At 41.1% G+C, this 72,089-nt stretch overlaps 2 protein-coding genes across 5 annotated transcripts; one reads left to right on the top strand and one right to left on the bottom strand.

Moving 5' to 3' along the window:
- Window positions 1-17,283: 17,283 nt before the first annotated feature.
- Window positions 17,284-45,217, bottom strand: ss18 (SS18 subunit of BAF chromatin remodeling complex). 3 transcript variants are annotated; one of them, XM_061979511.1, is made up of 11 exons: window positions 45,043-45,217; window positions 44,616-44,692; window positions 44,453-44,537; window positions 40,120-40,276; window positions 29,072-29,302; window positions 28,818-28,988; window positions 28,469-28,546; window positions 27,751-27,873; window positions 23,297-23,427; window positions 22,857-22,920; window positions 17,284-19,465 (listed from the first exon to the last, which is right to left on the bottom strand). In XM_061979511.1, the coding sequence occupies exons 1-10, from the start codon at window positions 45,109-45,111 to the stop codon at window positions 22,903-22,905; spliced, it is 1,140 nt and encodes a 379-aa protein (XP_061835495.1). In that variant the 5' UTR covers window positions 45,112-45,217; the 3' UTR covers window positions 17,284-19,465; window positions 22,857-22,902. The 3 variants fall into 3 exon arrangements, with proteins under 3 accessions (XP_061835495.1, XP_061835494.1, XP_061835496.1); XM_061979510.1 differs by lacking the exon at window positions 22,857-22,920; XM_061979512.1 differs by lacking the exons at window positions 22,857-22,920; window positions 28,469-28,546.
- An 861-nt stretch (window positions 45,218-46,078) lies between these two features.
- On the top strand, window positions 46,079-55,121 carry psma8 (proteasome 20S subunit alpha 8). 2 transcript variants are annotated; one of them, XM_061979514.2, is made up of 8 exons: window positions 46,079-46,284; window positions 46,823-46,949; window positions 47,043-47,167; window positions 48,679-48,801; window positions 48,896-49,015; window positions 49,806-49,868; window positions 49,952-50,058; window positions 55,021-55,121. In XM_061979514.2, exons 1-7 carry the CDS (start codon window positions 46,183-46,185, stop codon window positions 50,045-50,047), a joined length of 756 nt encoding a protein of 251 aa, XP_061835498.1. In that variant the 5' UTR covers window positions 46,079-46,182; the 3' UTR covers window positions 50,048-50,058; window positions 55,021-55,121. The 2 variants fall into 2 exon arrangements, with proteins under 2 accessions (XP_061835498.1, XP_061835497.1); XM_061979513.2 differs by lacking the exon at window positions 55,021-55,121 and having other exon boundaries at window positions 49,952-50,399.
- Window positions 55,122-72,089: the final 16,968 nt, after the last annotated feature.

Below are 72,089 nucleotides of genomic sequence, written 5' to 3'. Positions count from 1 at the left end.
AAATCAATCCTCGAGCACTGAGGAGCGCGCGAGGAACATGCTGATTGGCAGCAGGTGAGGGAACAAACACAGCGCTCAGCGGGACAAGCAGGAAATGGAAACAAAATAAGAGCTCTGATAGGAAATACAAAACAAAGAAGCACAAACAGAAATGAAGTGACAGATTGTCACATACAAGGCGCACTTAAAATCCTTTTTTCCCCTCAAAACTCGACAGTGCGCCTAATGTAATGAATAAGTTTGGTTGAGCTTACCCACCTTGAAGCAACTTCATTTGGTACATGGTCTAATGATAAGTGTGACCAGTAGATGGCAGTCAAACACAAGAGATAAGTTTAGGCTGCACCGTTTGATGTGCTTCAACATACGAGTATTATTATGGTGTGTGTATAAGGTAAGACATATAATCTGGCGTTTTGTTTTGCAATATTATGCAAAAGCAACTTTTCTTACCTTCTAGGACCTGCTGATCTGTATTTGGGATCTGCATAAATCCTGAAAAATTGCGCGCGTCGTCCTTTGTAGTCCGTGCCTACACCATAGTCGATAAGCTTCTTCTTTTTCTCTATCTTCTTGTTATGGGACATTCATCCTCCGCTGTTGCCATTTCTAATATAAAGTAGTGTAAAGTTCTTACTTATATCTGTCAGTAAACTCGCCATGAAGGCGCTAAAACATACCGGTATAGTGAGTTTACATTCTTCACCCAAGGAACTTTAGTTATTAAAGTTCCGGTCAGACGGTTTTTCATGGGACTCATTTCCGGTGTTGTTGTTTCCGGATGAGAAGATTCTGCTCTGTTGTCGATTGAAGTAAAGTCTGAATGTCATTAAAACAGTTAGCTCCATCTTTTGACACTTCTTCCACACCCGTCCTTGCACGCTACACCGCTACAACGAAGATGTACCGGTGGCGGAGAAGACGCTGCCGAAAGTGAGCCACGTAAATAAGACCGCCACAAAAGGACTCATCCTGAAGCGACTGTCAGAAAGCGGCTTGAAGATGATTTGTAAAACATAATCTATGCAACATTTTGACCAAAGAACCACCATCACATGTTATGTAGACCACTAGGAAGTGTTTTACATTTAGAAAAAATAATAATAATACGACTCCTTTAATGCGCCCTATAATCCGGTGCGCCTTATATATATTAAATACGGTACTTAAAAGAAAACTGTTTTGTTGAATAAAATTCTACCCAAACTTTTAATAAAGTCAAATACAAATTAGGCAACAAGAGAACTATCACACACTTCTCTTTAAGAAAATAAATCCGTACAGCAGATATCTGTAGTGTCAAAACCGTTTCTTATCATCTATGCAGACGATATTCAACTGTTATGCCCCTTCAATGATTCAGAGTTTCACTTTTTATCTGAGTTCTTGGAATGTGTATCCTGTATCAAAAACTGGTTGTCCTCAAATTTCCTCCAGATAAATTCTAACAAAAACGAAAACTCTGATAATTGCTCCCGATATAAAGATCCCCCTGATCAAGAACTCCCTTGGTGCTCTGGGTGCATCTGTAAAAGCAGCCTCAGGAACCTTGAGGTTGGATGGTCACTGCCGTCAACTGACCAAAAACTGTTTTTATCTCCTCAGAAATATTTCTAAAGTGAGAAATTTGCTGTCAAAATTGGATCTCGGAATGATCAGTCACACGTTCATTTAATCTCGTATTGACTATTGCAATTTTCTCCACTCTTTTCAACAAGTCAACGCTAAAGAGACTTCAGACTGTACAAAATGCAGCTGCCAGACTTTTGACCGGTGCACCCAGAACAGCCCATATCACCCCCATTTGATCCAGTCTTCATTGGCTTCCGTCAAATTCTGCATTGAGTTTAAGATTTTAGTCCTGACTTTCCGTACGTTGCATGGTGGGGCCCCTCAGTACATCACGGACTTGTTATGCCCCCACTCTTCAGGGCGCAGCCTCCGGTCTTCAGGCCAGGGTCTTCTAAAGATCCCGAAAACTCATTTTAAAACCCGTGGAGACCTGGCATTCCAGGCTATAGCTCCCAGACTCTGGAACAACTTGCACCAGTTCCTCCGTGATCTTGACTGTGTTGACACTTTTAAGAAACATTTGAAAACTTCTCTTTTTAGTAAAGCTTTTAGTTAATGCACCTTTTAACTATCATTTTTAATCCACTTTGTATCCTTTTTATGAGGTTTGCCCCTCTTGTTTTACATTAATTGTTGTTTTACTTCACCTATGTTTTGTACAGCGCTTTGTGATTTTATCTGTGAAAAGCGCTTTATGAATAACATTTACTTACTTACTTACTTACGTCAACAATATGATTTGCCCGAGTGGCTGAATAGGACAGATTAAAAAACAAAAAAATAAAAATAAATTTTGATTTTTTTTTTTATCGATTAATAATTGTTACAAAAAACAGCCACAATTTTTTTTTTTAAATAAATAAATAAATTACACCCTAATACAGTGATACATGATACAAATTTTATGTCAAGCCACTTGTATCCACAGTGCAGGAAAGAGTGCTACTGTCACCCATTTATAATGCAAATAGTACTATGTGTGTGCAATAGTATTACAAGAGTGTTATTATTCCTCATTTTTATTTCTCTACTTTCATTGTATTACTTTTTAACTCTTTCATTCCATCTTTTAAAGTGAAATTATTACTTTTTGTCCGTATGTAAATTTTACAAAAAACGTGTTTTTATTGAAGGCCACATTGGGCCACTATTAACTCCATCCATCCATCTTCTTCCGCTTATCCGAGGTCGGGTCGCGGGGGCAGCAGCCTAAGCAGGGAAGCCCAGACTTCCCTCTCCCCAGCCACTTCGTCCAGCTCCTCCCGGGGGATCCCGAGGCGTTCCCAGGCCAGCCGGGAGACATAGTCTTCCCAACGTGTCCTGGGTCTTCCTCGTGGCCTCCTACCGGTCGGACATGCCCTAAACACCTCCTTAGGGAGGCGCTCGGGTGGCATCCTGACCAGGTGCCCGAACCACCTCATCTGGCTCCTCTCGATGCGGAGGAGCAGCGGCTTTACTTTGAGCTCCCCCCGGATGACAGAGCTTCTCACCCTATCTCTAAGGGAGAGCCCCGCCACCCGGCGGAGGAAACTCATTTCGGCCGCTTGTACCCGTGATCTTGTCCTTTCGGTCATAACCCAAAGCTCATGACCATAGGTGAGGATGGGAACGTAGATCGACCGGTAAATTGAGAGCTTTGCCTTCCGGCTCAGCTCCTTCTTCACCACAACGGATCGATACAGCGTCCGCATTACTGAAGACGCCGCACCGATCCGCCTGTCGATCTCACGATCCACTCTTCCCTCACTCGTGAACAAGACTCCGAGGTACTTGAACTCCTCCACTTGGGGCAAGATCTCCTCCCCAACCCGGAGATGGCACTCCACCCTTTTCCGGGCGAGAACCATGGACTCGGACTTGGAGGTGCTGATTCTCATCCCAGTCGCTTCACACTCAGCTGCGAACCGATCCAGTGAGAGCTGAAGATCCTGGCCAGATGAAGCCATCAGGACCAAATCATCTGCAAAAAGCAGAGACCTAATCCTGCAGCCACCAAACCGGATCCCCTCAACGCCTTGACTGCGCCTAGAAATTCTGTCCATAAAAGTTATGAACAGAATCGGTGACAAAGGGCAGCCTTGGCGGAGTCCAACCCTCACCGGAAACGTGTCCGACTTACTGCCAGCAATGCGAACCAAGCTCTGACACTGATCATACAGGGAGCGGACCGCCACAATCAGACAGTCCGAAACCCCATACTCTCTGAGCACTCCCCACAGGACTTCCCGAGGGACACGGTCGAATGCCTTCTCCAAGTCCACAAAGCACATGTAGACTGGTTGGGCAAACTCCCATGCACCCTAAAGGACCCTGCCGAGAGTATAGAGCTGGTCCACAGTTCCACGACCAGGACGAAAACCACACTGTTCCTCCTGAATCCGAGGTTCGACTATCCGGCGTAGCCTCCTCTCCAGTACACCTGAATAGACCTTACCGGGAAGGCTGAGGAGTGTGATCCCACGATAGTTAGAACACACCCTCCGGTTCCCCTTTTTAAAGAGAGGAACCACCACCCCGGTCTGCCAATCCAGAGGTACTGCCCCCGATGTCCACGCGATGCTGCAGAGTCTTGTCAACCAAGACAGCCCTACAGCATCCAGAGCCTTAAGGAACTCCGGGCGGATCTCATCCACCCCCGGGGCCTTGCCACCGAGGAGCTTTTTAACTACCTCAGCAACCTCAGCCCCAGAAATAGGAGAGCCCACCACAGATTCCTCAGGCACTGCTTCCTCATAGGAAGACGTGTTGGTGGGATTGAGGAGGTCTTCGAAGTATTCCCTCCACCGATCCACAACTTCCACAGTCGAGGTCAGCAGAACACCATCCGCACCATACACGGTGTTGGTAGTGCACTGCTTCCCCTTCCTGAGGCGGTGGATGGTGGTCCAGAATCGCTTCGAAGCCGTCCGGAAGTCGTTTTCCATGGCTTCCCCGAACTCCTCCCATGTCCGAGTTTTTGCCTCCGCGACCGCTGAAGCCGCACACCGCTTGGCCTGTCGGTACCTGTCCGCTGCCTCAGGAGTCCCATGAGCCAAAAGAACCCGATAGGACTCCTTCTTCAGCTTGACGGCATCCCTCACCGCCGGTGTCCACCAACGGGTTCTAGGATTACCGCCACGACAGGCACCAACTACCTTGCGGCCACAGCTCCAATCAGCCGCCTCGACAATAGAGGTGCGGAACATGGTCCACTCGGACTCAATGTCCAGCATCTCCCTCGTGACATGTTCAAAGTTCTTCCGGAGGTGGGAATTGAAACTCTCTCTGACAGGAGACTCTGCCAGACGTTCCCAGCAAACCCTCACAATGCGTTTGGGCCTGCCAGGTCTGTCCGGCATCCTCCCCCACCATCGCAGCCAACTCACCACCAGGTGGTGATCGGTAGAAAGCTCCGCCCCTCTCTTCACCCGAGTGTCCAAAACATGAGGCCGCAAATCCGATGATACAACTACAAAGTCGATCATAGAACTGCGGCCTAGGGTGTCCTGGTGCCAAGTGCACATATGGACACCCTTATGCTTGAACATGGTGTTCGTTATGGACAATCCGTGACGGGCACAAAAGTCCAATAACAAAACACCACTTGGGTTCAGATCCGGGCGGCCATTCTTCCCAATCACGCCTCTCCAGGTTTCACTGTCGTTGCCAATATGAGCGTTGAAGTCCCCCAGTAGAACGAGGGAATCACCCGGGGGAGCACTCTCAAGTACTCCCTCGAGTGAATCCAAAAAGGGTGGGTACTCTGAGCTGCTGTTTGGCGCGTAAGCGCAAACCACAGTCAGGACCCGTTCCCCCACCCGAAGGCGGAGGGAAGCTACCCTCTCGTCCACCGGGTTGAACTCCAACATGCAGGCTCTGAGCCGGGGGGCAACAAGAATTGCCACCCCAGCCCGTCGCCTCTCACTGCTGGCAACGCCAGAGTGGAAGAGAGTCCAGCCCCTCTCGAGAGAACTGGTTCCAGAGCCCTTGCTGTGCGTCGAGGTGAGTCCGACTATATCCAACCGGAACTTCTCTACCTCGCGCACTAGCTCAGGCTCCTTCCCCCCCAGCGAGGTGACGTTCCACGTCCCAAGAGCTAGCTTCTGTAGCCGAGGATCGGACCGCCAAGTGCCCTGCCTTCGGCTACCGCCCAGCTCACATTGCACCCGACCTCTATGGCCCCTGCTATGGGTGGTGAGCCCATTGGAGGGGGGACCCACGTTGCCTCTTCGGGCTGTGCCCGGCCGGGCCCCATGGGGACAGGCCCGGCCACCAGGCGCTCGCCATCGTGCCCCAACTCCGGGCCTGGCTCCGGAGGGGGGCCCCGGTGACCCGCGTCCGGGCGAGGGAAATCTGAGTCTCGGTTCTTGCATTTCCATAGAAGTCTTCGAGCTGCTCTTTGTCTGATCCCTCACCTAGGACCTGTTTGTCTTGGGAGACCCTACCAGGGGGCATGGAAGCCCCCGGACAACATAGCTCCTAGGATCATTGGGACACGCAAACTCCTCTATATATATATATATATATATATATATATATATATATATATATATATATATATATATATATATATACATACACACACACACACACACACACACACACACACAGGTAAAAGCCAGTAAATTAGAATATTTTGAAAAACTTGATTTATTTCAGTAATTGCATTCAAAAGGTGTAACTTGTACATTATATTTATTCATTGCACACAGACTGATGCATTCAAATGTTTATTTCATTTAATTTTGATGATTTGAAGTGGCAACAAATGAAAATCCAAAATTCCGTGTGTCACAAAATTAGAATATTACTTAAGGCTAATACAAAAAAGGGATTTTTAGAAATGTTGGCCAACTGAAAAGTATGAAAATGAAAAATATGAGCATGTACAATACTCAATACTTGGTTGGAGCTCCTTTTGCCTCAATTACTGCGTTAATGCGGCGTGGCATGGAGTCGATGAGTTTCTGGCACTGCTCAGGTGTTATGAGAGCCCAGGTTGCTCTGATAGTGGCCTTCAACTCTTCTGCGTTTTTGGGTCTGGCATTCTGCATCTTCCTTTTCACAATACCCCACAGATTTTCTATGGGGCTAAGGTCAGGGGAGTTGGCGGGCCAATTTAGAACAGAAATACCATGGTCCGTAAACCAGGCACGGGTAGATTTTGCGCTGTGTGCAGGCGCCAAGTCCTGTTGGAACTTGAAATCTCCATCTCCATAGAGCAGGTCAGCAGCAGGAAGCATGAAGTGCTCTAAAACTTGCTGGTAGACGGCTGCGTTGACCCTGGATCTCAGGAAACAGAGTGGACCGACACCAACAGATGACATGGCACCCCAAACCATCACTGATGGTGGAAACTTTACACTAGACTTCAGGCAACGTGGATCCTGTGCCTCTCCTGTCTTCCTCCAGACTCTGGGACCTCGATTTCCAAAGGAAATGCAAAATTTGCATGGTTGGGTGATGGTTTGGGGTGCCATGTCATCTGCTGGTGTCGGTCCACTCTGTTTCCTGAGATCCAGGGTCAACGCAGCCGTCTACCAGCAAGTTTTAGAGCACTTCATGCTTCCTGCTGCTGACCTGCTCTATGGAGATGGAGATTTCAAGTTCCAACAGGACTTGGCGCCTGCACACAGCGCAAAATCTACCCGTGCCTGGTTTACGGACCATGTTATTTCTGTTCTAAATTGGCCCGCCAACTCCCCTGACCTTAGCCCCATAGAAAATCTGTGGGGTATTGTGAAAAGGAAGATGCAGAATGCCAGACCCAAAAACGCAGAAGAGTTGAAGGCCACTATCAGAGCAACCTGGGCTCTCATAACACCTGAGCAGTGCCAGAAACTCATCGACTCCATGCCACGCCGCATTAACGCAGAAATTGAGGCAAAAGGAGCTCCAACCAAGTATTGAGTATTGTACATGCTCATATTTTTAATTTTCATACTTTTCAGTTGGCCAACATTTCTAAAAATCCCTTTTTTGTATTAGCCTTAAGTAATATTCTAATTTTGTGACACACGGAATTTTGGATTTTCATTTGTTGCCACTTCAAATCATCAAAATTAAATGAAATAAACATTTGAATGCATCAGTCTGTGTGCAATGAATAAATATAATGTACAAGTTACACCTTTTGAATGCAATTACTGAAATAAATCAAGTTTTTCAAAATATTCTAATTTACTGGCTTTTACCTGTATATATATATATATATATATATATATATATATATAAACATATAATAGCCCCGTTAAACAATTTGCATGGGCAATTCTGTTTTATTGTTATTGAATTAAAAAAAGATATTCAATCCAACTGATCAGAAAAAATGTGAGGAGCATCTTGTTGCATGATCAAATAATATTAAACTTTAGAAGATATGCAAATGCATTCAGTATAAAAAAGAAAAAGTAATGTCAAAATGTAATCAATACATTCACCTAGAAATTGCGTTATTAGCGCATATTTCCTGCCTTTTGTGAGCCACATAAAATTACGTGGTGGGCCAAATAAAAGGATTTGGCGGGCCAGATAAAATGATGTGGCGGGGCACATAAAAAAACGATAAGTGGCCCAAATAAAATGATGCGGCTTGCCAGATAAAATAATATGGCGGGCCAAATAAAATGATACGGCCAGCCAAATAATATGAAGCGGCCAGCCAAATAAAGTGATGTGGCGGGCCAAATGAAATGAGGTGACAGTGCCAGATAAAAATGATATGGCGGGCCAAATAAAATTATATAGCGGTCCAAAGAAAAATATGTTGCGGGTCAAATAAAATAATGTGGCACGCCACATAAAATTATGTGGCTGGTTACATAAAATGATGTGGCACCACTTAAAATAACGTGGCAGGTCCAGGTAAAATGATGTGGCAAGCCAAACAAATTGACATAGCGGGCCCAAATAAAATGACGTGGCGGTCCAGAGAAATTGATCTGGCGGGCCAGATTAAACGTTCTGGCAAGCCACATAAATGATGTGGCGCCTAGTCAAAAGGATGTGGCAGCCAAGTCAAAATGATGTGGCAGAGCCACCCAAAATGATGTGGCGGGTCACATAAAATGATGTGGCGGACTAAATGAAATGATGTCGCAGGTCAGATAAAATGATGTGGCGGGCCATATTAAAGGATGTGGCCCCCAGGCCTTGAGCTTGACACCTGTGTTCTAAAACACTTTAAGCACAACCTAAGAGGGCGCCACGTTTACAGTCAACATGAAGAAGCTCCATAACAATGCAATAAAATGATGCCTTTTATGTGCAGAAGAATAGATGCTGGTGGTTTGTTGGTTGGAGGGCATTTTAGCCCCGTTTCACCCCACAGCGGTGCAACACTCCTGCCCAATAAAACAAGCAGCCATCCCCAGGGCCACTCCCTCAAGCCTCTAGTCAGCGCTTGTTTTTGCACCATTTATTTAGTGTGACACATCTCCAATTAAACTGCGGAGGCTGCTGCATTGCCCCCCCATAACTACCTCTTATACCTCCCAATAGGCTTTCTGTCACACAGCGAGCGAGACTAGGTTGGGGGGGGGGGGGGGGGGGGGGGGGGGGGGGGGGGACAGAGTGGAGAGAAAGATCACGTCTTGCCTGCCAGCTATGATCATAGTGTCATTTCACCTTCTCAGTGGCATCCACCATGAAAAGGTGTGTGGAATTATAATGATCAAAATATTGAACAAGATAATCATCACTGCAGCATGTTTGTGCAGGTGTCACCAAACCCAAAATCAGGGACGTCCAAATCTTTTCCACCGAGGGCCGCGTAATGAAAAACTGAAAGCATGTGGGGGGAACACTTTGATACATTTTCTACAGTAAAGATGCTAAAACCAAATCAATGTAATGTACAAAACCCAAAACCAGTGAAGTTGGCACGTTGTGTAATTCGTAAATAAAAATAGAATAAATGATTTGCAAATCCTTTTCAACTTATATTCAATTGAATAGACTACAAAGACAAGATATTTAATGTTTGAACTGAGAAACCTTTTTTTTTTTTTTGCAAATAATCTTTAACTTAGAATTTAATGATAGCAACACATTGCAAAAAAGTTGGCACAGGGGCATTTTTACCTTTTGGCCTTTCCTTTTAACAACACTCAGTAAACGTTTGGGAACTAAGGAGACCCATTTTTTAAGCTTTTCAGGTGGAATTCTTTCCCATTCTTGCTTGATGTACAGCTTAAGTTGTTCAACAGTCCGGGGTCTCCGTTGTGGTATTTTAGGCTTCATAATGCACCACACATTTTCAATGGGAGACAGGTCTGGACTACAGGCAGGCCAGTCTAGTACCCACACTCTTTTACTACGAAGCCACGCTATTGTAACATGTGCAGAATGTGGCTTGGCATTGTCTTGCTGAAATAAGCAGGGGTGTCCGTGATAACATTGCTTGGATGGCAACATATGTTGCTCCAAAACCTGTATGTACCTTTCAGCATTAATGGTGCCTTCACAGATGTGTAAGTTGCCAATGCCTTGGGCACTAATACACCCCCATACCATCACAGATGCTGGCTTTTCAACTTTGTGCCTATAATAACAGTCCGGATGGTACTTTTTCTTTTTGGTGCGGAGGACACGACGTCCAGTTTCTAAAAACAATTTGAAATGTGGACTCGTCAGACCACAGAACACTTTTACACTTTGCATCAGTCCATCTTAAATGAGCTCGGGCCCAGCGAAGCTGGCAGCGTTTCTGGGTGTTGTTGATACATGGCTTTCGCTTTGCATAGTAGTTTTAACTTGCACTTACAGATGTAGTGATGATCTGTAGTTACTGACAGTGGTTTTCTGAAGAGTTCCTGAGCCCATGTGGTGATATCCTTTACACACTGATGTGGCTGTTTGATGCAGTACCGCCTGAGGGATTGAAGGTCACGGCCTTGCCGCTTACGTGCAGTGATTTCTCCAGATTCAATGAACCTGATATTACGGACCGTAGATGGTGAAATTTCTGTGCAAACAACTCATTGCACCCTATAGTCTGGAAAATATGGTAAAACAGAAATCTGCGAAAGTGAAGTTGTGAAAGGCTTCAAAGTGTGGTTGTTTGCCTCGTTATGTGTTAGCTAACTCGCTCGAACGCTAACTTAGTGGTTAGACTAAAATATACATTAATACGAGATATAGCAAACCTGTCAAGGCTAAACTGTTGAGAAAAGTGAAAACATGTTAAGTTATTTATCTATTTGTTAGCTAGCTAGCTAAATCATTGAATAGCTAGATAGTAAATAAAATACACGTTTATGTTCTTTTTTTGTCCATCTATTCATTAGTTTACCAGTCAACTCTCTAGAAAGCTCGCTTGAGGTCAAGACCAAACAGTTGACAAAAAGACAGAAAAGATAAAAGTATTTAAGTTTTTCAGTCCGTTCATTTGTTAGCTAGCTAGCTAGCCATTCATTGCCTGTTTAAAGTTGTCTCCCCTTATAATTGCAAATATCAAAATAGCATTTGTTTGTTTTACATTTGTGCTGTTATGTTTTGTAAGTTATTGTAAAATACATGTTCTGACTAGTGACGTCATCCATTATCCAGGTGGAAGAAAAAAAGTATAGTTACCATCCATGCATCCATGTTGTTCCTACCGGGGTCGCGGCTGCAGCCTATCCCAGCTGCACTCGGGCGGAAGGCCCCAAGTCGCCACCTCATCGCAGGGCCAACAAAAAGTAGTTCCCACCAAGCGCATATCATTATAAGACGCTCTCAATAGTTGCTGTGTGCATTATTGCTATACATGACCTCAAATTACTGATCAAAGTATCTCTATTTTGATTTGGGAATCGCTTATTAAAAAATTAAAGTTAAAGTACCAATGATTGTCACACACACACTAGGTGTGGTGAAATTATTCTCTGCATTTGACCCATCACCCTTGATCACCCCCTGGGAGGTGAAGGGAGCAGTGAGCAGCAGCGGTGGCCGTGCCCGGGATGCATTTTTGGTGATTTAACCCCCAATTCCAACCCTTGATGCTGAGTGCCAAGCAGGGAGGTAATGGGTCCCATTTTTATAGTCCTTGGTATGACTGGGCCGGGGTTTGAACTCACGACCTACCGATCTCAGGGCGGACACTCTAATCCAGCATAAAGGTCAATCTGGTATCAGAGGTATTGATAGATATGTCAATGTCCATCCGCCCGCACATATATGGATGTGAATAATAACATGTCAATGACTTCCATCCATCCATTTTCTACCGCTTGTCCCTCTTGGGGTCGCGGGGGGTGCTGTAGCCTATCTCAGCTGCAAACAGGCGGAAGATAGACAACATTCACACTCACGTTCACACACTAGGGCCAATTTTAGTGTTGCCAATCAACCTATCCCCAGGTGCATGTCTTTGGAGGTGGGAGGAAGCCGGAGTACCCGGAGGGAACCCACGCAGTCACAGGGAGAACATGCAAACTCAACACAGAAAGATCCCGAGCCCAGGATTGAACCCAGGACCTTCGTATTGTGAGGCACACGTACTAACCCCTATCCCACCGTGCTGCCCTACGTCAATGACTTAAAAACTATAATAGTTAAACACATTTTTTTTGTAGTACAAACGTTCGGGACAAGTGTGTGGAGAAGTTTTGTATCAAAGTCAAACATACGTATTGATTAATTGTACCTGTCTGAAAAGGAGTAGGAAGAAGCAGAGCATATTTAATCATACTCTTTCTCCAAGTCTAAGCCATTACTAATAGCGTGTCCACCTCCTGTGTTTAAATGTCACCATTTCCTAATTAGACGTGGGCGTATTAGATTAAAAATCAATAGTATTGATACTAAGGTGTGTATTGGTATCAGATCGATACGTTTGTTGTAGTTGCGCCTCGTCTTTCTTTGCATACTGCTCACTCAGGCACTCTGTGGCCCTACCCGCTCCACTGACCGACTGACTTTATTTTTCACAAATAGCTCCTTTAATAGAAGTTATTTATGTTGCTTTGTTGACATTTTTCTTAGTTTTCGCTAGTATTTTTCCCTAAATAACAGTATGAAGTGAAATAGAACTTAGTTAGGGATTTTAAAAAAAATGTATTTTATACCACAGGCCTGGGCAATTATTTTGACTCAGGGGCCAAATTTAGATAAAAAAAAATGTGTCTTGTGGTCTATTTTTAGGAACACTAATACAAAACCTCTCAATAATGTCTGATTGAATGCTAAAAACGTTATGACAGACCGCCTCAAAAACTGGAATGGAATTTTAAATTTTTTTACTGAATGAGACACCCAGAATGTACATGAAAATAAAGAGTGGGGGATTTACAATATTAACTATAAACGATAAAACAATGAATATTGACAACATATGAACGTCACACCCCCTCTCGATTGACATATTTTACAATCAAGCGAAACGCAACAAAAATGCAACAAACACAGCGGAATATGAAAGTGAAGGGTAAAAAATAAATCCACCTACAATCTGATACATCACTAAGCTTTAAAATTGTGTTGTAAAAATCTCCTTCCGCGTCTGTCCCTGACACCCGCATTTCAGGCTGGCCACTCTGGAAACACTCTGTGGAAACGCTCCCCACCCACACTGCTTGCTGCCTCGTCTGAGCTGCTGTGACTTAGGTTACCATAGTAACTAATTAGATTACCATAGTAACTACTTTATCATGCAAAAGCACAGATTCCAACCATTGAAATACTTTGTATTAAGGATGTCCGATAATGGCTTTTTGCCAATATCTGATATTGTTCAACTCTTAATTACCGATACCGATATCAACCGATACCGACATATACAGTCGTGGAATTAACACATTATTATGCCTAATTTGGACAACCAGGTATGGTGAAGATAAGGTCCTTTAAAAAAAAAAAAAAAAAAAAAAGATAAATAATTTAAAAACATTTTCTTGAATAAAAAAGAAAGTAAAACAATATAAAAACAGTTACATAGAAACTAGTAATTAATGAAAATGAGTAAAATTAACTGTTAAAGGTTAGTACTGTTAGTGGACCAGCAGCACGCACAATCATGTGTGCTTACGGACTGTATCCCTTGCAGACTGTATTGATATATATTGATATATAATGTAGGAACCAGAATATTACTAACAGAAAGAAACCACCCTTTTGTGTGAATGAGTGTGAAAAAGTGTAAATGGGGAGGGAGGTTTTTTGGGTTGGTGCACTAATTGTAAATGTATCTTGTGTTTTTTATGTTGATTTAATTAAAAAAACAAAAACAAAAAAAAACGATACCGATAAAAAAAAAAAAACCTATACCAATAATTTCCGATATTACATTTTAAAGCATTTATCGGCCGACAATATCGGCAGGCCGATATTATCGGACATCTCTACTTTGTATAGTTCAAGACTCATGGTCATTTGAAAACATCACTGCACATCATAATGGCAGCTACAGTTTCCATCTTAAAAATCGAAAAAAATTATTTGGGAATGTCCGGCGGGCCAGACTGAAAAGCTTAACGGGCCGCATGCAGCCCCCGGGCCTGTTTTATCTTGTTGCATTTAGTTAGAAAAACAAATAAATACTAGTATTTCCCTGTGTTGTCATGGTCATCATTAACAAACTACAGGCAAATTCATACACATTTACAATATGCTGGTCCTGTATTTACTTGGTATCGGATCGATACCAAAATTCCTTGCCCACACCTATTTCTAGTGGGAGAGAAAATAGTGACAAAAAGTTAAAAAAACAAACAATAATATTAAGCAAGTTAATAAATAAGATTGGATTAAAAAGCAAACAAAAATATTAAAGTAAATTATATTTATATAGCGCTTTTCTGTAGAGACAAAGCGCTTTACATAGTGAAAACCCATTATCTAACATGTTTAAACTACATTTAAACCAGTGTGAGTTGCACTGGGAGCAGGTGGGTAGAGTGTCTTGCCCAAGGACACAACAGCAGGGACTAGGAGGGTGGAAGCGGATTCGAACCTGGAACCCTCAAGTTGCTGGCACGGCCGTTTTACCAATTGAGCCACCCAATACACACAGATGAAAGATAAATACATACTGTAGTAAAAAAAAAAGCAATATTTATTAAATAAAGATTAATAAATATGTTTAGAGAAAAACTTTTGATGTATATTCTGTTGCCTCGATTAATCATTTAATGAGTGTAACTAATACAGATGTATAAAATCCGGACTGTTTGGAGTGTCTGGAACTTTAAACACACGGACATAGTTTACGCACGGCTGTAGTAGAGAGAACATGAGAGCTGAGGCGTGTGGCGACAAAACAGCAAAAAGCTTTAAAACTTAGATTTATTAATGCACACATTTCAATATTGATGTGCATTTATTTGAAGAAGAAAAAGACAATTACTAACTAAAATACACATTAAGGCTACAAAGTGTATTTTATCCAAATACTCGAACAAACTTGATGACTACAATAACAGCTGCAGCCCGATACTGTATTGCTTGATATTGTAATCAATGGCATATATGTTTCTGCATAGGTGTTATCATAAATACAGTATACGAAGGTAATTTAGCAATTTTCTTTATTTTCTGAAGCCGCTGCGCTATAAACCTCCTGGGGAAGGTCCACCTTACACTCTGAAAAGTACTCACATCGCTTCACTTATTCTACATTTTCAGCCATATTCCAAAATGGAATAGTCATTTTTGTCTTCCAAAGTTTACAGACAAACACCCCATAATGACAATGTGAAAAGTTTTGTTTACTTTAAATTTGCAAACTTATGTAAAACATAAAAATAAAAAAATCACATGTGGCAGCAATTACAGTCTCAAGTCTTTTTGAATACGATACCAGTCTAGTACCTGCACTCTTTTATTATGAAGCCATGCTGTTGTAACACGTGGCTTGGCATTGTCTTGGTGAAATAAGCAGGGGCGTCAATGAAAAAGACGTTGCTTGGATGGCAACATGTGTTGCTCCAAACCCTGTATGTACCTTTCAGCATTAATGGTGCCTTCACAGATGTGTAAGTTACCCATGCCTTGGGCACTAATACACCCCCATACCATCACAAATGCTGGCTTTTGAACTTTGCGCCTATAACAGTCCGGATGCTTCTTTTCCTCTTTGGTCCGGAGGACACGACGTCCAGTTTCCAAAAACAATTTGAAATGTGGACTCGTCAGACCACAGAACACTTTTCCACTTTGCATCAGTTCATCTTAGAGGAGCTCGGGCCCAGCGAAGCTGGCTGAGTTTCTGGGTGTTGTTGATAAATGGCTTTCGCTTTACATAGTAGAGTTTTAACTTGCACTTACAGATGTAACGACCAACTGTACTTACTGACAGTGGTTTTCTGAAGTGTTCTTGAGCCCATGTGGTGATATACTTTACATACTGATGTCAGTTTTTGATGCAGTACCACCTGAGGGATTGAAGGTCACGGCCTTGTGCAGTGATTTCTCCAGATTGTCTGAACCTTCTGATGATATTACGGATCGTAGATGGTGAAATCCCTAAATTCCTTGCAATAGCTGGTTGAGAAATGTTGTTCTTAAACTGTTGGACAATTTGCTCACGCATTTGTTCAAAAAGTGTTGACCCTCGCCCCATCCTTGTTTGTGAATGACTGAGCATTTCGTGGAAGCTGCTTTAATACCCAATCATGGCACCCACCTGTTCCAAATTAACCTGTTCACCGGTGGGATGTTCCAAATAAGTGTTTGATGAACATTCCTCAACTTTCTCAGTCTTTTTTGCCACTTGTGCCAGCTTTTTTGAAACATGTTGCAGGCATTAAATTCCAAATGAGCTTATATTTGCAAAAAATAAAGTTTACCAGTTCGAATGTTAAGTATCTTGTCTTTGCAGTCAATTCAATTGAATATAAGTTGAAAAGGATTTGCAAATCATTGTATTTTGTTTATTTTACAATTTACACAACGTGCCAACTGGTTTTGGGTTTTGTACATGTGATTTGCAAAATAAAATAAAAAGAAACTTATCATTGTCATTATGGGGTATTGTCTGTAGAATTTTGAGGGCAAAAATGAATTCATTCCATTCTGGAATAAGGCTGTAACATAAAATGTGGAAAAGGTGAACCCCTCCTTCCCCAGAAGGCCTCAGACAGTCGCAGGAGGAGTGACTTTGTTCGACCCCGGTGCCGTCTGTGAGGGCACAGCTGAGGGCAGCAGCTGCCAGGCTAAGCTGGTGCTGTAGGGGGTGGTTGGTTTGGGGAGCCGCCCACCACCACCACAACCACCATAGTGGCTCTGCCAAGCCACAAGGCTGGGGGGAGCCCCAGTGGCAGCTGGGAAGGGTGGGGCGGCCAGCTGTGGAGCAGCAGGACGGTGGTGGGGGTGACCTGGAGGTGCTACTAAACCGGAGTAGGAAACATCAACATATTATATATATTTTAAAAAAGCGCCTCCTTGAAAGACTGTGGCCCCTCATCACGAGCTCCGGCCACACATCTGGCGTACCATCTGTAACGCTCCCCCAGTGTGACAGGTAGTCCCTCTCCCTCTCTGAAGGGAGCAGGAAGGTAATTTTGGGTGTAAATGCGCTCCGTAGCTCTCCGAGTGCATCTGGACACGGCAGGCACGCAGCCGAGCGGGGCCGGGTCATTAGCGGTTGGAAGGAGGCGAGCAGCTCGGAGATGGAGACTAAACAATTAGATCAAACTGTCAAGGCCGTGACGGCACCTACAGCGCATGTCTTGTCTGGACAAGAGGAATGATTCGGGCTGGACCACACGCCGGAGAAAGGTCAAACGCTAGTAATGAGAGGCCAGGAGTATATTAAAGATTCTTCCAATTTATTATCAGAATGTACAGTTGACCATTACCATGACACACATGTGAATGGGAATGCGAACAAATATGAACAGCAGCCGTATAAACAATAAGAGGAGCGTTAGTTCCCCCTTGCTGCTGTACATTTTGGGAAGTGGGAGCAATAAAGAATGCATCACAAAAACAAAGCCAGTGATAGAAAACTGCACAACAGGTCCTAAATGTGATAATGACTTCCTTATTTTCCCCCCACATTTTTATGTTACATATGTGACAGCCTTTATTATTCACGTACACAACATTACTTAAAAAGACGAGCGCTTTCACGTTGATTGACGCCAACGGCGCAAAAGATACCAGCATTAACAATAAAACTTTGTCGTCGTCAGAACTATTGATTTGAAGTTTGATTCGCGGCAAAGACACACAATGATGAAGTATCGGGGCCACACCTAATAAAACGATGTAAAAATAAACTATCGCGAGAATGAAGTGGTCATTTTTCGAGGTAATATGTGTGAACTTGTGTAGAAATTATTACAAACCTGACAAAAGTAAAATTAAAACAATATTGTCAGATTATTAAAATAAAATAAAAAGATTTCTGAATAATTTTATGAAAATCACGTTTTTTACATGAGTGGTTTTACTATGGAAGAATCATAATTGAAGTATACCGTAGTATGAGTTAATTACATTGAAGGGAATAAAGTGCTAATAATACGAGGGGAAAAACGTCATTTTAAAGTCCTATGAGAATAAAGTTGAAACATCTTTTTTCTACATTGCTTGTTCTCATTAGCTGGAGCCTATCCCAGCTGACTTCCGACTAGAAGCGGGACACACCTTGAACTGGTCGCCAGCTAATGACAGGCCACACGTAGAGAACTTATTATGGTCTATTATTATTTATGGACAATTCAATGAACATGCATGTTTTTCAGAACATGCAAACTTATGAACAAAGACAAATACCCCAATGAAGATTCGAACCCTCGATCTCCTTGCCAACGACCACTATTCCTAAAATAACCACGAGCATTTGAGGATCTTACTATGAGAATAACATTGAATAAAGTCAACATTCAAGAGAAAAAGTTCAAAGTTAGGTGTTACTCTCGAAAAAATCATTTTAGAAAAGTATTTTTTGTTCAAGAAAAAATATTTCGGCTTTAAGGAAAGTTACGAAAAAAAAGTGCAATAGATTTACAAAAAAAACGGCCTTTAATGTGTCATTGCAAGTGTTAAAATCTTGCCCTGATCGCGTTAATATGACAACTTTATTCTCATTGGCTTACAACTATTTTTCCCTCTCGAAGATTAACAGCTTCATTCTTATCATATTACGAATAAAAAAAATTCTCGCAATGTTACAACTTCATTCTCGCATCATATTTTCTGCCCCAGTGTTGCCTATAATACTCTGATGGTGTACACAACTCAGCCGCTTTTAATTTGTTCCGATGTCTGCTACATATCGTGTAAGTTTTGGCCACATTTATCTCAAATAGTGTGATTTTAGCTTTTATCACCCTTTACCTTGGCACATTAAACAAGCATTGCTTGTTTTTATTATACGATATAAAACATGTTGTAGTGGCAGGTTTGCCTTTTGTCACGTTCAGTTCATCACAAACAAAAAAAATATATAAACATCATTGACACTTAAACATCTTAGTATTAGTTTCCACTGTCTTATACAAAGTCATGTTGGCCTAAAAAGAATAAAATATATTTTTACAGCATCACATACATCAAGACGTGTGTACCATGGCCGAGCAAGAAGTTGTGTCTTATCTAAACTCCCAAATCTTCTCCATAAACACACGTTTCCCCACTGCTGGCATTATTGCTACTTATTAACAAGGAGCTGAAGCGTAGAGAAACAATGCACCACAATAGAACCACATGAATCGTCTCCAGGAGATCCTAAATTTTGTTTGTACACTCAATGAATGCTATTGGAGGATAAGGCAGCTCCATCTTTTAAGGCCGCTATTAGACATACTGGACCAGAAGGGGCGGGTGTGGGGTGGGGCATGGATTGTGATGTTTTTGAGTCAGTGGAAATGTTTAGGGTTAGAGCCCAGAGCCTCGACGGGGGAGAAGAATGGATTTTTTTTTGTGCTGCTGTGACTCTCATACAAGAGATGACTGTTTCTCATTGCTGGTAATTTCCATACTGGCCCTGTGAGGGAGGGTGACAGGGCTTGTGTTACTTGACAGTTTAAACACAAAAAGGTACAAATTAAAAAGTCAGCTACTAAAAACAAATACATCTGTGTATTCTATGATCATACTGCACGCCATTACGAATGGCTACGTTTGCTTGTTTTGACCAGCAGATGGCAGCAGATCCTCATAAGTGGTGAGCACTAACACTACTGGAGGTTTTCTGCTTTACTCCTTCATTGTTGACTAAAAGGATGTGAGGTAGATTCAGGGCAAGGATTCTAGTAATTCTATACAGGGGTCGAATCGTGTATTTCAATTAATACATCAATGTGTCAACCCAATCATGGGTTAAAAAGGTGCCGTTTGCAGCGGATCGGTGGCTGCCCAGAGGGCATTAGAGCACAGCCTCTTACTGGTTCATTAATGTAAATACCATGCAGGTACACAGCAAAGGATAATGTTATGTTACAAAAAGTAGTGTATGGAAAAGTGTAGGTATGATTTGACTCACCGGTTTAACAGCAATATAACATATCATCCGTTTAAAAAACAAAACAAATTTTTATATACACAGTACAGGCCGAAAGTTTGGACACACCTCATTTCAATGCGTTTTCTTTATTTTCATGACTATTTACATTGTAGATTGTCACTGAAGGCATCAAAACTATGAATGAACACATGTGGAGTTATGTACTCAACACCAAAAGGTGAAATAACTGAAAACATGTTTTATATTCCAGTTTCTTCAAAATAGCCACCCTTTGCTCTGATTACTGCTTTGACCACTTTTGGCATTCTCTCAATGAGCTTCAAGAGGTAGTCACCTGAAATGGTTTTCACTTCACAGGTGTCATAGTTTTGATGCCTTTTGTGACAATCAGTCATGAAAATAAAGAAAAGGCGTTGAAATGAGAAGGTTTGTCCAAACTTTTGGCCTGTAGTGTATATTTAGTAATTTAGTTTTCGATTAATTCGTGTATGTACACACACAACTGGCATGCCAGTCTGCGCTAATCTGTGGTGATCGACCGCTACGAACGCCAGTCACTTTTTTTGAGCCGAATAGCAGTCTTTTATAGTTTAAATTTAATCGTGACAAATAGACATTTATTTGTAAATCTGTTCTTTATTACTACTAGTAACATGCATTGCATCCGTGTAGCATTCACAGCGATCCACTTTTTTCACATGGTATGTTACAGCATTATTCCAAAATGGAATACATTCATTTTCGTCCTCTATGTTCTACAAACAATACCCATAATGATAATGTGAAACGTTTTTTTTGGTTTGCAAATTCATTAAAAAATAAACTAAAAAAAACATATGTACATAAGAAATCACAGCCTTTGCTCAATACTTTGTTGATGCACCTTTGGCAGCATTTTAACAGACTTTTTGGGATTCCTAATGAAATATTCATACTCAAAGGTTAGCTTAGAATGTACGTCAATGTTGCTTAAATATTGATGTTTATTGAATATTTATGCATAATAGGTTAGTACAAAGGTATTATGCTTATTATTATTATTATTATATGTGAAGTGAATCTCCGTTGAAACCTGTTGATACTTTGCAGAAATATAGACTAAACCTGAAGAAGGGCTGAGACTACCTTCATAAAACAATTAGACGAGCTAAAAAGGGTTGAACAAGGGCAGGACTTTTTGGAGACAAGCAATAGACGGATTGTCATGGGAACCATGTTGATGGATAAAAACTTTGCTTAAAAGAAACTGCAAAACACCAATAAAAAGACTCAGATAAGGTTAACAGATACTGGCAACATTAAGACCCTGAATAGGATAGTCAACCTTGTGAAACTCCCCCAACTTGCTATAAGTGCTAAGAGATTTTGACGATTGGGGTTCTTGTCTCTCACACGATCCGACATGCAGGCGTGGTGACTGTGTTGACAACAACCCAGAGAGCCTCTGGAAGAATATGTCTTTGTGTTGATGCAAATAAATGTAACTGACTGAATATGGAAATAAGTGTCCGACAAATTTCTTCTCCCTCTGATCAAAAACCAACACACGGCGAGTGGAAGGAGTCACGGTTAAAGGAATCCATCCTCAAGTCTTTTTGAATACGATGCCACAAGCTTAAGCGCACCTATCTTTGGGCGGTTTCGCCCGTTCCTCTGAGCAGCACCTCTCAAGCTCCATCAAGTTGGATGGAAAGTGTTGGATTTCATCCAGGATGTCATGTCTCTGTACATCGCTGCATTCATCTTCCTCTCTATCCTGACGAGTCTCCCAGTCACTGCTGCTGAAAAACATCCCCGCAACATGATGCTGCCGCCACCATGCTCCACTGTAGGGATGTTATTGGCCTGGTGATGAGCGGTGCCTGGTTTCCTCTGAACATGACGCCAAAAGAGTTCAAGCTTTGTCTCATCAAACGAGAGAATTTTGTTTCTCACGGTCTGAGAGTCTTTCAGGTGCATTTTGGCAAACTTTGTACGAAGAAATGGCTTTCCGTCTGGCCACTCTACCATACAGGCCTGATTGGTGGCTTGCTGCAGAGATGGTTGTCATTCTGGAAGGTTCTCCTCTCTCCACAGAGGAATGCTTTAGTTCTGACAGAGTGACCATCAGGTTCTTGGTCAGCTCCCTGACAAGAATGCAGCAATGTACAGAGACATCCTAGATGAAAAACAACGCTTCCCATCCATGGATCTTGAGAGGTGCTGCAAAGAGGAATGGGCAAAACTGCCCAAAGATATGTGTGCCAAGCTTGTGGCATCGTATTCAAAAAGACTTTAGGCTGTAATTGTTGCCAAAAGTGTGTCAACAAAGTATTGGGATCTGAGTCAAGGATGTGCAGCCCTTTTAAACACTCGTGATTTAGAGCGATATAAATAATCTTTGATTGATATTGAACAAAAGCTGTGAATACGTATGTCCATGTGATTTTTCACTTTTTCATGTTTAATTAAACATAAGGAACAAGCGGTAGAAAATGGATGGGATGGATATTTAATTCTGTTTAAATATAATAATTTATAGGGTATTGGCTGTAGAAAATTTGATACGGTTGTAACATAAGTGATGTGGATACTTTCCGGATGCACTGTACACTCGCTGTTGCTGGTGTTTTTGTATCATTTTTATATTCTTTGAAATGTGTAGCCCGCTGCAAACTGCACCTTTAAGTAGAATGTATGTTTTATGCTTTAGCTAAGCATGCTGTGTTTCTCGACCTCATTTGCTTCAAAATCCGACCCCTGGTGACCAACAAATGTTAAAAAAAACAGTGCTAACATTACAAATCAAAGAAGGATAGAAGATGAGGGAAAGAAAAAGAGAGAGAGAGGGGAAAAACATGAATGCAAATTAAAAGTCTAGGTGCTCAAACATCTAAGATTGGACGTTGAGGTCTTCACAGCAACCATTTACCTTTGCTTCTTATAGAGCTAGTCAGGGGGTTCAAATCCCCGGGCCTTTATTTCCTCATGTGCCCCTGAATATTCAAAGATAATAAAGATATCAACGTGTAGCTCTGGTCTCCAAGCAGGAGACCACATGATGTTACAGGGCAAAAAGAAATGATCTTCCTTCAAAAACACAACAGCATCAAATCTAAGGAAGAACCCGTCTTTAAAAGCCCTTAATATTTCCCTCAAGGGAGGGGGGCATGCCATATTAGTCAGGATACAAAACCGAGATTAAACATGAATGGCAATAACAACATACAATGTTTTAGGGGAAACAACTCAAGCCCAAATATGATGATAGCGTGCAAAAAATACAAAATCACTGCTACAAATCAAAACTACGGCCACTGTGTACGTTCTGTACATTTTTTTCTAGCTGCTCAATGCTGGGCCCATACTCACCTGGTCATAGCCGTAAGGGCGCTGCTGTTGGCCCTGAGGGGGTCCTGGCTGAGGGGGGCGATAGCCACCGTACTGCTGGCCCTGCCCCTGGGGGTAATTAGGGTACTGTCCTGGGGCATTCTGGGAGGGACCTATGACACAGATTCATGTCTCTGTTAAAATAATGTATAGTGTACTGCAGTGCTTCTTAACCAAAATCTGTTTCTGAGCTGTGGTCCGTACGGGTCCCAGCGGTACTCAGTTGTATTACACTTTTACACCATTATGGCAGTAATGACAATTTCAAACGAACAGAAGAAGTCTGGAGCTAAAGTCGTAGAGAAGTTACTTAAGCGCAAAAATTATGACAAAAGTGGTGAAGCTGTATTTTCATTTGCACTTAAATTTTTTTGAGTTTATTTATTTATTTTAGCACTGCATAATTATATGTAAATTAAATAATTGAAATCCCTTGTTTTGCGGGGGAGGTTTTATTGGTATTTTTTTGTAATCAGCCTGACCTTAACTTGGATAATGATCTTTGTGATTAACACATGGTTTCATATCATTTATTTATTTATTTTTTCATATCATTTAAAAAGGTTGTAAACTGTAAGTAGGTTAGATATCCACCCATCCATCCATTTTCTACCGCTTGTCCCGTTCGGGGTCACGGGGGTTGCTGGAGCCTATCTCAGCTGCACATGGGCGGAAGGCGGTGTACACCCTGGACAAGTCGCCACCTCATCGCAGGGCCAACACAGATAGACAGACAACATTCACACTCACATTCACACACTAGGGCCAATTTAGTGTTGCCAATCAACCTATCCCCAGGTGCATGTCTTTTGGAGGTGGGAGGAAGCCGGAGTACCCAGAGGGAACCCACGCAGTCACGGGGAGAACATGCAAACTCCACACAGAAAGATCCCGAGCCCGGGATTGAACTCGGGACCTTCGTATTGTGAGGCACATGCACTAAGCTCTGCGCCACCGTATTGAATACAATTAAAATAAAACGTAAGGTTACTAATTCAGTGTTAATATTAGAGTGAAACCCAGCCCCCTCAATAATGGAAAAAATGGGCCCCAAGGTAAAAAAAAAGTTAAGAACCCCTGGTGTACTGTATACTTGGGTTGTACAAATAGTCGAAGATTCACGAATGCAGCTGAGATAGGCTCCAGCACCCCCCGCGACTCCAAAAGGGACAAGCGGTAGAAAATGTATGGATGGATGGATGATTCGAATATCAATTCTCCAATCGAATTGTGTGATATCAGACCTTAGTGGGAGGGAGGCAACGTACAGAACATTCATACTTTGTTGTCCAGTCGTTGTTAAAGGTCAGATTTTCACAATTTATTTTGATTTGTTTCAGGGTTGAATAAGTAGTCGTCTCCTCACCCCACTGCTGCTTCATTGTGACACATATGCCTCGCTGTTGCCCCCTGTGGGGTGGTGGGAGTAATGCATACATGAGCCAGACTCGTTTCAATGGTTTCATCAAGCCTTTTTGGGCAATGTTCGTCGGGCCAAATGAAAAGCTTTGGCCGCCAGTTGAATAGGACTGCTGTAGACAAATAGTTTTGAAAGAGTAAGAAATAAATCTTAGTTTTGGTTGTCACTGTCACTACTTGATCGGTACCGGAAGGCACGATTGGTCCACAAATGCGCGAAGACTACATCACTGACTCGACTTGCAATACAGTCATGGCCAAAAATATTGGCACCATTGCATTTCTGTCAGATAATGCACCACTTCTCCCATAAAATTGTTGAAATTACAAATGCTTTGGTATTCACATGTTTATTTATTTTGTTTGCATTGGGACAACACAAAAAAATAAAAAATAAAATAAAAATTAAAAAAGAGCCAAATTTGATATTATTTTACACAGAACTCCAAAAAGAGACTGGATAAATTATCTTACACATCTGTGAAGGCACCATTAATGCTGAAAGCTACATACAGGTTTTGGAGCAAAATATGTTGTCATCCAAGCAACGTCTTTTTGGCATTGTCTTATTTCAGCAAGACAATGCCAAGCCACATTCTGCACGTGTTAGAACAGCGTGGCTTCGTAGTAAAAGAGTGCAGGCACTAGACTGCCCTGCCTGTAGTCCAGACCTGTCTCCCATTGAAAATGTGTGGAGCAATATGAAGCCTAAAATACCATAATGGAGACCCCGGACTGTTGAACAAGTTAAGCTGTACATCAAGCAAGAATGGGAAAAAATTCCGCCTGAAAAGCTTCAAAAATTGGTCTCCTCAGTTCCCAAACATTTACTGAGTGTTGTTAAAAGGAAAAGCCATGTAACACAGTGACAAAAATGCCCCTGTGCCAACTTTTTTTGCAATGTGTTGCTGTCATTAAATTCTAAGTTAATGATTACTTGCATTTAAAAAAATTAAATTTCTTAGTTCGAACATTAAATATCTTGTCTTTGCAGTCTATTCAATTGAATATAAGTTGAAAAGGATTTCCAAATCATTTTATTCTGTTTTTATTTACCATTTACACAACATGCCAACTTCACTGGTTTTGGGTTTTGTACTGTATAAGAAAACTACTTTGATGGTTGTAGAGAGAAGGAGATTCGCCGATGCCAGACAACTTCATGTTTTGTGCTTTACAAGTTCAAGTGCAAAAAGTATTTAACCACTGTATGATAAAACCAACTTCACTGGTTTCGGCTTTTGTACTACGAACACACTGCACTTCCTGCTTACAGCGTTCCACACCCCCCACCTTATCGGCCCCCCGTTGCGCTGAGGATTCTGAGAGATGTAGTTCATTTTCAGACCCAGTCAACGATAAAGCGCCCCCAACTGGCTACCAAGAAAAGTTAATAGATGACAAACAAAGGTCGATAGATACCCTAAGTCGGACTCATTTGATATGAGTGATTCAGATTAGGCCCCCGCATTAGTTCCTTTATAAAGGAGACATCATGGAGGTTGTGTTGGTCTTTCCTAGAAAAGCAGGCTTCAGAAAAAAGGAGGATGCAAGTTAAAAAAAACAACTTATCATCCCAAGTCGAGCACAACTATCCGAAGCTGTGTAGGACTGAGTAAAGCCTTACTGGGGCTCAAGTCAAACAAGGCCCACGCAGGATCATTAGACGCTTGTCTTAATGCTGTTGCGCATAACCTTGTGGGGGCTTGCAAGAGATGAGCCTGAGGTGTGTGTGTGTGTGTGTGTGTGTGTGTGTGTGTGTGTGTGTGTGTGTGTGTGTGTGTGTGTGTGTGTGTGTGTGTGTGTTTTGCCTCGATGCAAGCTCATTACTAACATGAGCTTTGGCCCAGACTCAGGTTGAGGGATGCAAACTTACAGAGGAGAGTGGGATGAGGGAGAGAAAGACTTGCTACTTTTGTTGAACAAAAAGCAACCTCTCTCTCTCTTTAAAACTCTAGCTCCACCTCATTAAAAGTGTGGCTCATTCTATAAGCCGATCTTCCAAACTTTTCTTCATATTAACTTTCTGCTAAACCCCGCAGTGACTGTTGTGGCGTGACGTAAATAAATGTAACTAAGAAAATGTATATGCGCCAATTAATACTTCTATAACTAACGTAAATAACTGCCCGCGTATCTAATTAGAGGCAGGTCAGGAAGTATTGGCATAAATAGTTGTGGCTGTAGGCAAACTTCTGATGAATTTTTCAAATCTATTCCACAAGATGGCAGTGGCTGTATTTGAAGTATCATGATTGGCCAGCATCTAGCAGCTTTATCTACCTTTGCATTGCGTTAAAATGTTGGTTGTGCTACTCAGCTGTGGTATGAAACTCATGTGTGTTACACTTGCCATACTGGTGTTTATAATGAACTCATCAGCTCTATTAACACTATTACAACATTGGTATTTGTCGCTGCTGTGTTGTGCAATATACTTGTTAATAAATAACCATGTGATCAAGACAGTCATGTTCTTCTTACGACTTTCTGAATGCATTCAAATCATTACTTATGTTAAAAAGGACCTATATTTGGTGAGAATTCACTTAATTCACTACACACCAAATAATATCCAATACATATTTAGACCAGCGGCCCCCAACATTTTTTGCACCAGAGACCGGTTTAATGTAGACATTATTTTCAAAGACCACCCTTCTACGCATGGCAGATAAATACAGTATAAGTTTTCTTATGAAAATTCTACACTAGCTGAAATTAAGTTGTCACTTTGACTTTTGATTCCAAAGCAGGTTTTCCATTAGTTTGTTGGTAAACAACGATAATAAACATTTTAAAAAAGGAAACTGTGTAATATTATCATGAAGCGGCCCTCCAAGGGCTTTGGTATCTGCGATGTGGCCCACGATGAAAGTAAGTTGGAGAAAAAATGGTCATTTATACATGTATTATTTCTGTGCGGCAGCAAAGACGTCACGGACATGTCATGGACCACTGTTTTAGACCACAAGGACCTTTCAGAAATGTCGGTATGTATACAACTGCAAACTCACCGTAGCCCTGCTGCTGTGGTGGGTAGCCCTGCTGACCCGGGTACTGCTGCTGAGGAGGGTAGCCCTGTTGCTGGGGAGGACCTTGCTGATAGGCCTCTTGCTGTTGGCCATATTGGGTGTTACCTTAAGAGGGGCAACATCATGCAATGTGAGCGGAGTTATTACGCAGATCAAATGCAATGAATGGTAAAAACTTTCAGAAAAAGTCAGTGTGGATATCATGTCGACATTATTTTACATTATGCAATGTTTGAAGTAACATAAAACCACTCTATAACAAAACTCATGTAAACTACTCACCCTTTGATTAATCGATCAAGAATATTTACCTGAATGACCATCCCTATTATATAAATACCAAGTTCATGTTAGTAAGAAAGTGTTCCTTTTACTGGAAGAAATTGTTTATGTTTGAAAAGTCATGGAAAAGGAATGTTGTTAGCAGAGTGGGGAAACAAGCAAAGCAAATGTTAATTGAATAAAGAAAGTAAAGGGGTTGAGTCTGTATTCATGTTGTGTACAAGCGAGCGTTGCAGGGAACTATATTACCATCTGATTAAGACCACAGATATTTGAGGAATGAACATAAAAGTTTTAATATCCTTTATTCCTAAGTACCCAGAAAATAATGAAGAAACTAATGTGTGTATGACGGGGGATTTATCAGTCTCTTTGCATCATGTTGTGTGTTAACACAACTCCTGGGCTGATCTCCTACCTTCTGAGGCGCCCTGTGCTGCGTGACTGTACTGGTCCCCATAGTAGTCTTCCTGCCCTGGGTACTGCTGTGGGGGTCCTACATACACATATACACAAACAACATACACACAAGTAGATTCAAGGTGTTGTTGGATGTGTGAGGATAAGGATGAGGTGGGGTTTGGCTTCTACACTGTTCTTCGTTTACTTATTGCATCCTGCTTCAGCAAGACGTTTGCGAGCAACCCGTGTGGAGATGGAGGGGAAAATAAGAGTAAGACGTGCAGGAAAAGTGGGTTAGGGGAGTGAGGAAGAAGAGTCACAACTTGCACACTTGACAAACGCACACACAGACAAGGATTGGTCACCTTGCTGAGGCGGTCTGTATGGAGGCATAGGCCTCTGACCCATGACATGATTTCCCTGGTTGACCTGGCCCATCATGCCCATTGGGTTCTGCTGCCCTTGGTAGTGCTGGCCGCCAGCGCCGGGAGGCATGTTGTACTGCTGGGAGGGAGGCTGCTGGTGCATCATGGGGCCTGAAGCGTCCCAACATCAAATCAGACAGAAACCTTGAGTACATCAAAGTTCACAGCAGTAGAGTACAAATGAAAGCCTGTACCTTGATTGGGCTGCATGTTCATGTTGGGCCGTGGCCCGTAGCTTCCCATTGGCTGGCCCTGCGTCATGTTCATTTGGCTCTGCGCTGGAATGCCCTGGGATGAAGGGACAGCGTGGTTGTAACCGCCCATCGAGCCATGACTGCTCGGAGGCATGTTTATAGAGCCACTGGGCATGTTTGGGGGCTGGTTAGGGCCTGGACCGGGACCTTGCATGGGCATGTGATTAGGGCCTGGCACAAATACAAAAATGACAACACAGATTATTCATGAGCGCCTTTGAAAAATGGCATAAATATTTCATACAAGTTAGAGATTTTTTCCATAAAAGTCCAGTGCAGCAGCAGAATATGCTGTACATCATACAAAATGTACACAGTGTTACAGCTGGGCGATACTGGATAAAAAATAAATAAAACATTTCATATTATCTGTTCTCAATTAATATCACAATTTTAAATTTTTCAGTAAATGCAGATTTCCCAATGCAAGATTATACTGACTACCATTGCATCCCTACTGTTTACTACTGCAGTAACACATTTCCAACGCGTTTAAGCAAGGTAAAATATGCTAACAGCTGACAATGGCATGTTTTCATTGGTCATTTTGTTCATATCTACAGTATGATTGTATATATTAGCGGTGTAACGGTACAAGTATAACCCACGCGATAGTCTGTACCTTGGTTAAGGCCACGGTTTTGTTTCTTTTTTGGTACATTTTCGGTTCCGGTTCACCGTGCGTGACTGCTCGCTGACTGCTCGCTGTTTCGAAAAAGCTAAGTATCGTTCTATTTGTGTGCTTTTAAATTGTTCTGCAGCTTTCTTTATTACTTTCTCAACATATTTAGTAGTACTATTTAACTTGCAAATCACCCGATCTCTGTCTCTCCACCCCTCCCGCAGCTAGCTAGCTGCTAAGCTAACGAAGCTAGCGCGGAGAAAGGCGTCGCCGGGCGCCGATCAGAAGGAGTCTACTCTTGCACACCGTGACCAGGACTTCTCGGAAGACAGCATCAACTTCACTCGGTGACAGAAAACACCGTGAGTATGGCTTCCTGCGCGTCTTGCACCTTACTCACGGAGAGGCTGGCTCTGCTAGAGGGCCGTGTCCGCCAGTTAGAGCAGAGTAATCTCGTAACTTTAGATGTTGCGGACACATCTGCTAGCGTTAGCTGTAGCGAGCTAACTAGCCCAGCCTGTAGTAGTCCTAAGCGGCCTACAAGCTACGGTGTACCGGTTGAGACGCATAATAGATTTAGCTCTTTAGCTAGTCCTACACCCCAGTCTACCGGGCACCACACCTTAGTCATAGGGGACTCCATCACCCGAAACATAAAGCTTAGCAAACCAGCCACAATTAAGTGCATCCCGGGGGCCCGAGCACCTGACATTGAGGCTAATCTTAGGGAGCTAACTCGCAACAGGCCTAGTAAACACGTACGACAGGCTAATCGCACCACTAGTTATGCGAATATAGTTGTACAAGTTGGCTCCAATGACACTAGGATGAGACAGTCAGAGATTACAAAGAGAAACATAGCCAGGACTTGTGATCTCGCTAGAAAGATGTCCAGGCATCGAGTAATTGTCTCTGGCCCCTTGCCTGCGAGAGGCAATGATGAGAGATATAGCAGATTAGTCTCGCTTAACAAGTGGATGGCTAGCTTCTGTAGACAACAGGGACTAACGTTTATTGATAATTGGCCCTCTTTCTGGGGCAAACCAGGCTTGCTGATGAGGGACGGCCTTCACCCTAACCAGGAAGGCGCCATCATCCTGTCTAAGAACATAGACTACTGTTTAAGTCACATTTGACTAACTACACTAGAGCAAGCCCGGTCACAGGCAATTACAGAGCCTGCTAGTCCGGGTGAGGAGTCAGTTAAGCTAGAACTAGCCAGCACCAGGCTGGATAATTCCTGTACGCATAGCAATTTTCTTAGAATAACACACAACTCACATAATGTGTTTTCTGTTGTGAATGTGTCCGGGGTAGATATACATTCTACTGAGGTGGCAAATCATGATGCGTTCAGTCGATCGCAGCATCAAGCAAACAATCTGAAAATTCCCGTCGTATCAATTCCTAGATATGGTCGAAACTATTTAAAGTGCACTACGTATAATAAACGCAACATTATTAATATTTCTACTACGGATAATTTAAACAAAAACTCGTCAAAACAGCCCAATACTTATAATATGGGCTTTTTAAACATAAGATCATTGTCTCCCAAAACGTTATTAGTTAATGAGGTCATTAGAGACAACAATCTTAACGTCATTGGTCTTAGCGAAACCTGGCTCAAACCAGACGAATTTTTTGCCCTAAATGAGGCATCTCCTCCTAACTATACGAATGCGCATATTGCCCGTCCCCTTAAAAGGGGTGGGGGGGTCGCACTAATATACAATGAAAACTTTAACCTTACCCCTAACCTAAATAATAAATACAAATCGTTTGAGGTGCTTACTATGAGGTCTGTCGCACCGCTGCCTCTCGATATGGCTGTTATCTACCGCCCCCCAGGGCCCTACTCGGACTTTATTAATGAATTCTCAGAGTTCGTTGCTGATCTAGTGACGCACGCAGACAATATAATCATAATGGGGGACTTTAATATCCATATGAATACCCCATCGGACCCTCAGTGCGTGGCGCTCCAGACTATAATTGATAGCTGTGGTCTTACACAAATAATAAATGAACCTACGCATCGCAACGGCAATACGATAGATCTAGTGCTGGTCAGGGGTGTCACCACCTCCAAAGTTACGGTACTCCCGTATACTAAAGTAATGTCCGATCATTACCTTATAAAATTCGAAGTTCTGACTCATTGTCAACAAACTAATAATAATAATAACTGCTATAGCAGCCGCAACATTAATGCTGCCACAACGATGACTCTTGCTGACCTACTGCCTTCGGTAATGGCACCATTCCCAAATTATGTCGGCTCTATTGATAACCTCACTAACAACTTTGACAATGCCCTGCGCAAAACCATTGATAGTATAGCACCGCTAAAACAAAAAAAGGGCCCCTAAAAGGCGCACCCCATGGTTTACAGAGGAAACCAGAGCTCATAAATTATCATGTAGAAAGTTGGAACGCAAATGGCGCGCGACCAAGCTTGAGGTTTTCCATCAAGCATGGAGTGATAGTTTAATATCGTATAAACGCATGCTTACCTTAGCTAAAGCTAAATATTACTCAAATCTCATCCGCCTCAACAAAAACGACCCTAAATTTTTGTTTAGTACAGTAGCATCGCTAACCCAACAAGGGACTCCTCCCAATAGCTCCACCCACTCGGCAGATGACTTTATGAATTTCTTTAATAAGAAAATTGAACTCATTAGAAAGGAGATTAAAGACAACGCATCCCAGCTACAACTGGGTTCTATGAACACAGATACAACTGTATCTACGACGGATACTGCAATACAAAATAGTCTCTCTCTTTTTGATGAAATAACATTAGAGGAACTATTACAGCGTGTAAGTGGGATAAAACAAACAACATGTTTACTTGACCCACTTCCTGGGAAACTTATCAAGGAGCTTTTTGTATTATTAGGTCCATCAGTGCTAAATATTATAAACTTATCACTTTCCTCTGGCACTGTTCCCCTAGCATTCAAGAAAGCGGTTATTCATCCTCTGCTCAAAAGACCTAACCTTGATCCTGACCTCATGGTAAACTACCGACCGGTGTCCCACCTTCCCTTTATTTCGAAAATCCTCGAAAAAATTGTCGCACAGCAGCTAAATGAACACTTAGTGTCTAACAATCTCTGTGAACCTTTTCAATCCGGTTTCAGGGCAAATCACTCTACGGAGACAGCCCTCGCAAAAATGACTAATGATCTACTGCTAACGATGGATTCTGATGCGTCATCTATGTTGCTGCTTCTTGATCTTAGCGCTGCTTTCGATACCGTCGATCATAATATTTTATTAGAGCGTATCAAAACACGTATTGGTATGTCAGACTTAGCTTTGTCGTGGTTTAACTCTTATCTTACTGACAGGATGCAATGCGTCTCCCATAATAATGTGACCTCGGACTATGTTAAGGTAACGTGCGGAGTCCCTCAGGGTTCGGTTCTTGGCCCTGCACTCTTTAGTATTTACATGCTGCCGCTAGGCGACATCATACGCAAATACGGTGTTAGCTTTCATTGTTATGCTGATGACACCCAACTCTACATGCCCCTAAAGCTGACCAACACGCCGGATTGTAGTCAGCTGGAGGCGTGTCTTAATGAAATTAAACAATGGATGTCCGCTAACTTCTTGCAACTCAACGCCAAGAAAACGGAAATGCTGATTATCGGTCCTGCTAAACACCGACATTTATTTAATAATACCACCTTAACATTTGACAACCAAACAATTACACAAGGCGAATCAGTAAAGAATCTGGGTATTATCTTCGACCCAACTCTCTCGTTTGAATCACACATTAAGAGTGTTACTAAAACGGCCTTCTTTCATCTCCGTAATATCGCTAAAATTCGTTCTATTTTATCCACTAGCGACGCTGAGATCATTATTCATGCGTTCGTTACGTCTCGTCTCGACTACTGTAACGTATTATTTTCGGGTCTCCCTATGTCTAGCATTAAAAAATTACAGTTGGTACAAAATGCGGCTGCTAGACTTTTGACAAGAACAAGAAAGTTTGATCATATTACGCCTATACTGGCTCACCTGCACTGGCTTCCTGTGCACTTAAGATGTGACTTTAAGGTTTTACTACTTACGTATAAAATACTACACGGTCTAGCTCCGTCCTATCTTGTCGATTGCATTGTACCATATGTCCCGGCAAGAAATCTGCGTTCAAAGAACTCCGGCTTATTAGTGATTCCCAGAGCCCAAAAAAAGTCTGCGGGCTATAGAGCGTTTTCTATTCGGGCTCCAGTACTATGGAACGCCCTCCCGGTAACAATTAGAGATGCTACCTCAGTAGAAGCATTTAAGTCCCATCTTAAAACTCATTTGTATACTCTAGCCTTTAAATAGCCCCCCTGTTAGACCAGTTGATCTGCCGTTTCTTTTCTTTTCTCCTCTGCTCCCCTTTTCCTTGAGGGGGGGGGGGGGGGGGGGGGGGGGGGGCCACAGGTCCGGTGGCCATGGATGAAGTGCTGGCTGTCCAGAGTCGGGACCCGGGGTGGACCGCTCGCCTGTGCATCGGCTGGGAACATCTCTGCGCTGCTGACCCGTCTCCGCTCGGGATGGTGTCCTGCTGGCCCCACTATGGACTGGACTCTTACTATTATGTTGGATCCACTATGGACTGGACTCTCACAATATTATGTCAGACCCACTCGACATCCATTGCTTTCGGTCTCCCCTAGAGGGGGGGGGGTTACCCACATATGCGGTCCTCTCCAAGGTTTCTCATAGTCATTCACATCGACGTCCCACTGGGGTGAGTTTTTCCTTGCCCGTATGTGGGCTTTGTACCGAGGATGTCGTTGTGGCTTGTGCAGCCCTTTGAGACACTTGTGATTTAGGGCTATATAAATAAAGATTGATTGATTGATTGATTGAAGATCACGGGTACAAGCGGCCGAAATGAGTTTCCTCCGCCGGGTGGCAGGGCTCTCCCTTAGAGATAGGGTGAGAAGCTCTGTCATCCGGGGGGAGCTCAAAGTAAAGCCGCTGCTCCTCCACATGGAGAGGAGCCAGATGAGGTGGTTCGGGCATCTGGTCAGGATGCCACCCGATCGCCTCCCTCGGGAGGTGTTTAGGGCACGTCCGACCGGTAGGAGGCCACGGGGAAGACCCAGGACACGTTGGGAAGACTATGTCTCCCGGCTGGCCTGGGAACGCCTCGGGATCCCCCGGGAGGAGCTGGACGAAGTGGCTGGGGAGAGGGAAGTCTGGGCTTCCCTGCTTAGGCTGCTGCCCCCGCGACCCGGCCTCGGATAAGCGGGAGAAGATGGATGGAAGGATGGATATAATCAACCATCAACCATTTTGTGTGACCAGTTTAACAGTACAGATTAGACATATTTAACAATCATACACATTTACACACAAAAAGAAAAGAAAAAGAATGACCGAAAAAGGAATAGGCTGAAGCCAAAGCTTATACTTGCCTGTCCTATACATTCACTGAAAATTAGATTGCCTGGAACATCAATGTTTAAAAAATCAATGGGATGAAAGTAATTGTTACTATATTTTATAATTTTCAATTATTTCACCTTTCAAGGTTTTCTTAAACCTTAACAAAGAACTACATGTCTTCAGCTCATCACTGAGCTTGTTCCACCATTTAAGTCCTAAAACTGAATACATTTGTATTTTATATTCGTTCTTACTTTACTTATTTCAAAAATCAATATCCCCGTATATTATAGTTTTCTCCTCTTAATTGAAATAACCTAAGAATACAAACTGGAAGGCTGTTGTTCTTTACTCGAAGACATAAATGACTGGCAACACATGCAAACAGCTCCTGCAATAGTTTTTCTTCAGCTGGCTCCTCTGTACATGAATTCATCTGCGTCTGTGTGTCTGTGTGTCTCTGTGTGTGTGTGTGTGTGTGTGTGTGTGTGTGTGTGTGTGTGTGTGTGTGTGTGTGTGTGTGTGTGGGCAACTTATGATGGACTTGTGTGAGTCATCTGGGCATTGTTTTTAAGTCTGTCAAGCACTGTAAGGGGCGGTATAGCTCGGTTGGTAGAGCGGCCGTGCCAGCAACTTGAGGGTTGCAGGTTCGATCCCCGCTTCCGCCATCCTAGTTATTGCCGTTGTGTCCTTGGGCAAGACACTTTACCCACCTGCTCCCAGTGCCACCCACACTGGTTTAAATGTAACTTAGATATTGGGTTTAACTATGTAAAGCGCTTTGAGTCACTAGAGAAAGGCGCTATATAAATGTAATTCACTTCACTTCACTTTTTATGGGGGTAAAGAGAACAATTTTTTTTCTTCTCAAAGTTATTTTGGTATTTTGCTTGTCATCACAATCTCCATTCTGAAGTAAACAAAGTAGCAGTGGTGTACTGAATACTATAAGACTTTTATTTCAAGTTAACATTTACTAAACATTACTTTCAAATGGTAAATTATTATTTGTATTCTTTGATGACGGGTATACATCAGTGCTTCTCACCTGGCCAACAGCAAGCAGTGACCCAGACAGATTGTGGAGGTTTTTAAAACCCAAATACTGTAGCTTATACGTGTTTAATGAAAGCACACTAAAGTGCCGTTTGAATTTGAAGTATTGTACTTTTTTCTTTTTTTTATCCACAAATTCATAAAAGATTATACAAAAAGTGTCTGCAGAGTTTTTTTAGTACATGTTATATGTGAGGTGTTGAAAACACATAAAAAAAATGTTTGATTGAAAAATATCTACATATATGAATGTATTTTTTTCCGATTAAATTAGTCGGGACGAATAGTATACACAAAGACATTCTGTGCCTGCCTGCAAGTCCGCATTCAGGGCAGGATTACGGGTGAGCTGCAGCACTCGGTGAGAATAAAGTCTGTCACTGAAGTCGCTGCTCCTTCTCAATGTTGTTTCGACTTCTTTGCTAGTGTTAAGTCATATTTCCTTATTTTATTCTTCGAGGCTGCACTTCCAGCTGTGTAAGGGGTAGAGGCAAAACGCTGATTGAACATTAGTTACGTCGTGACGAGCCTGACTTTTGCGACGGAGGATAGGGCGGGTGCGCACACACGTACACAAACATTCATTTAAATACACAAAATGGTACACAAACATTCACAGGCACACACAGTACTACGGTCAATAAAGGCAGATTGTTCCGTGCAGAATTTTACCGAGCATCATTGCTTCCATACTGTTTACTACTGCAGTAACTTCTAACAGACATTTCCACCATCTATGATCGTGGTAATATATGCCAACAGCTAATCACCGTTATCGAACTGAAATTAATCACAATCATCGATCAGCCCTACATAGTGTATCTGGTAAATGTCCTCCAACGAGTATGTCGAAAAGCAAACATTCCTCAATCTACATGCAAAGACTTTAGGTGTTCATCCTGGCCTAATTATTCCTAAAGCTCAGTTGTCAGTGCCCTAAAAAAACATATGCATGTACAGTAATCCCTTGTTTATCGTTGTTAATTGGTTCCAGACATGATCGCATAAAATTAATTTCCGTGAAGTGGGAATCATTAAACCAAATATTTTACAGCTAGAGCATTAAAAAAATCTGTTCACCACCTTCAAAATATGTTATTCATTGAAGCGCCTCAATCATGATTATATTTTAAACAATGGGTGCGATAAGATTAAAATGGGACATGTCTGAGCAGGCTAAATTGTCAATCATCGACACTGAGACTCGACAGAAATGCACGCACTTAAACACACTGGATCGTTTCCCCCAGCAGTAAGGCACCACAGCGAGCAGTCCTAAGATAAAACAAAATAGCCGAATCATTAATAAACTTTACATATGCGATATCAGATACAAACGATCCCACGAAACTCCTCAAAAATTATCATACTTACTTTTTTTGTTGTTTCAATTTTTCATTTTAGTTTTTTTTGTGTGGAAACAATTTCAATAGATATAAGCTTACCGTATATGTATAAAAGACTTCAAAGTGCACCTGCATTGTTTTGTAACCTAGCAAGGGTTGTGCAATATAGACGATATAAACGCATAAACTTGGCCAAGAACAGAGCTTTTAAAACTATCATTATAATGTGATTATGCAAATTTGACAGCAACAAGCTTACAAATGCGTCAATGCACTGTAGCGTTCTTGTTAGCAGCTACAGTCCCTAAAAAGTGCTAAGCTACTTCTAAGCTACAAATCCTTGCCTCCATGGCAGCATATAAACTATGTTTTTACTAGTATTGTCACTGGAGGACAAGGAATAGCTAAATATGCTATACTACATACCACAGGGGGTATATAAATAACTGTGGAACGCAAGCTGGAGCTCTTGAATGTAAAAAAATGTGGGCGGATCGATACAAATATCGACAGTAACAATAACAAGTAGAGTATCAGAACATGGTTAATACAACAGTGCTTAGGTCAATATTTTCACTATCAAAAAAGATTTTGTAATTTATGTTACTGTTTACAAACTGGACACAAGAAAGCTTTAAGGGCAAAATGCTAAATATTTAAATCAGAGCCAATCGTAGGAAATAATTTAAATATTTACCGTATTTTCCGCACTATAAGGCGCATTGTCAGCTTTTGAGAAAATTGGAGGTTTTTAGGTGCGCCTTATAGTGCGGAAAATACGGTAATTGAAATTGTTACACCACCATTCTAAGTTTTTGTCCGATTATAATTGTGATCAAAAATGTAATCATTCAATGATCTTGAAAATTTCAGATATCAGTAGGACCAATACTGCACCTGCAATTACTTGGTATTAGATCGATACCCAAATTTGTGGTACCACCCAAAATTAATATGTAGTAGCTTATTGCCATTCAACAAAAGAATAAGAAGTGCTTTGTACATTTGAGCAGAAACGTATAAAAAAACATGTTACGACAGAAAGTAACCAGATCAACAGTAAATTAGCAAGTAGATAAGTAACAGTTTGACAAAATAGTACAAGTAGAAATGACATAGTATTAGAAGTAGGAGAAATAATCGATTTTTAGATGCATCGCAATTCAGACATGGATGATTATAAAATCGTTTCGTAAATAATCATTGAATTTATTGTAAATTAAGTCATGCAGACAATTCTAAAATTTGGCTGTCAAGCACCTTTATTATAGGGCACTTATGTTCCAGTTTTTTTACACATTTCCATTAATTTGATAAACGTGATGGGAATTCATTTAACTGTTTCTTATAATAAATGCACTGTTTTTAAAAGTTGCTAGAGAAAAACGCTTATTCAGTGAAACAAAAAAAAAAAGTAAAACTGCATCAACATACATAAATTAAAGATGCACCAACAATCGATTTTTAAACAAATCGAAGCTCCTGAATCGTAATCATGATCAAATCGCGAGGTGCCCAAAGAATCCCACCTCTACACAATATGTTACCACATATGTCAGCAGTCAAATTAGGAGCCTTTGTAACCTGTTTTAAATAATTAAATTATCAGTTCAATATCAAATAATATATTGTGATATATATTGTTATTGTAGGAGGCTGCAGTACACAGCACAATATAGATTGTAGGCCATGTCACCCATCCCTAGACCCAGCCAAATTTAAAAAAAAAAAAGTCTCATTGTCCAGTCATATATTTTGTCATAGTAGTTTTTTTAAAACAAGGACACTGTCAGAATTCTGGGCCCCAAGGGAAAAACTCTGCCAGTCAGGGGTCCTTGGAATTGTCTCAAGTCTATCACCCTGCTTAAAATATGTTAAAATCTTGTCTTGTGAACCCAATATCGGGTATCATCTTGTCTAGTGAGGTCCTTTCACACTCCAAAGTTTTACTTTTAAACTGCAATATAATTTTTTAAGATCACCATTTTTTTTAAATAATAATAATTTACATAAAAGTTCTAGTTTTATATTTCTTTTTTAATTAATGTAAGCCTTAAATGACAGTGTTGATTATATTATACTAATCTATTTTGAGGAAAAATATAATTGATTATTGTGCATTTTTTTGTTCAATGTCAACTTGACAAAACAACTTAAAACTTTAAAAAAAAGATTTTGCATATTTTTGCTTTTGTTTTCCTCCCTCCATGCACGTTATTAATTGCCTCAATTTATTATGGTGACAGTGCTCACTAAAACTAATTTATCAAAATTAACGTCACATTCAAAATAGTCATTTTTGTGTGGAAAAATATTCTCGTTAAATTAGCTTTCGTTACACAATGACATTACAGAATGAAATAATAGTAAATTTCGGTAGTAATGTTGATAATGGAATCTAAAAAAGCGTTAAGATCTAAGACCAACAGGTGACATCATCCTCCAGTAGAGCGCCCTTTCTTGCAGGTCTGTGCTGTTGCTAGGCAACCCAAGAGCGAGGGACCAATATGGGGTGAAGAAAAAAAAGAGGAGCAAAATGAGGGAGGGCCACTTACCAGGCATCTGTCCGTTCATCTGGTTCTGCATGTGCGCGGCCGGGGGGCCGCAGTTAACCATACCTTCAGAGGGCATGCTGTGACCGTGACTAGGCTGTGTTGGGGGCCCACTTTGGTTCATTCCACCGGGGCCCATGGGCATGTTTTGAGTCGGTGGCTGCGGATGCACAACAGAAATAAATTAAACACCATCCGTCCTTTGTCTCGTGTCTTGTCCTCATTAGAGTCGTATGTGAGCTGGAGTCTATCCCAGTTGACCTTGGGTGAGAGGTGCACCCCGGACTGGTCGCCAGGCAATCACATGCGCATACAGTGCATCCGGAAAGTAATCACAGCTCTTCACTTTTTCCACATTACATCCTTATTTCAAAATGGAATATATGATTTTTTGTCATCAAATGTATACACATAGTACCCTATAATGACTTTTTTAAATTTTGCAAATGTATTTAAAATAAAAACAAACAAGAAAACACATGTACTTAAGTATTCACAGCTTTTGCTCAATACTTTGTTGATGCACGTTTGGCAGCAATTACAGCTTCAAATATTTTTTAATACGATGTCACAAGCTTAGCACACCTATCTTTTGGGCGTTTTTTTCCTCATTCCTCTTTGCAGCACCTCTCAAGCTACATCAGGTTGGATAGGAAGCGTTGTTTATCTAGGATGTCTCTGTACATTGCTGCATTCATCTTAGTCTAGTCAGGCAGGTGACCAAGAACCCGATGGTCACTCTGTCAGAGCTACACCATCTGTGGAGAGAGGAGAACCTTCTAGAAGGACAACCATCTCGGCAGCAATCCACCAATCAGGCCTGTATGATATAGTGACAAGACAGAAAGCCATTTCTTCGTAAAAGGTTTGCCAAAATGCACCCAAAAGACTCTCAGACTATGAGAAACTAAATTATCTAATCTGATGAAACAAAGATTGAACTCTTGGGCGTGAACGCCAAGCGTCATGTTTGGAAGAAGCCAGGAACCGCTAATTCCCAGGCCAATACCATCCCTACAGTGAAGCATGGTGGTGGCAGCATCATGCTGTGGGGATGTTTTTATGCAGCAGGAACTGGGAGACCAGTCAGGATAGAGAGGAAGATGAATGTAGCAATGTACAGAGACATCCTGGGTGAAAATCAACGCTTCCCATCCAATCTGCCCAAAGATAGGTGTGTCAAGCTTGTGGCATTGTATTCAGAAAGTCTTGAGGCTGTAATTGTTGCCAAGTGCCTTAACAAAGTATTGAACAAAGGCGGTGAATAATTTTTAAGTTTTTCATTTTTAATAAATTTACATAACTTTTTTTTTTTTACTTTTCACTTTGAGGTATCGTCTGTAGAATTTTGAGGACAAAAATAACTTTCTTTTATTTTGGAACAAGGCTGTAACATAACAAAATGTGGAAAAACAGAAGCGCTTTGAATACGTTCTGGATGCACTGTATAGGCCAACACACTCACATTTACACCTATCCAAACTAGCCTAGCTAATGTGTTTTGGGGGACTCTGGGAAAAAGTTAACAAAAGAAAACCAATGCAAGCACGAGGAAAACATGCAGCGATGTTCCAATTATATTTTAGGCCCCGTTTACACCAAGGCTAAGGTTATCCAGGGTAAATCCCTCCTAACCTTATCCTTGTCCACACACACACACAATGATCGTTTAAGACTGTCTCCCCCCTCTGTCCACCGGCGCAACTCGACCTAGTATGCATGCACGAAAAATGCGCACGTCATAGTCACCTCCAGTGTTGCTTTGTGTGCAAGTTCTTAAATTAAATTTAACTTATCTGAACCATATCCAGTATTGTGGTATTTCAATTAACTGTAATCCAGTGTGCAGTGGGGCCCTATTGTAGTGAATCACACCTGAGCCATCATAAATTAATCAAATCTTTATTGGACACGTAAACAATGTGATAATTAACATTTTACAACAATCAAACTAGGGATCTAGATATCTGGTCAGGACACGCCTCACTCTTTGGCCTTCACCTTCGTCCATTCGTTTTTGGTGACTTTATATACTCTGGACCTAGAAGTTGAGCCCACGTCATACATGGCGGACAATAACACGCTACCTTTATTTTATCACATCCACTGGAGCCCATATTTTCGTTGTCTCTCCTTCGATAAATGGACAAAGTTTTTCGGTAAGTACAATCCCAGCTGACCTGGACATTCGAAAGTTCTCTTGCCGTCTGAGATGTGTAGTATCCGATATAGCTCCAATCGCGCGTTTTCTTCTCTTAAGTTATTCATGTGTGATTTCCACAAGCGCCTGTACATGTAGAAGAATGAGAAACACGGGCATGTTTGGATGACTCGCCTCCATCTTTCCAGTGGTTAGCTCCGGTTGTTATGAAGCTGGCTGTGGCGCGTTCGTTCTGATGTCACTTCCTGTGTGGGGCGCGGTCTTTCTGACATCACTTCCTCTCCGAACTCAGTTTGTAAACAAGCAATGAGTCCATTCAAAGTTAAGAACCGAAGATTCAAGAACTTAACCGTGTAAAAAAATATTCAAGGAGGGTTACCTTGGTTTAGTGTGGCTGAAAACCCACTACTACCGACGCAGTCTGATAGTTTATACATCCATCCATCCATTTCCTACCGCTTATTCCCTTTGGGGTCGCGGGGGGCGCTGGAGCCTATCTCAGCTACAATCGGGCGGAAGGCAGGGTACACCCTGGACAAGTCGCCACCTCATCGCAGGGCCAACACAGATAGACAGACAACATTCACACTCACATCCACACACTAGGGCCAATTTAGTGTTGCCAATCAACTTATCCCCAGGTGCATGTCTTTGGAGGTGGGAGGAAGCCGGAGTACCCGGAGGGAACCCACGCAGTCACGGGGAGGACATGCAAACTCCACACAGAAAGATCCCGAGCCCGGGATTGAACCCAAGACTACTCAGGACCTTCGTATTGTGAGGCAGATGCACTAACCCCTCTGCCACCGTGAAGCCCATAGTTTATACATCAATGATGAAATCTTAACATTGCAACACATGCCAATACGGCCGGGTTAGCTTACTAAAGTGCAATTTTAAATTTCGCGCGAAATCTCCTGCTGAAAACGTCCCAGTATGACGCCTGCGCGTGACGTCACGGATTGTAGAGGACATTTTGGGACAGCATGGTGGTCAGCTATTAAGTCGTCTGTTTTCATCTCAAAATTCCACAGTATTCTGGACATCTGTGTTGGTGAATCTTTTGCAATTTGTTCAATGAACAATGGAGACAGCAAAGAAGAAAGCTGTAGGTGGGAAGCGGTGTATTGCGGCAGGTGTTGTGCCGGATAACGCACCCCCGCCGTAGAATGCACCCCCTGACTGTTGTGCCGGATAACACAGCCGGTGTTTCATTGTTTACATTCCCGGAAGATGACAGTCAAGCTTTACCATTGGCCTGTGGAGAACTGGGACAACAGAGACTCTTACCAGGAGGACTTTGAGTTGGATACGCAGACGCGGTACCGTGAGTACGCATGCAGCTTTGGCTTCCAAACATTTGATGGCTTGCCCGTACGTGCGTGCCGCTATGTGCATGTCACGTACGTAACTTTGGGGACTTTGGGGAAATATACGTGCTGTATGAACTTTGGGGAGGTGAACGGTACTTTGGGCTGTGGGATTGAGCGTGTTGTGCAGGTGTTTGAGTTGTATTGGCGGGTTATATGGACGGGAGGGGGGAGGTGTTTGTTATGCAGGATTAATTTGTGGCATATTAAATATAAGCCTGGTTGTGTTGTGGCTAATAGAGTATATATATGTCTTGTGTTTATTTACTGTTTTAGTCATTCCCAGCTGAATATCAGGTCCCACCCGCGTCTCACAGCATTTTCCCTATCTGAATCGCTCCCACTGCCCTCTAGTCCTTCACACTCACTTTCCTCATCCACGAATCTTTCATCCTTGCTCAAATTAATGGGGAAATCGTCGCTTTCTCGGTCCGAATCGCTCTCGCTACTGGTGGCCATGATTGTAAACAATGTGCGGATGTGAGGAGCTCCACAACCTGTGACGTCATGCGCATATCGTCTGCTACTTCCTGTACAGGCAAGGCTTTTTTTTATCAGCGACCAAAAGTTGCTAACGTTATCGTTGATGTTCTCTACTAAATCCTTTCAGCCAAAATATGGCAATATCGCGAAATGTTCAAGTATGACACATAGAATGGACCTGCTATCCCCGTTTAAGTAAGAAAATCGCATTTCAGTAGGCCTTTAAGGGGTTATACGGCTTAGTATAGACATAGCCTTAACCACAACGCTACCATGCCCATGCAACAAACTATACAGAAATGAAACTTGTGTGGACACTTACAGCTGGGAGGAGAGACTGCATGTTTTGATTAGAGTCTGCTATTGTTGCCAGGTACACTAGGTTTCTGTGCAGGATCTGTTGATACCTGAGGAAGAGCAAATGGCTATCAATAAAAGGTCCATGAATGCACCGTCAATGACAATAACAACAATAGAGGACTTACTGTGAACACTCTGTCGTTTTGCCCTTGCTCTGGAAGTCCATTATACTTTGGATCAGATGGTTATTCTCATCAAGTAACTGCAGGCAAATGGCAGAAGATAATAAGTTATATCAGTAAAATTAGATTTTGGGGGGGGGGGGGGGGTGTTTAGTGAAATGTGCTGTGTGCGTTTGCGGCTAACAAAAGAAGCATCTAGCTAGCTCGCTGAAACAAGCGAACAAAAACATCAGCGGGAGCTCGGTTCAAAAACATCAAAACCAACGTTGTACAGATGTATAATATGCCTGCGTTACAGTTCATATTGGCCGCGCTCAGACTCCGCGTCATTGTTCCCAATCCCCACACACTCCGACTTGTGGACGTTACATAGTTAGCACTAGCGGCTAGCAGCCTCCATTCTGCGACACCTTTAAAGAGCATGAATTACCTTCTGTATCCCGGCGGGGGTTATATCGCCCTTTCCGCGCTGTCTGTGTGGTGCAAACGCCACCGACATGGTGATATTTGGAGGGTAATTAAACGTACAAGATCATAAAATGCTAAAAGTCGCCGGCACACTTAGCAAATCAGAGCAACTCCGATGTGTACCGTTCAGAATAGGATGCTATGTTGTCATGGAGTCGTCCGGTTTAGGGGGGACAAAGACGTAATGTACAAACATTTATCAAACTGTTTCTTTATATTGCACGCAAACATATTCGTTTTCTTTATGTACTTAAATTTCAATTCACTCAATTTTAAAAACATGTGGTCTTTTATTCGCAAATTCAATATGTATGTATTCGCATTTTCCCGTTTCCCCTATTGTGCGTGTAATGAAACAGTCCAAAGGCCAACGGAAATGGACTGCAGAATAAATGATGAAACTTAAATATATCTATTGGTTGTATTTGTTTTACCTGTGATATTAGGCAATATTAAATACATAACAAATATATTTTATAATATTTTAGTTTTTAGTTCAGTTACATTTTGTACATTTTCCCGTTAGCCACTCAAATTCTAAAATAAAGTTATCGAAATATATTCAACACAAAAATATGTAAAATCAGCTAAAATATGTAATAATAAATGCATACACTCGTTCGTTATTAAAGTTTTTTAAAATAGCTAGTTTGAAACAATGGCGATGATAACATCCGGGTTCACAGTTCATGCTGAATAAATGATGACAATTAAATATGTCTATTTGTTGTATTTGTTTTACCTGTGATATTAGGCAATATTAAATACATAACAAATATATTTTATAATATTTTAGTTTTTAGTTCAGTTAAATTTTGTACATTTTCCCGTCAACCACTCAAATTCTAAAATAAAGTTATCGAAATGTATTCACCACAAATATATGTGAAGTCAGCTAAAATATATAATAATAAATGCACACACTAGTAAACGTTTTAAAATAGTTAGTTTGAAACAATGGCGATGATCACTTCCGCGTTCAAAGTTCATGCGCATGCGCTGTGCTTCACAAGCGGCATCGTTCGATTGTGCGGCCAAACGAGCTGAATCATTTGGCTGAAGTGTCATCTTTTTTTTGTCATTGTACGTGCTTTGCGAGGCAATGGCGGCCAGATACGATAGAGCTATCACCGTCTTCTCTCCGGATGGTCATCTTTTCCAAGTAGAGTACGCACAAGAAGCTGTAAAGAAAGGCTCCACTGCGGTGAGTTCTCAAATTGAAACCGAAGGTGCTAGTTAGCATTTAGCTATCAATCCCTTGCCTCCACTGTTATGGAGATTATTGTTTATATTAGGCTCCATAGCGAATATCCATGGTATTACAACACTTACTATTGATGTTTACAATCTGCATGTGTTTAACTTGAACAATATTGTCGTTTATTTACAAAACTGTTTTAGCTAGCTTCTTGTCGCTGTGTCATGCTCCCACTGCTGTTAGTTTCCAATCGATACTGTTCGAAATACAATTATACAATATAATAATAATATTTTTAGACTACAGATTGAAGAGTTGGATTCAAATGATCAAAGAAATGTATGCAATATTTGCTACCTCGTCATTGTATTTATAAGTAAATGTTACTCACAGAGATCTTTAAATACAAATGTATAGGACATGTGTGCAGTACTTTAAAATCATGTCACTGACAGTTGAGTGATTTTTAATTAATATAAACAACGTTCAAGCTATTAAGTGGACTGATGCATTGTAATGTGATTGTTTTGATTTTTGTGTACAGGTAGGAATCAGGGGTAAAGACATTGTAGTCCTTGGAGTGGAGAAGAAATCTGTAGCAAAGTTGCAGGAGGAGAGAACCGTCCGCAAGATATGTGCCCTGGACGAGCACGTCTGTATGGCATTTGCAGGTAAGAACATTTATGTATTTAAAAAAAAACCAAAACGTTTGTTGTCCTTGTGATGTGTCCTACGTTGTTAATTCTTTAATATTCGTCTTTCAGGGCTGACAGCAGACGCGCGAATTGTGATAAACAGAGCACGGGTTGAGTGTCAGAGCCACAGGTTAACTGTGGAGGATCCTGTCACTGTTGAATACATCACACGCTACATCGCCACTCTGAAACAGGTGCTTTTAATGTTACCATTTACATAATACTAATCTGTTGTTATTGTTAATGCAGTGGAACAAAACAAAAATTGTACAATAGCGTGTGAACATGTGGGATGTCTTATGCTCACTGCAATACTTTTTACCAATCAGTAACTTGGGTGATGAGTGAGGTAGGACTGGAAAAATAATCAGATTTTGGTTTCGATATTTTCTTCCCACTATCATAAAAATATATAATTGAGAGGAAAAAAATCGATTAATAGGCCGTGCAAAATGCATGTAAATGTCTGAGGTTGTGACAATTAAACAGATGAGGAGCAAATCAGTAGAAAAAAAGTGTCAACTAAAAGTTTGGGATCCCAACATGGTTTAACACAGCGCTAATATGACTCGTCAATAATCACTAAACTTAAGGTAACCGCAGGCGCAGTCTCACAATTGGCCAATAAAACGGAATCCGCTCTTAAAAGCAGAATACCACGGAAATTCACATACATGTGAGTGAAATTTTGTCATTGAAGAAAAGTAACGGTTGTTTAAGAAAATATTCTTCGCTGAAACACTCAACCACCCCGTCCTGAACTAAACAATGTGGAGACGGCCACTTGAAAAGCGACTAAACCACGTAGCCAAAGCTAACAAGAACAATCCACACACCCACAACACATCTTATCTGCTTATGTTGTTGTGAACGACATCACAGATGTAAGATCAATGTACAAACAGGACAGCGGTCACAACTTTAGAGGCTTCCACTTTCTTTTATGTTAACACCCTCAAGTCATCTCCTTACTCCTCAATCTCAGAACAGAAGCACACTTCTCCCCTTCACTATAAAGCGCTGTGCACAACATCCAAAAACAAAAAGGTTTCAAAAAGTACCTTGCTCAAGCTTAATGTAGTTAAAGCACTTTTACAAAATGATTATGCTTTGACTATAAATACTGGTCAAAATTGTCCAAAGATGTATTTCACCAAGAAATATGAGGATTTTATTAAATGTTATTAATGGCACAAAAAGCACACACTATGGTGGTAAAATAAGTGTAAAAAGTAAAAAACGGAATTTAAAAAAATTAAAATGGGAAAAACGGAATTTTATGTTTTTTTTATTGCTTTTTTATTTCAATTTATTGTTGTTACTATTGCTATTTTACTCGTGGTGGTGTATTCCGTACTAATTTATATCCTTTGTTCTTTTAGATTATATTTAAAGTTGAGTTTTGGTAATAGAATAAATACTTTATTTCAAATTAATGAATAATCGTGTTATTAATCATGATTTCAATATCAATCAAGATAATCGGGATTATTATTTTAGCCATAATTGTCCCGTCCTAGAGTGAGGTAGGTACCTGCCAGTCACATAGTCACTCGGTATAAAAGTTATAGTTGTGATTTATTGTTTCGACAATTTACTTTGAGTGTTTCAACATATAAGACTTGATTTGTTTTCTTATCTGCAATTTTCTCTGTGTTTCACAAATAATGATGCTGATAAATGCTTGCGTTGATTTGAATTTTAGCGCTACACTCAAAGCAACGGTCGCAGGCCATTTGGTATCTCCGCTTTGATTGTGGGCTTCGACGATGATGGCACTCCCAGGCTGTATCAGACCGACCCGTCAGGAACCTACCATGCCTGGAAGGTGAGGGACTTTTTGTATCCCAAAGTTTTAACGCAGGTGTCCTGCGTGCCTAACAACTATTACATTATTGTACTATTTCCCCCTTATCTCACAGGCAAACGCAATTGGCCGTAGTGCCAAAACCGTAAGGGAGTTTCTGGAGAAGAACTACACAGATGAAGCCATCGCTGGAGATAATGAGGCAATCAAGTTGGCAATCAAGGCTTTGCTTGAGGTGGGTTTAATGTGGTCTTTACCAGGCAATATTGTACACTATAAAGATGCAGTTCATCAACCACGGGGTGCTCCTTCATCATAATTTGTCATCGTAGCAAGAGATTTCGGACAATTCCATAGGCACAAATTTGTATGAATGTTTTAGTGAAGACCACCTTTCACAAAGCAAGTTCCATGAAGGCATGTTTGGATGAGTTTGGTGTAGAAAAACTAGTGGTGTCAAATTACCGTGTAATTTGAGATTAATTAATTACAGTCATAGTTAGTGTTACGTGTTTTAGTCGCGTTAATCATATTTTTAATATTTAACATTACAATCACCTGCGAGTTGTTACGCCCTCTTTTGGTGCTTGATCAAGAGAAACAACAGTTCCGCCATGCGGCACCACAATAGCGTGTATCTATGTTCATATTAATGCATTTAATTTAAATAAAAATACCCAAAATAAAGTGTTTTTCTCAGCATTTTTAGGTCAGAGTTTAATAAAGAAATTATTTGAATTGATTTTTTTAATCGCTCAACAGCTAAAAAAAACCCAAACATTTGGAGTGAGCTAGAACAAAGTACCTTTTAAAACTTCAGTGGGTCCATCACATGACAGATATTTTCACAGAAACACTCCAAAATCTTCCAATAAAAGTGTACGTTAACTGGAAAATACACCTTTTATTAAATACTTTATTTCATGTAAACATTTGTGTTATTTAAAATTTAGAAAAGCCACCTCGGTTCCACCAGAGGCATCTTGATAAATTACAGTTTGTCACATGATATACTTCTTCTATAGGTGGTCCAGTCAGGGGGAAAAAACATTGAACTTGCCGTCATCAGACGAAATCAGCCACTCAAGGTGATCATCATACAATTTTTCTTCACTTGTACGTTTTAGTAGTTTTGTATGTGTTTCTAATGAGTGTCTTTGGCTGTCATCAGATCCTTGAATCCAAGGAGATTGAGACCCTAGTGGCTGAGATCGAAAAAGAAAAAGAGGAAGAGGCAGAAAAGAAGAAGCAGAAGAAATCTACTTGAAATAGTCTAAGGTTTTTTTTTTAATTGCACTTGGAAGAAGCTTTTCAGGCAAAAGGGGCGGGGGGTTCAAACTCATCATATATTTGACTAAAGAAAAAGTGAATCCTAATTTGAGACCTGTCTTTATGTATCGCACCAGTCGTCCTATACCTGCAGCTGTTTAAGTGTGTAAATATTCACATCCATGCAGGTCTGAAGTTAGGCTTCTAATGTTTAGACTATAAGCCACCAGGACACTTTTCTATCGTGCATCAAAAAACAGTTCATCTGGGGACAAATATCACATGTTGAAAACAGACAGTTAAAAATTGTAATGGGAACACTTCTCAATAAAAGATGACTTGTTTATATAGTCTTTTTGACATCCATTATATGAATCAAAGCTAGCGCATATCACATTACTATATACTAGCTGTATCTATAAAAACTAAAGATCCCGTAGGAGACAATTCAAGCTTATACAATATATGTAAGAGGAAAAATGCTTTTGTCACCAAATAGAGAGTAGATCCAGCAGAAAATAGACATTATAAACAAAAAGAAGAAGCTAACATCGAAGGTGTCAGGTAATAGACAGATATCATCTATTGCTGTATGGCGAGTGATTATACAGCTGGATGGAGTGCGGAATGAAGGAGTTCTTGAATCGAACACTGTGGGAACGAAGCTGAAGGAGCCTGTTGGAGTATGAACTGCGCTGTCCCTCAATTGTCTGGTGGAGTGGGTGGGCAGGTTTGTCCATGATGGCCAGCAGTTTGTCCAGTGTCCTCCTGTCCCTCACTGACACAAACGCCTCCAACTGCGTGCCAATAGTTTGGCCGGCTTTCCGGATCACTGCAAAATACAGGGCACTGGCCACAACAGACTGATAAAAGATCTCCAACAGCTTGCTGCACACATTAAAGGACCTAAGCTCCCTCAGGAAAAAGAGTCTGCTCATGCCCTTCTTGTAAACAACTTTGCTGTTGTCCTTCCAGTCCAGTCTGCTGTTCAAGTCGACTCCCAGGTACTTGTACTGCCCCACTACTGCCACCTCCCGGCCCTGGATCTCGATGGGCTCCACCGGGGTCATTCTCTTCTTGAAGTCGATGACCAGCTCGTTGGTCTTGTCCACATTAAGGAGCAGATGGTTCGCCTGTGACCACTCTACAAAGTCAGCGATCAGTGTCCTGCACTCCAATTCCTGTCCCTCTCTGATACAGCAGAGTTATCAGAGTATTTCTGCAGGTGGCAGGACCTGTAACTATACTGGAAGTCTGAGGTGTACAGGGTGAACAGGAAAGGAGACAGGACGGTCCCCTGTGGAGCACCTACACCACTGACCACAGTATCTAACAGGGAGCTCCCCAGTTGCACAAACTGGGTCCTGTCAGACAAGTAATCGGTGATCCAGGAGACAACGGATGAACTGACACCCATCCTGAGCAACTTGTCACTCATCAGAATTGACTGAATGGTGTTAAAGGCACTGGAGAATTCAAAGAACATGATCCTCACAGTGCCCTTCCCACCATCCAGGTGAGAGTGAGCACAATGCAGCAGGTAGATAACAGCATCTTCCACTCCTACATGGGACTGATATGCAAACTGTAGACGATCCAGGGAAGGAGCCACCAGGGGTCTCAGCTGATCCAGCACAAGTCTCTCGAGGACCTTCATGACATGAGACGTCAGGGCAACTGGTCTGAAGTCATTCAAGCCCGATGGGATAGGCTTCTTGGGCACCGGCATTATGCAGGATGTTTTCCATAAAACATGTTTTCAGTTATTTCACCTTTTTTGTTGAGTACATAACTCCACATGTCATAGTTTTTATGCCTTCAGTGACAATCTACAATGTAAATAGTCATGAAAATAAAGAAAAGACATTGAATGAGAAGGTGTGTCCAAACTTTTGGCCTGTACTGTATGTACATCAATCAAACTGAGGCCTGGTAGAGGTTTTGGCACCAAAGAAAACCCCAAAGGGGACCTTGACATCCCCGACAGAAAAACAACCTTTGGACAAACACTTCTATCAGTCCAAACAAGTAATTTCTCAGTCTCCCAATAAATATCCCACTTCCTGTCTTTTTTAAAAAACATCTAAAACTATTTCTTAAAAATTCCCTGTCGTGTCGACTAATTGTATCTTTTTTTGGGGTCTATGTGTTTTTTTCAATGATATTGTCATATTGTCCTTATGTTCCTGTTTTTATATCTTGGGAGTTGGGACTTTCGATGTAAATGATTGAATTCATAGTCTGTAAATCAGATTTCCTGAATAAATAAGTGTAAATATAGTAGCACTCATAACAGGGCCATAAACGGACCACAAGAGCATTTGACACAAGTTGAGATCTAAAACTAAATTATCATAATGTTGATTGTAATTATTAACATTTGTTCGATTTGTATTTTGTCCCAAAAACCAAAATGGTCCCTTTCCCCCCACCCTCCGTCTTATTTCCCCCCCTTTCACCTTAAATTTCGCTTATCAAGCAACTGCTGCTCTGAATTCTCAACGACACAATTGTGGCCGGCGGTGTGGCAGGGCTGCTTAATGGGATCCTGGCCTCAGACCCCAATGGGAACTTTCAGGGACTTTAATCTGGGAGCGCCTTTGAAAAAAAGTTGTGCACTGCTGTGCTGAGGCGGCCCCGGGGGGCTTCCCTCTCTTAACTCCCACCAAAGACATAATGGTGAATGGTAAAAGTCCTTCATTTAGAGTCATCTCCCCCAAGCCAGGATTTCCTGAGTGGATGCACTGTGGCTGCCTTGACGAGGGCAACTGCACTTTGTTTGCCATTTGTCTTCCTTGTCTGTCCAGTAAGGTTGGCCATTTGCACTGATCCATACTCCCTATTTGTGATATGTAAGGCAAATCAGTCACATCAGTGTTTTTATGAGTCATTCTCAACCATTTCATCCATATGCCATATTAACAGTGTATCCGGAAAGTATTCACAACGCTTCACTTTTTCCGCAGTTTGTCACAGCTTTATTCCAAAATGGAATAAATTCACACAATACCCCATGATCACAATGTGAATTTTTTTTTTTTTAGTATTTACAGCCTTTGCCATGAAAGCTCAATAGTGAGCTCAGGTGCATTCTGTTACAACGAATATGGACTCCACCTGTAGTAAATTACAACAGTCCTTTGAGGAGAGAGGAGAACCTTCTAGAAGGACAACCCTCTCTGCAGCAATCCACCAATCAGACCTTTATGGTAGAGTGGCCAGAAGAATGCTATTCTTAAGAAAAAATCACATGGCATCTCACCTGGAGTTTGCTAAAAAACAATTTACCTGAAAGACTCAGATTATGAGAAACACAATTCTTAAAGATTGAACTCCTCGGCGTCATGTTTGGAGGAAACCAGGCACCGCTCATCACCAGGCCAATACCATCCCTACAGTGAAGCATGGTGTGGGGATGTTTTTCAGCTGCAGGAACTGGGAGACGAGTCACGATAGAGGGAAAGATGAATGCAGCAATGTACAGAGACATCCTGGATGAAAACCTGTTCCAGAGAGCTCTTGAACTCAGACTGAGGCGACAGTTAATCTTTCAGCAGGACAACGACCTTAAGCACACAGCCAATATATCAAAGGAATGGCTTTAGGACAATGTACTTGAGTGGCCCAGACTTGAATCCAATTGAACATCTCTGGAGAGATCTGAAAATGGCTGTGCACTGATGCTTCCCATCCAAATAGTAGGCGCCTGAGAGGCGCTGTAAAGAGGAATGGGCCAAACTGCCCAAAGATGGGTATGCTTGTGGCATCATGTTCAAAAAAGACTTGAGGCTGTAATTGCTGTCAAAGGTGCATCAACAAAGTATTGAGCAAATGCTATGAATACTTTTGTACATGTGATTTTTTACTTTAAAAAAATGTTTAATACATTTGCAAAATCCTTCTACATTGTCATTATGGGGTATTGTGTGTCGAATTTTAAGGACAAAAATTAATATACTCCATAACGCGATATTCAGAAGGCATGTGGGCTGTCTCACTAAAACCAAGCCATTTGCTTGGTGTAACGCTTTTAAAATAAATCTAAAACTTTTAATCTTATATTACACATTGAACTAATCAAAATGTGTATTGGTCAATCCCAGGCAACTTTATTTAATTTTTCCCTAAACCGAAGATTACTCACTTGAGTAAGAGATGTAAGTTTTCAGCAAACAAAAACAAAGCAAATAGACAACATATAGCCAAATTGAGACAACCAAAATTATTTTTAAAATAACATAAAATGATAACAGGACTGAACTCAAATTTTAAGGCCCCTCAGTCATGGTTGAAATATTTTCAATATACATTTAAAAAAATTGCCATACCAGATCCTGCAGAGGGTTTATATGATGCAACTTCCTGTGGACCATGTGACCATCCACATTTTTCAGAGGGGGTAATGCATTGTTAGGGTAACTGCACTGAGTGAAAACCCAAAGACACAACTAAAGTGTGATTTTTAACTAAATTGTTTTTTTTTTTGTAAAGAAAATAAACTTAAAAGTATTGTTGCGTTTAGAAGTAACCCAAACACTGTATGCAAAAAAACATAATACTTTTCAAGCATCTAAATGTCTAACCCTCTCGATGAGCTAACTCCTTCAAGACTGTTGGAAAACCATTTCAGGTGACTACCTCTTGAAGCTCATCGAGAGAATGCCAAGAGAGTGCAAAGTAGTAATAAGAGCAAAGGGTGGCTATTTTGAAGAAACTAGAATATAAAATATGTTTTCAGTTATTTTTTTGTTAAGTACATAACTCCACATGTGTTCATTTATAGCTTTGAAGCCTTTAGCGACAATCTACAATGTAAATAGTCATGAAAATAAAGAAAACGCATTGAATGAGGAGAAGGTGTGTCCAAACTTTCGGCCTGTACTGTATGTGTCGCAATGCAATAAAAAAAATATATAATTAATTCCTACTGAAAACACATTTTAACACTGCATATTTTCTCTATGTTTTCAGTTCACCAGGATACATTAACAAGTCTCAGGCAGTTGAGTCGGCGACAAAACTTGCCCAAGCTGGACTTTACCAATAAAGTTTCTTCTGATCTCGCCTCTCAATCGCGTAAGCTTATTTTTGTGCTTCTGCAAAGACTTTTTTTTTTAACTTGCTTGTGGCTATGGAGTCTTGTTTTCCCCTCCGCCCTCCCTGTTCTTTTTTTTTTTTTTCATTTATTTATTTTCCAGCATTGTTGTTGCCCATAATCAGCGCTGCTGCCGCGCCTCGGGACAAAGTCCATCTCTCTCATCGCTGGCTTCTGCTCATCATTAATGCAGAAGATAATGGCTTCACCAGAGGTCATCAGCGGAGGAACGAGGCCCGGGGACATGTACTCTCCGAGCAAGAATGCACACCGCTGTGGGCTGTCGACTGAGTGCATTGTTTGTATGCAAACACACACACACACACACACAGCTTACACACACAGAAAATGCTACCATGCTACGTCTTCATGCCAGTGTGTGACCCTTTTCTAATGACATCCGTGTCTCCTCTGCTTTTAACTCACGGCCCGCTTTCACTTTGAAGATCTCATTTTTGTCATTTTAATGTGCCGCCCCCCCTCTGGCCACGTTTCAAAGATACGTCCCTCCTGGGATGGTTAAATTTTGTCGGCACATGATGTCCTCGGGTCCAAATAAGACGAGCGCTTCAAGGGCACAAGCGCGGAGACGCTGGCATCTCAGGGGAGGCGAGGTTACATTAGTCCTCTCTGATGGTGCTGGCTTATTTTCAAAACGGAACAAAGATGTCTGCCAGCAGAGCGCAGTGTTGCCTCAAAAGCGGCTTCTCATCATACTCCTTACACTTTCATCTGGCTTTTTCATCTGGCCGATTGACAGTGCGACACCTCTATCTCGCAGCCCGGCTGACATGTTTTTGTCTCTTTGCTTTAACACAACACAAAGGCAGCCTCTGAACAAGCCGAGCCGTCGACAGAGAGAGAGAGAGAGAGAGAGCGTTGTTTTGCGTAAAATTGTCAGATGAAACGGCAGCATTGCTCGTGTCCCCGAGCCATGGCCAAGCTGTCAAAGTGTGTTGGGTCGTAAAAGGCTACGCTCTCAACACTGTCCCTTTTCTGCTTGTCACATGTCGACAGTTACACACATAAACTATTTGTGTGTACGCCGCGGCGGCCCGCCTCCGCTCTCGCTTCGGGGGGCTCCGCGGTGCAAAGTTAAGTTTGGGCATATTGAAACGCCTCGGCTTACGTATCCATAAGCAAACAAAATAAGTTCTCCCCCGTAGCTGCGGGGTTGTGTTTGGAATAGCACGCCATTGTCTCCGAATCAAACTTCTGTTCCCTCGGGCCTCCTTGATCAGAGAGCAGTAACAGATACATGCCTTTGTGTCCAGTGGGGGAAAAAAAAAGACTAAAGGTATTGGGTTACCTGTCACACAGGCCTGATAAGAGCCAAGGAGAGCAGAAAATGACGACAAAGCTAAAAATCAACCACCCCCTCCCCCTGTGTTGCTGCGGGCCAAAAAGCGGGCCCCGGCCCCCCTCAGGCCTCTCAGGGCCCTGGCAGAAGCCAGTCACACACATCACATGGCATTACTCGGGATGGGGTTACAGGAAAATGTCAGCCAACGCATAAGGAGAAGGAACCATCGGCCCGTAGGATAATTAGATTGCCCCAGGGAGGTGCAATCTTGCATTCCCACGATTCCCCTCTTTCCACCCACGCCCTCTTTTCATTGTAGTCCTCTCCCTCCGCCGCTTATTTCGTGTTTTCAATTCAGTCTGTTTGCTCGGCAGCATACTATATTTGCACTATTGTTGTAAAGGAGCATCGTGCTCCAGAAAGGGCTGCTGTGTATATACGGCGCATTCTGCAAGTCCTCTATTGTCATTAACACGCATCTGGATGAAACTCATCCCTCAGCTTTGAAGAAGTCTGCCAGTCAGGGGAATTGAACACAATGCCTTTTCAACACTTTCTCAACCACTTGTCCAAAACTGACCAGCTCAGTTTTGGATGTACAATTCATGGTTTTATATGTTTACGCAAGTTGGCTAAAGTAGGGTTATTTTGGTGCAGATTTGGTAAAAAAAAAAAAAAGGTTTTTAATTCATGTATTTTTTTCCATTTCATTTATAATTACAGCAGTACCTCAATTTACAAGCTTATTGATTCTGTGATGGGGCTCTTAACTCACTCTTCTCAAATCAACGTCTCCTATTTAAATTAATTGAAAACAATTTAATTGGTGCTTACCTCCCACCCCAAACAGCACACTTTTAACATATAACACACTTTAAAACAAATAAATAAACAATTTAAATAAGAAATATTGTATGAGAAATAACTTAGCCTTAGAATTAGACAAACTTTAATGATCCGCAAGGAAAATTGTTCCACACAGTAGCTCAGTTACAAAGGGTGGAGAGGATAAGGATGGAAAGGGTAATGCACACACACAAAAAGAGGGTGAAAACAAAAAGTATAAAGTAGACTAAAAATTGACCATAGTAGCAATATAAAATATAACATATGTGTAATATTTACATATTATATATACAGTATATAATATAAACTGATATATTATTATATTATATTATGATATAATATATAACAAGTCCCAATTACCATGTACATTATTACAGTATATGTAACAACTGCAGCAAAAATACAATATATGGAATAGAATGTACTACAGTAGTTTTATGAAGTAATGCAATAATAATGTACAGCATTTACCTTGGAGAGTTATCCGTCAAACACACCATCAGCAGCTTCTCCATATTTCAATGTTAAATTGTATGTCGTTTAAATATTATTTCAACGTCCGTGGCTGACGTACACCTGTTCCGCTTCGGTATGATGCAGACTAGCAGTAATACCCTGAAATTGCTTCTCCAAGTTTGCGACATGCTTGGTCATGTTTTTGATGATAGTTTTTCTTCAATTCAATAGTATAATCCACTTCTTCTTCTCAGCACTGTCCTTCAAACCTATACATTCATCCTTCCCATGGTCGGAAAAACAAAGTTATGACCATCTCTAGCTATACGCCAAAGCTAACGAGTAAGACCAGATGTTTTGGTCAGATCTTACGGGGTTTAATGTGGTATTTGCTACCCCAACAAATGGAGGGGATGCTTGTAAGTCACCGCTAACTTGTAATTTAAAACATAATAGCTAGCTGAAACACAGCTCTTATCTCAAAACACTCTTAAGTTTGGGCATTCTTAAGTTGAGGTGCCAATGTAAATAAATGTTTTTCTGTCATTTCTTTGGCAACTTAACTCTGCAGCCTGCAGTATAGAGAGACTATGGCCAACTTGGTTTCAAAGGTGGTAGCAAACATGGCGCCCTGTGGTCATTTTGGTGAAAATTCCAAATCAGTATCGTTAGTTATCTTGTTTGTTTTGTGCATTTATAAGTTTTCTACTTTATTTATCATTTGTACACAGCAAATACTGAAGAAATCGAACTGGTTGAAAAGCAATATTGTGAGTTTCCTGTTTTTACTGCAATGGTAATGTAAGGCATTTAGACCATAGGTGTCAAATTCAAGGCCCACAGGCCTGACCTGGCCAGTAGGGATTGGTGATATGGACTATAACAATAACCTGCCATTCATGGTGAAAACGATAAAAGTGAAGTTAAACAACACCCATAAAACTCCACCTTTTTGACCATGAGTCTGCCAGTCTTCAGAGCCCCCTAAACACGACTAAGATAACACCAAGGCTAATGAACTAGATCAATTAAGTTTAAGTAGCACAACTATACTGCAAAGCTGTAGTGTTGTGCTTTGCTTATAGGGTTGCCAACTGTCCCCTGAAAAACAGAATTGTCTCATATTTAGAAACAAAAGTACACGTTCCGTGTTGAACTGTCAAGGGACGCACTTTGTGCTGTATTTTTATTAAGTATGTGACCAACATAGCCTATTATTTTGTATTCATGTTCCCGGGTTGTTGCGCCCTGTAAAGATCGAGGAAAAAGGTAAATCGTGATGTCACACGGCAATTTTGACTAGGCAGTTTTGCTACAGTCGCCAACATGTACCGAGCAGGCATCTTGTCAGTGCAGCAGACAACCAAAGTAAGTGTACAAAAGTTAAAATAGAATTGTTCTTCTGTCTATGGTTGCAACAAGCGCAATATTTACGGTGAGCGTGTTTGTTTTGTCACCCAGTGCAGTTGGTCCGAGGTCGTGCACAAGTCGTCATTCACTGAGGATTTTACACATCCAGTTTGCATCCTTCGCTAGGAGAAGAGAGGTATGTGGCGAGTCATTTATTCCACATTAATGAGCTATGAGTGTGTGTGATGCTTTTATTTAATGACAAATTAACACATTTTTGCATAAAGACAACAGCGTGGAGATTTCCTTCAACAACAAAGCACAATTGAAATGTTGCCAGTCAACACAACAACACAAATATCTCACGTCTCTTTTAGTGGGAGTAGTTGTCATAGTGATGATCAATCAATCAAAGTTTATATATATAGCCCTAAATCACAATTGTCTCAAAGGGCTGCACAAGCCACATCGGGGCAAGAAAAAACTCAACCCAATGGTAACAATGAGAAACCTTGGTGACTTGTGCAATGGATGCCGAGTGGATATGGTTAATGTGAGAGTCAAGGAGTGGTCACCCCGGGTCCCAAATTCATGTGAGAGTCCGGTCCATAGTGGGGCCAACAGGGGATCCTCTTGAATGGAGACCAGTCAGCAGCGTAGAGACGTCACCAAATGATGCAAAGAGCAGTGTTCCACCCCGGGTACCGACTTGGAACAGCTAGCTCATCATCTGTGGTCACCTGATAACCTCTGCACGCAGGAAAGGGGGGCAGAGCAGAAAAGAGAGACGGCAGATCAACTCATCTAAAAAAGGATCTATTTAAAGGTTAGAGCAGTGGTTCTTAACCTTGTTGGAGGTACCGAACCCCACCAGTTTCATATGCGCATTCACCGAACCCTTCTTTAGTGAAAAATAAGATGTTTTTTTTTTTTTCAAATTCAAGACAAAGTTATATGTTTTTTTACTGGTGCACAAAATGAACCGTGCATGAACATCACCTTGTTCAAAGAACAAAACCAACACAGTGCATAAACTCACAACAAATTACACACCTGCAAATCAGATGGAAAATTAGAGGGAACATTGTTCGGGGGTATCCATAATACGCCAATAGGGAGAAGTTTTTATTTACACGATGAGTCGGGTGTGTCTTGACTTCCGCGGCAGAGGCTGCGCCGAACCACTGAGGCCGACTCACTGAACCCCTAGGGTTCGATCGAACCCAGGCTAAGAACCACTGGGTTAGAGTATACAAATGAGTTTTAAGATGGGACTTAAATGCTTCTACTGAGGTAGCATCCCTAACTGTTACCGGAAAGGCATTCCAGAGTACTTGAGCTCGAATAGAAAACGTTCTAAAGCCTGTAGGTTTTTTTTGGGCTCTGGGAATCACTAATAAGCTGCAGTTCTTTGAACGCAGATTTCTGGCCGGGACATATGGTACAATACAATCAGCAAGATAGGATGGAGCTAGACTGTTTAGTATTTTATATGTAAATGGTAAAACCTTAAAGTCGCATCTTAAGTGCACATGAAGCCAGTGCAGGTACCAATTTTGTACCAACTGTAATCTTTTAATGCTAGTTGGAGACTTGCTCTATCATAAAGTTGCAGATTGGATCTATTCTGTTAAGTTAAGCAGGAAATATTTATATTCAAGACAATTACACATTACTTTATTCCGTTAATATAGTTATGTTGCACACAAAAAATTTATTGAACAGTTTGTTTCCCATGTATTCGTATTCTTTCAAAACATGTGCATCTAATTAAATTCTGGTTGTAGTCAAATAGTATAAAACTATATGTGTAAATTGTTAGTCATCAGGTCATATAATCCACAAAGGTTGAGTGGAAGCAAGTCTGAAACATCTTATGCAAAAAGAATCCATTTGCCTCCTTAACCATTGTGGATAGTACAAAACTAAAAAAGAAATAGGTCAACCACCCCTGAAAGGTGTCCCTTATTCCTTTTTCATGGAGTTGGCAAACCTATTTGCTTATCATAAGGTCTGGAAGTTATTTTTCTGTCAGTAATATTATAGACATTATCATAATCAATCAGATAGTGTTATGATGCGACTTCAGTGTGAACTTTCCCGCGCTGCAGTCGCATAATGGCGAATACTGAGAATGCTTACAATAAGCGTCATCATTATTCACCAAAAGACAGTTACAAAATAAATAGTTGACAAATTAGGAGAAACAGGCAAAAATAATGTTTAAGGAACTCGTGTCAATCCATGTTCCACCGCTGATCGCCAAAACGCTCTTTAAAATCATGGCAAATGCGGAAGACTTCTTCTTTCATAATCTTCTCCACAGTTCAAAAAATGTTGACTTTGATTGCACAGAATCCTAGAAATTGCCACAAATGCGTGCGACGTCATGATGCCATGTCTGTATTCGGGTCAGATTGTATTCACATTGGAGTCTGGACTCATTTTTTTTTGTAATGTGAACGACTTCATAAACACATCAGATTTGCCCAGAATATTGTTGAATTGGACATCCTACCTTGCAATGTTGTGAACGCACTGAACGTAGCCTTAATGCTGCTGCGGTTTAGCTGGACCTTGCTAAAGTAACAGTGAAAACGTGGACAGGATTTTCAGTATAGCAATGCAGGCGTTACTGATGGAACGGATTGGATTGGACAATAAGCGCTGACAGAAGGTCTTCAAATGATTTATAATCGTAGTGAATAATGACCCTGTCATGATCCGTTGCCCAGATCATGTTTTATTTTTGTTTGACTCCCTTAGTTCTGTTTTCAGCACCCCTCAGTTTGTGTTTTAGTTGTCACGGGGGCTGATTATTTTGACCTGCCTCTGATTAGTGTTTGGGACGCTCACCTGCTCCAGAGCACTAATCAGAGAGCAATTTATTCCTGCTTTTCGCCACACTCAGTCTGGCTGTCGTGTTTGCTCCATGCAACAAATTACGTGTGAATACCTTTGTGATTCCTGTTCTCGGACTAAGCTTCGCCATAGCTTCCCATACTACCGGCATGCTTTTCTGTTTAATTTGTATTTCCTGACTGATTTAGGGTAAATAAATCATTGTCTTACCTGCACGCTGCCTCTGGAGTTCCGTCTGCATCCTGGGAAAACGATCCGCGCATTAACATGTAACCCCGACATGACGGACGGATTATATTATTTATTCAAACTCATGTCACTAAATTGGCCCTAGTGTGTGGATGTGCATGTGAATGTTGTCTGTCTATCTGTGTTGGCCCTGTGATGAGGTGGCGACTTGTCCAGGGTGCCCGAATGCAGCTGAGATTGGCTCCAGCACCCCCCGCGACCCCAAAAGGACAAGCGGTAGAAAATGGATGGATGGATGTTCCTACGTATTTATTTTGAATTTTTCTGCAATTCTTTATAAAAAAAATAAGAAATAAAAATAAAAATCCCACCAAATATTTTAGGGGGGCTGGCATGTCATGTTTTCTCCTAAATGGGGTCATATTAAGATTTTTTTTTAATGTACATTTAAAACACTTCCTTGTGGTCTACTTGACATGTAATGGTGGTGTACAGACTTATCATCTAGACACTTTTCGGCTGCTTGTGGAAACATGCCTTTTGAGAGGCGGAGTTATTAATGCAAATGAACCCCTCCACACCCAATCCCCTCACACTGACAAAAACTTCAGCCTTGCCCCGGCAGCCATTTGTGTAGTTTTGATGATAAGCTTCGCTGTAAGTTCTAAATCATATCTTACGTTAGCGTCATATTCAACATTTGGGCAAGATAAATAGCAACAGTGACACATTTTAGCATCCAGCTGTACATGACTCGGGGCAAAGGGGAAACTTCAGAACAACTTATATATGTTACCTCATGAATGTAACCCTGGGAGAATATTGCATTACATAGCTTGTTTATCTACATGTAGATTGTTGTGCAATACAGTAGTAATCTTAGTCAAAGTTGGGTGACATTTTTGCATAAGGTTCCCACTCCTACTCCACTTCTATAAAACCTTACCTGCACAAGGGTTGGAATTGGGGGTTAAATCACCAAAAATGCTGCCCACTGCTCCCCTCACCTCCCAGGGGGTGATCAAGGGGATGGGTCAAATGCAGAGGACAAATTTCACCACACCTAGTGTGTGTGTGACAATCATTGGTACTTTAACTTTAACTTAGCATATAAGGTTCTGCTTTACACGATCGGTGACCTCTTGTGTTTTTCTGTTGGTTACTCCAATCAACATTGTATAGTGAGTTATTTTACTATTATTGGGATGTTGTTGTAACAACGGGTGTCTGACTCACCATACAACTTTTTCATATAATATTCAGATAAAATACAGATGTTGGGGGTTTAGCCGATACCAATATTCATCCGATACAATATCAGCACGAATCATGCATATTTTTTATATAATAGAATGTTTTAAAAGGCTTGATCAAGTGAAATTACTCAAAGAGCAATGGTATGAAAAACAGTACCGGTAACCTTTTTACAAAACCCCAAAACCAGTGAAGTTGGCACGTTGTGTAATTTGTAAATAAAAACAAAATACAATGATTTGCAAATTCTTTTCAACTTATATTGAATTGAATAGACTGCAAAGACAAGATATTTAATTTTCGAACTGAGAAACTTAATTTTTATTTTGCAAATAATCATTAACTTAGAGTTTAATGGCAGCAACACATTGCAAAAAAGTTGGCACAGGAGGATTTTTAAAATGACAATTTGCTCACACATTTGTTCACAAAGTGGTGACCCTCACCCCATCCTTTGTTTGTGAATGACTGAGCATTTCATGGGAGCTGCTTTTATACCCAATCATGGCACCCACCTGTTCCCAATTAGCCCGTTCACCTGTGGGATCTTCCAAATAAGTGTTTGATGAGTATTCCTCAACTTTTTCAGTCCTTTTTGCCACTTGTGCCTGCTTTTTTGAAACATGTTGCAGGCATCAAATTCCAAATGTGCTAATATTTGCAAAAAATAACAAAGTTTTCCAGTTCAAACGTTAAGAATATTGTCTTTGAAGTCTATTCAATTGAATATAGGTTGAAAAGGATTTGCAAATAATTGTATTTTGTTTTTATTTACTTTTTACACAATGTGCCAACTTCACTGGTCTTTGGGTCTGTATTATTAACCGTCTGTAATGGACATATGCTGTCTTTAAATCGAAGTGAAGTGGTAATTTGTATTTTGGGGATACCTAGTGGCCACAATAATTCACTAAGTTAAGCTCATGACTGATGCGGACACGTTTGTTACTGGATACTTTCCGATACACTTCTGCCTTAGAGACTTAGTATAATGCAACTATATATATTTGATATCTGTTTATTTTAACAAATGTTGCATTTTTGAATGCAATATTGTTCATCTAAGGACACATATTATGTGTGTCTAGCTTGTGAGCTATTGCATGCTTAGCTGTTGTTTAGCTGCTAGCTTTCAGTAGCCTAGAGTCTACTATGTTTTTGTAAATGACTTGACTAAAATAGAAGAAAATACGTCCCTTGTGTGTTTATTGGAGAGCATTTAGATGTTCACTGGCTGTCCAGATTTTGCACAAGTAAACTCGCTGCAGGCTGCTGGTGTCAGAGCTTATATCGGAGATTTGACATGCAAGCCGATATACTCTGATACTTGTTTTTTTTGCTGATATCAGACTGATATCTCGTGTCAATATTGGATTTGGACACCAAAAATGTTTATCATTACTACTTATTCATTTACCTCACATGTGTCAAAGTCAAGGCCTGGGGGCCAGATGTGGCCCGCCACTTCATTTTATTTGGAAAGCCTGGAAATAATATATATCAATAAAGTACTGTAACTTTTCTTTCTAAATGTATTATTTCCTTCTATTTTGGGAAAAAAACAATATATGTATTCCATGTAATCGCAAATTTTGTTAACTTAAATATTGTTTAAGTGTAAGGGCAGCACGGTGGAAGAGGGGTTAGTGCAGCTGCCTCACAATACAAAGGTCCTGAGTAGTCTTGGGTTCAATCCCGGGCTAGGGATCTTTCTGTGTGGAGTTTGCATGTTCTCCCCGTGACTGCGTGGGTTCCCTCCGGGTACTCCGGCTTCCTTCCACTTCCAAAGACATGCACCTGGGGATAGGTTGATTGGCAACACTAAATTGGCCCTCGTGTGTGAATGTGAGTGTGAATGTTGTCTGTCTATCTGTGTTCGCCCTGCGATGAGGTGGCGACTTGTCTAGGGTGTACCCCGCCTTCCGCCCGAATGCAGCTGAGATAGGCTCCAGCGACCCCCGCGACCCCAAAAGGGAATAAGCGGTAGAAAATTGATGGATGGATGGATGGATGGAAATATTGTTTAATTATGCAATAATATGTTATCAAACATTCAAAACATTTTTTAAATAGAAATAAATACTAATAATAATGATTTCAAAGCAAGTTATCAATCAAATTGTGCAATGTAAAAATAGCAATGGATTTCATGGTAAAATTGTGAAATGTACTGTGGTTTTTACAGCATTTTTCTCTAAATAAAAAAAAAAACAGTACTTTCTTTTACTGTAATAAACTGTGGTGCCGTTTTGGCATTTACAGTAATACACCAACAAATCTACAGTTGTTGATTTGTGGTAAAAAAAACCAACAACAAACAAACTGGAAGCTCAGGTGCCAAAATGTTACTGTAAAATTGCAGTTTTTTTTATTAACAGTAAAAGAAAACAAATGTAAATTTTACAGTAAAACTGAACTGCCTTTCTTTTTTTTTTTTTTTACCATAAAAACAGCAGTACTGTTTTTCCATTTACAGAAATGCACACTACACTTTGAGGTGAAATTATTGCAATTTTTTTTTACATTTTTTTTTTTTAAATCTACTAATAACATGCATAAAAAAATTGGGTTATAATGGTATTCACTGTTAGAAGCGACCCTCTGGGGCCAAAAATAACTGCGATGTGGCCCTCAGTGAAAACCTTATTTGTTCTCCTGTTTGTTTGTTTGTCAGGCGGCCCTGTTTAAAGATTGTTCGGACTTAGTGGAGGTCGTGTATCGGACGTGGTTATGATACAATAATTAATGGCTCATATGTGTGGTTCATATTTGCATGGTCTCTATTGCCAATGTGTGGTAATAACGGTGTGTGTTGTTGCAGGAGCAGACAGTCGCACGTGCATGAGACGAAGCCCGAGCGGAGAGAAGGAGAAGACGGCAGGAGAGTTCAGTGCAGATGTCTGAGTGCGTCTGACAGAGAGGACAGCCCCCAAGGCAGGTCCCAGCCCCTCAGCACCCAAAATGACACATGACTGCTTTGACTTTTGTCATCCTCTGTACCCTAAACCAGAACCTCCAATACACACTTGCAGGCACACACACAGACACACACACACACACACACACACACACACACACACACACACACACACACACACACACACACACACTCTCAAAGACACAGTCACAGTCACACACTGTATACTGCTTAGATTACATTATCTTTATCCCGGGGACACGGAGCCCTCCTTGTTGGATGACATTTGGGCTCGTGCAGCACTAAGGTTACCTTTTTGTGCCCCTAAGTTAAAGATGCCTGTCTGCCGCATGCATTTGAAATGAAGGACGGGAAGCGGGGGTGATCAGATGGGGGAAGATTTCCAAAAGCACTTTGATCAGAGGCATCAACAGTCACGCACAAACTTGTTAAGCAGTATGTAAATTCGGGCTGATACTGAATAAAGTTGCCAGAATGGCATGAATCCATTGTGCTGCGATGATCAAAATAAAAGAGGGCTTCATGCGCTGGAGGGCAAGAAAGTCACAGACATGAAGGCTTTTCTTCCCGCCCCCCACCACCCTTCCTCTTTTTTTTTTTTTTTTTTCTATCAAGGGGCTGATGGGATGCAGAGAGAGGAGAGATGGAAGGGAGGGAAATGAAAGATAGGGGGAAAGCCTGGAAGGATCTCAATCTAAATTAGCCGGAGTAGCAGGGAGAGTGTGCTGAGTGAGACATATAATTGTGATGAAAACATCAGCACTCGCTCAGTCATTGCTGCTGACGCCGTCAGCTCAGGTGCCTTTCAAAGCTGAAGGTAGCACCGGGAAAGTTTCTCTCCTCCGCGCGAGCTCCCGCCAAGCCGGAATCACCTGACTGTGCTATAAAACAATAATCACAAAAATGTGTAATATTACAATATTGCTATGATATAGAGCAGGGGTGTCAAAGTCAAGGCGAATAAATGATGTATGGACCCCGGGATGATATTTGATTAGTATTAGAACCGGCCCGCAGGCCACAGCCGCCTGCTGCTGTTTTGCACGCGCCAATACTCCATCAGTGTTGGCGCTAGGAAGTCATCAAGTCATGAAAATGGAGTCCCACAGTACATTTTTGGGGTTCCACTTGTTTGTAACCGTTTTGAAAACAAATGATAAATGTATGCATTAGTTTGTGTCCAAACGTTTGGACACACCTTCTCATTCAATGCATTTTATTTATTGTCATGACTATTTACATTGTAGATTGTCACTGAAGGCATCAAAACTATGAATGAACACATGTGGAGTTATGTACTAATTTACTTTTGAGCAAATATTCTTCAAGAATGTACGTACAAAAATGTTCTTGTCTTGTACCTTGATTTTTGAGAGCGTATAAAAGGTGGCTGTTGTCATTATTAACTGGCGGGAGGAACATTAATTATACGATTACAGTTCAGGCCAAAAGTTAGGACACAAATTTTCATGAAATTTGTTTTCTTTATTTTAATGACTATTTACAGTGTAGATTGTCACTGAAGGCATCAAAACTATGAATGAACACATGTGGAGTTATGTACTTAACAAAAAAAGGGGAAATAACTGAAAACATGTTTTATATTCTAGTTTCGTCAAAATAACCACCCTTTGCTCTGACTACTGTTTTGCACACTCTTGGCATTGGAGACCTCTGGGAACTCCTTCAAGACTGTTGGAAAACCATTTCAGGTGACTACCTCTTGAAGCTCATCGAGAGAATGCCAAGAGTGTGCAAAGCAGTAATCAGAGCAAAGGGTGGCTATTTGGAAGAAACTAGAATATAAAACATGTTTTCAGTTATTTCCCCATTTCTGTAAGTACATAACTCCACATGTGTTCATTCATAGTTGTGATGCCTTCAGTGACAATCTACAATGTAAAAAGTTATGAAAATATAGAAAATGCATTGAAATGAGAAGGTGTGTCCAAACTTTTGGCCTGTACTGTAGTCATATAATCAAAACAGCCACTGCCACCTTTTGATGTTATAAACGAAAACGAATAGGCTAGAAATAATTCACAAAGTCAAAGCCGCACGCACGCTTACATAAATGTGTGCGATACAGTTGTATAATTAATGTGATCGTTTCTCCCGCCAGTTAATAACGACAACAGCCACCTTATATACACTCTCAAAAATCGAGGTACAAGACAAGAACATTTTTGTAGGTACATTCTTGAAGAATGTTTGCTCAAAAGTCAATTATTTGTCTTGAAGAGGCCATAAGTATACCTTTATACTACCAAAATGGGTACAAAGTGAAGTACAAATTTGTACCATTTCAATGGTACCCCATAGGGCCTTTGTGTCAAGGCCGCGGGCCTTGAATTAATTATCTACAGCCCCCGGGATGATATTTGATTAGTATTAGAACCGGCCCGCAGGCCACAGCCGCCTGCTGCTGTTTTGCACGCGCCAATACTCCATCAGTGTTGGCGCTAGGAATTTTCAAAATGGGGTTGCAGGGACCCCATCAAGTCATAAAAATGGGGTCCCACAGTACATTTTTGGGGTCCCACTTTTTTGTAAGCGTTTTGAAAACAAATGATAAATGTATGCATTATCCTGTTATATCTCACATTCTATATTGTGTTTTGGAAAAAGGTTGTCATAAACGTTACTTAATTCATTAAAAAAAAAAAAATACAAAAGAAAACAAATGTTTATGAGCTATTGTATCCTCCTACGGTGTGTAGTGAAGCATGTTTAGCTATTCCTCGTCCTGCAGGGATGATACTTGTAAGAAACTTACTTTATTTGTCGCCATGGAGGCGAGGATTAGTGATTTAGAAGTACCTAAAACACTGCCGACTGTGAATGGAAGTTTGCCGCTAGCTAGCTAGCCATGTCTTAACGCACCTCTTCCTGAGGGTGTTTCAGTGTTATAACTTCACCTTTATCTTTAGTTTTTAGGCCAAAATGCGTCCATTCTCCCTTTTCTGTCTACACACTGTGTCTGCTTGTAAGTACTCCGTGATTGTGCGCTGCCGAACATGCTCCTCTGCTCGTAAAACCAGCAATGACGTGACATGACATTGAGCTGTCATGCCCGGGAACCGGTACTTTTCAAACAGAGTATAGTACCGTTTTTGATTCATTAGTACCGCGATACTATACTAGTACTGGTATACCGTACAACCCTAATGCAGACTAACAGTGATACACTCCAACTTTGTAAAGTCATCTACACACTCTGTCATATTGTGAGGATGTATTTCTTTAATTCAATGACTATCATCCACTTCTTCTCAGCACTGTCCTTCACACTCACATTCTTCCTGCATGTTTGGAAAATCTAAGTTCTGTCAATCTCTGGCTGTAAGATAACGCTAGTGCGTAAAATCGGATGTTTTGGTGCACCGTAATATTTGTAGTTGGCGGGCAAGCTTATAACTCAAATTTTTGCTTCCAACTTAAAGCATAATAATTATTAGCAGAGTGACTCTCAAAACAATCTCTTGAGTTGTACCTCAAATATTTTTTGTCTAATATTATATGAAATGTCCAGGGTTCTTGTGTTAATATAGCAGGGGATCAAAATCCCTTAGATTTTGGTGTATGTTTACAGAAAACGAGGAGTTATCTGGGAAAAAATCAACATAATTTGTCTAAAATAACTTAAAATCATTAAGTTTCCATCCTTTCTATAAAATAATTTAAAAATAGATTGAAAGTGAGCTGGAAAAAGAACAGACCTCAGCTTTGACCTCAGTTACCTCAATCATCACTTCTTCAGTCCAGTTCTTGATTTAATATGGCTTGATATGCTTTGGTAAATGTTGTTTATGATTGAAAAACAAACTGATTCAGCATTTTATATCTAAAATCATTGTAAATAAACGGGATTCTTGCTTAGATATATTCAAATATTAAACATGGGGTAGAAGTTTGATTTCTGTAAGATCAAACCCTCGACATAACTCTCTTTAACTATCCCTTGTTTCCTCTTATTTTTCACCGACTGACATTCAGAGGATGGATTGTTGTTGTCACAGGAACTCTTGTAGCCTGTCAGCTTTTTAAACCACCAGCAAACAAAAGGATCACTTTCGCAGAAAAGTGTGTGAGGCCACCTTTGCTGTTTTAGCCTGCTCCGTTCTGTCATTAGTATACTATATATATTATGTCAAAAGCAATAGGACAGTGATTAGCATTTGCCACACTTCAGCTTCTTGCTCTTGGTTTGCTAGTCGACAATGTTTTGGAAAACAACTACTAAGTGAAATTTAACACCAATTATCCTGCTTTGTTGTGTTGATAACAGTTGTTGCTGTTGGACAATGTATTGTAACACAAGCACACAGCAATTTACTGCTTGAGCAAGTTTTCTTTAAGACTTGGAGTGACCTGATCCAAAATTATCGGTGCCTTATCAGCAAAAAAGAGGTATTGGATGATACCGACTTCCATCTACAAAACCAGTGAAGTTGGCACGTTGTGTAAATGGTAAATAAAAACAGAATACAATGATTTGCAAATCCTTTTCAACCTATATTCAATTGAATAGACTGCAAAGACAAGATATTTAACGTTCGAACTGGTAAACGTTGTCATTTTTTGCAAATATAAGCTCATTTGGAATTTGATGCATGCAACATGTTTCAAAAAAGCTGGCACAAGTGGCAAAAAAGACTGAGAAAGTTGAGGAATGCTCATCAAACACTTATTTGGAACATCCCACAGGTGAACAGGCTAATTGGGAACAGGTGGGTGCCATGATTGGGTATAAAAGCAGCTTCCATGAAATGCTCAGTCATTCACAAACAAGGGTGGGCGAGGGTCACCGCTTTGTGAACAAATGCGTGAGCAAATTGTCAAACAGTTTAAGGACAACATTTCTCAACGAGCTATTGTAAGGAATTTAGGGATTTCGCCATCTACGATCCGTAATATCATCAAAAGTTTCAGAGAATCTGGGGAAATCACTGCACGTAAGCAATGATATTACGGACCTTCGATCCCTCAGGCGGTACTGCATCAAAAAGCGACATCAGTGTGTAAAGGATATCACCACATGGGCTCAGGAACACTTCAGAAAACCACTGTCAGTAACTACAGTTGGTTGCTAGATCTGTAAGTGCAAGTTAAAACTCTACTATGCAAAGCGAAAGCCATTTATCAACAACACCCAGAACATTTACTGAGTGTTGTTCAAAGGAAAGGCCATGTAACACAGTGGTAAAAATGCCCCTGTGCCAACTTTTTTGCAATGTGTTGCTGCCATTAAATTCTAAGTTAATGATTATTTGCAAAAAAATATATAAGTTTCTCAGTTCGAACATTAAATATCTTGTCTTTGCAGTCTATTCAATTGAATATAAGTTGAAAAGGGTTTGCAAATCATTGTATTCTGTTTTTATTTACGAATTACACAACGTGCCAACTTCACTGGTTTTGGGTTTTGTAAAATGTTCTATATAAACTTTGATAAAAGCAGTCCTACAGCATGTTTACTTGTGCAAAACTGGACAGCAAGTTACATCTAAATGTCCTTCAATAAGCCCACATGTTTGATATATATTAGTGTAGTTTAGAGAAGTCATTTACAAAAGGTAAACTTGGTAGGCTACGGGCTAATAGGAGCTAGCACAACAGCACACAACAGCTAAGCACACTATAGTACATGGGGTAGAGCGGCCGTGCCAGCAACTTGAGGGTTGCAGGTTCGATCCCCGCTTCCGCCATCCTAGTCACTGCTGTTGTGTCCTTGGGCAAGACACTTT

Source organism: Nerophis lumbriciformis, linkage group LG19 (assembly GCF_033978685.3).
Source record: "Nerophis lumbriciformis linkage group LG19, RoL_Nlum_v2.1, whole genome shotgun sequence".
Taxonomy (NCBI): Eukaryota; Metazoa; Chordata; class Actinopteri; order Syngnathiformes; family Syngnathidae; genus Nerophis; species Nerophis lumbriciformis.
Note: the sequence above shows the minus strand (reverse complement) of the source record. Positions and strands in the feature narration are given on the sequence as shown.

Bases quoted from the DNA above. Each gene is read 5' to 3' on its own strand.
- psma8 (XM_061979514.2), top strand. From the start codon at position 46,183: ATGGCGGCCAGATACGATAGAGCTATCACCGTCTTCTCTCCGGATGGT. The intron at 48,802-48,895 runs GTGAGGGACTTT...CTTATCTCACAG, and splicing joins GAACCTACCATGCCTGGAAG to GCAAACGCAATTGGCCGTAG. The intron at 49,016-49,805 runs GTGGGTTTAATG...CTTCTTCTATAG, and splicing joins CAATCAAGGCTTTGCTTGAG to GTGGTCCAGTCAGGGGGAAA.
- ss18 (XM_061979510.1), bottom strand. From the start codon at position 45,111: ATGTCGGTGGCGTTTGCACCACACAGACAGCGCGGAAAGGGCGATATA. The intron at 44,693-45,042 runs GTAATTCATGCT...ATTTGCCTGCAG, and splicing joins CCCCCGCCGGGATACAGAAG to TTACTTGATGAGAATAACCA. The intron at 28,989-29,071 runs GTACAGGCTTTC...GGGACGCTTCAG, and splicing joins GAACATGCAGCCCAATCAAG to GCCCCATGATGCACCAGCAG.